Here is a 72,089-nt window from a genome sequence, read left to right on the forward strand (position 1 = left end):
GTGATTAATAGTAAACAAGTAGTGTGTGCGCTTCTCCTAATGTCATGATTTCTACAGTACTTATGTAATCGAACAACACATATAGCAAACACATTGTCAAGTCCTATAGGTATGTTATCTATCCATTGTGCATGTAGATATCAAATTCTACCCATTCCCTTTTACATTAATACCCCAATTGTTTATACAAAAGGTTATTACATGCCCAATAATGAGTAAAAAAGGTACAAAGGTTATATAACAGTAATAATAGGCCCACAGCAAGCCCAAATAAAATAAATACCCAGCATTATCTGGGTCTTCAATAACTCTTACACATCATACCCAGGCCTTCAAAAAAGTGCGACATTAAATACATGACTCAGGAGTCCATAGAGGAGTCCAAATCCAATTTACTCAACCACAGCACGAAGTATTGCCCCCATTTAAATCAGCCAATTCAGGTACACAACAAATAACAAGGAGGAATATAGTGAATAGGAACAGTTTTGAGATTAAGGGAGTGACTAAGGACTAAGCCCTAGTGTGTCAGAGCTCACAAGGGTCTCAACTGAACCCCGAGCAGTGCTCACACTAGAGAGGCCAACAATAGAACCTAGGTAGCCTTAGTTTTCAGCCGACTAAGAATGAAGAGTTCAGAGTAGCACAAGTTGCAATTAAGGAGAGTGGACAAAAGTTAGGGGTACATTCATATCCTAAAGTAGACATAGCCAAGTTGAGCGTACAGAATAGCCAGTCAAGCAGGTCCTAGGACTTGTTCAGGTGAACTTCAATATTTAGCAAGGTAGCACATAACAAACACATATTAAGAGAGAGTTAGAGGAGGAACATGTTTAGCAGAAATTAATACTAACAGGTTGAGACCTAAGAAGTCCAATTTATGCTAAGTATACATCTTAGTATCATAAGACAAACATGGTAACTCTCATCAGAAGACAAGACTACATTGAAATATGATAGGAACACACATTATGACAGGCCAGGTAATCACCGAAGGAACGGGGAATTAAGACACACTGGGGTCATATTAGCAGGAAAGCAAGATCACAGTTGAGGAAAAAAGGTCTTGTAACATTAAAACACATTATGTATGCAAGATAAGCATCACAGAGATTCAGAACAGAGTGAGAAGTAAACTCATGTTAAACAATGTGTGTAGGTATTCTAGCATTGATGCAGTAGACTAATTACCTAAAGAAGGTCTATGTTATGCTAAGTGTAAGTCCTGATGTTATGGAACAATCATGCTAATTTGGCAATAGGACATCATTTAGACATGAGAAAAATAGATTATAACTACCTGTGAATCAGGGAGGGGTTAAACATGCTAAAGGTATTTGATAGAGAGCAGAGTCAAACATGTTAGATAAGCAAGCTACCATAGAAATTCAGAATATGATGGGAAACAGGCTTGTACCATATAGTGGGTGTACATATTCATGATTTTGAACTCAATCAACTAGTAGATTAAAGGACACAAATTATGCAAGTGATGCATATTCAAGTAACATGATTGATAGCAAAAGATTAAATTAAACACCAGAATATGATAACAAGTATAAGAGTCCCAAAGAGTAATAATTTCTAATATATTGACTAGTTAGAACTTAATAGAACCAGGTCTAGGCAAGCTTGAAGCGAAAGGTTAAAGATACCTAAAGAGTTGAAGAAAGCAGCGGAATTACACACAAAAGCAATCCAAAAACATACTGAACTGACCAATTTCAGGAGTGCAAATGTATACAAACCATAGATGTCTAGGAATGAGATTGCAAAGTATGGTGACTTACCAATTAATCGAAGAACAATAAAGGATAGGTTTCCACATAAAACCCAGAATCCCTAATGCATCAGAGTTCCCAAGAGCTTCGATGAACTCAAGACAGTGCTCGTACCAAGAACGGGTTAACTAACAAGAAGCTAATGGCCTTGGCTTTCAGCCGGCCAGTACAAAATACCAAGCAAGAGAGTAGCGAAAACCCCCAAATTTTAGTAAAAAATCGATGTCAAAGTTTGTCTCAAAAGGGAAAATGAGGGGGTTTATAAAGTAGTCAAAAATCGAGCAAACATATAAGAAAAAGGAATAATTTAAACAATAAACAAGGAAAAGAAACATCCAAATCGATTTAAAATCAATTTAAGAGAGAAAATCTGTAAACCCTAGTTTTTTTATGAAAAGTGTAAATCAGCAAAATCCACACAAAATCGGACTCACATGGTGTAAAATCGAACGAGTGTAGACGAAATAGGGTCCAGATTCAAGAAATAGGACTCGTTCAGACAGAATCGGAGAGGTAGTACTTGCCATGTTTAGGCAAGTACTAGGTGATACCATGGTAAATCAACCAGTAGCGGAAACACACAAATATGGTAAGTAAATAAGAGGAAAATCCCATTAGAAGAGGGATTAGGAGAGGGGTTTAGAGAGGTAATGATTAGGGTTCTTCAAAGAGGGGGAGAGTTTTAGGGTGGAGGGTTTAGAGGGAATGGGATTAGGGTTTGGGGTTGGGTGATTTAAAAGAGGGGATTAAATGTGGGCCGCTGATCTTAGAGATCAACGACCAGGATTTTAAAGGGGTGTTGGGTCAGGTTGGTTAAATGGGTCGCGACCGGGTCATTGACTTTGGGCTGGGGTTATTGGTTTAGTGTATTTGGCTGGATTGGTCCGAAAATTGATCAAAAATTGGGTCAGCTTTCAAAAATAGAAATTAAAAGGGAAATAATTTAATAAAATAGCTTAATAAATATATAAAAATGCTACTTATACAAATTAATACTTTAAACAATAATAGGAGACTATAAAAATATAAAATATTATTTAGACCCTAAATGAAATGTCAATTGCAATAAGAATGCAAAATATAGGCTATTATTGCAAATTTATGCGAATAGACTAAAATACAATTGTAACTATATAAAAAATAGGGTAAAAATATTTTAAAAATATATTAGGAATGCAAATAATAATTTTAAGTGATTAAGTCATCACAAATAATTTAAAAGAGTAATTACTGAATTTTTATATAAATTAATGCAAGAAACAATTAGTTTAAAGACTCTAAAATTATGAAAAATTATAAGAAATTCTTGTGTAAATCTTGTAAATTAATAATAATGCAAAAATAATATTTTAAAAGTGTGCATATTATTTGAAAAATATATGAGGGCAAAATTGGGTATCAATACAATAAGCCTAACATTAGTATGAAAATAAAATTTGACAACCTTTTAGCCAATCCATGATAATGCCAACAACGTTCAATAGAAACTACGAAAGCAAATAAACGATTATTCTTTAAACTAACAGGATTCAGTAAGTCACTCGAATCCCATGGGTAAAAATGTTGCCTTGTCTTCTAACAAATATTAGCCATCATTATCAGCTTGGACAAAGATTAAAAAATAACTTCTTGAATTCTTCAAAAAAAAAATCTATTAAACTGATGAAACTTTTAACTACTCTCGTACTTAAACCGCAAATGATAGAAAATACAGATGTTGTCTCAGTTTTACAGCAACTTTAAACACTTAAAGCAGACACATAGTGCTGAAAACTTATTCTAAGACATATTTTTATCATCCATGGGTGCAGCGTGTTAAACTACCATAAATAACCAGAAAGACCGAATTAAAATACATGAGCAGACTCGAATCAGCATTCAAAATCAATCCTTCCATTCAAAGAATCATGTAATCAGTCAAAACATATTCCAACACATCATCACTATAGCTTTTTGTAACTAAGAACTAAGCTAAAGAGGTAGTGAAGTTACCTAGTATAGAAAAAAAAACTTTTCAAAAGGCAATAAAGGAGAGTTCTAAGTTACTCTGAGCACCATAACTTTATAGCACCAACAACAACACTAAACAGATAGCAACAATAGTAACACACCCCAAGAATACCCCACAAACCACGAAAGAAAGCACTTTAACTAATAACTAATAACCGGTACAAATTATTTAAGAGATCTTTCTGTTTTTCCAAAGACTTTTGCACCAAAAAAATACTCACAAATCTCTAAAATTTTAGCTTACTATATGTATGCATGTGATGACCCAAAAGGTCATCACTTGTGTTGCAAATAAATTTAGTGTTCTGAGGCCTAAAAACCTCATTTTTATCTCACCTTGATTTACGTACGTGGTCCGGACCTATATTCGGAAAGCCTTCTATGTGAAAATATGAGAAATAGTAATTTCTAGAGTTAAAATTTGATTATGGTTGACTTTGGTCAACATTTTGAGCAAACGGACCCGAATCCGTGTTCCGACGATCCCGGGAGGTCCGCAGTAAAATATGGAACTTGGGCGTATGCCCGAAAATGAATTCCGAGATCCCAAGCCTTAGAAATTAATTTTTGAAAGAATTAATATTTGAAACCATTGTTACCGGGCCCGTATTTTGGTTTCGGAGCCTGGTACAAACTTGTTATAGTATTTGAAAGATAACTCTGAAATTTGGTAAAAACGGAGTTTATTTGACATGATTTGGACTTCCGATTGAAGAGTTATGAACTTTGAGGGTTCTTGATGAAAATGTTGAGTTTTGAGGTTTACTTCATGATTTTACATGTTATTTTGATGATGTGATCGCACGAGTAAGTCCACACGATGTTTTTGAGTTAGTATGCACATTTGGTTTAGAGTCCCGAGGGCTCGGGTGAGTTTCGGGTAGGTTCCGGGGTGTCTTAGGCTTAAAACATGGTTATTGGAGGTTCAGAGAAGTGCAAATCGCTGAACTTGCTAGTGCGGTCCGCATTGATTTTTGTGTTGTCCGCACTGGTGATTGTGCGGCTGTAGTTGATCTTGTGCGGTCCGCATAGGTTCACTAGTGACTGTGCGGCCACAGTTGATTTTGTGTGGTCCGCACAGGGTATCTGAGAGTAGTATATTAAGACGGGATTTTCAGTTATTTTTCATTTTTCAAAACCCCAAAAACATAAGAGGCGATTTTCCAAATAATCTTTCTTCTCCAAAACATTGGTAAGTGATTTCTAACTCATTTTCTTCAATCATTAACATCTTTCACATGATTTCAACTCAAAATCTATGATTTTCATGGGGGAAATTGGGTGTTTTGGGTAGAACCTAGGTTTTACAAAAATTAGGGATTTGGACCTCGATTTGAGGTCCGATTTCAAAACAAATCATATATTTGGGTTTGTGGGGGAATGGATAATCGGGTTTTGGTTCGAACATTAGGTTTTGACCATGTGGGCCCGGGGCGATTTTTGACTTTTTGGGTAAAACTTTAGAAAACTCATTTTCATGCATTCAAATTGATTCATTTAGCGTTTATTGATGTAATTAAGTAACTTGTGACTAGATACGAGCGAATTGGTGGTGGAATCAAGGGGTAAATCTATAATTGAATCGTGAATTGTATTCGTGGCATCAAGGTAAGTGTTTGGTCTAACCTTATAAGCTTGAGGGATTAGGAATTGAGTCATATTTGCTACGTGATATTTGTTGAGTACACTGTATAGGCATGGTAACGAGTATCTATGCGTCGGTGTCAAGCATGCCCGTGAGTCTTATATTGTGGTTATTATGACTTTATTGTATTATTCATGCCTTGATTGATGATTTCTATTGTTGGGTAAAGTTTGTGGAAGTAATTGTGACACTTGAACTTTGAGGAGCGTTGGCTTAAGTTGTATAATGAGATGCGAAAGTAAAAGTGATAATTGAACCTTTTAGAGCATTGGCTCGAGTTGTGAATTGAATTGTAAAGTAAAGGTGAGAAGAAGAAGAAGAAGAAGAAGAAGAAGAAGAAGAAGAAGAAGAAGAAGAAGAAGAAGAAGAAGAAGAAGAAGAAGAAGAAGAAGAAGAAGAGATCATTATGTTGCCTCCATTGCCAGGATATTGTTGCCTTAATTGTTATTTCCCTTGTCGGGACATTGATGTTCTTGATGCTATTCCCTTGCCATGACTTAATTGCTGAACTATTGTTCCCTTGCCTGGATTTTTATTGTAATTTCATTCATTCCCTTGCCCTCTTGTTTGTGATTGTTGTTTGGGTGAGGAAGAGTGTTAAAGCACGAAGGGTGATGTCGTGCATTGTTTTTGTGAGGTAGAGTGTTAAAGCACGAAAGGTGATGACGTGCCGCACGATGTACCATTCCATGCCTATTGTATTGATTTCATGGTGAGGATGAGAGTAAAAGCATGAAGGGTGATGACGTGCAATTTATATTGATTCTTATGGTGACGACGAGAGTAAAAGCACGAAGGGTGATGCCATGCACTTGTCCTTGATTTTCCTGATTCTTGCTGATAATTGAGTTATGTTGTCCTAAACGTTTGTTTACTGATTTTCTGTTGTTACTTGATTTAATTTCGATGTTATAGATTCCCTTACCCTATTTGCCTTGTGATTGTTGCTTGGGTGAGGAAGAGTGTAAAGCACGAAGGGTGATGTCGTGTACTGTTATGGTGAGAGAGTGTTAAAGCATGAAGGGTGATGCCGTGTATTGTTTTGATGAGAGAGTGTTAAAGCACGAAGGGTGATGCCGTGCACTTGTCTTTGATTTCCTAATTTATATTGATAACTGAGTTACGGTTTCTCTATATTTAATTGATGGTTTCCTGCTGATACTTGTTGTACCTCGCAACATGATTTCCCCTTCCTATTTTCAATTGAACTATGGTGATCCTTGTCACACCTCCTATTTTCGCACCCGCGAGGGTGCAAGGGAGTTTTTTCCAATTAAAGGACAATCGAAACGGGATTGGTTTATTTATTTCAGAGTCGTCACTTGGGAGATTTTAGTGTGTCCCAAGTCACCAATTTTAATCCCGAATCGAGGAAAAGAGTGACACCATATTACAGTCTGCGTACCAGAAATCCGGATAAGGAATTCTATTAACCGGGGAGAAGGTGTTAGGCATTCCCGAGTTCCGTGGTTCTAGCACGGTCGCTCAACTGTTATATTCGGTTTATTTATCTGATTTTTGTACAAATGTGAACTTATGTGCAAATTTTTACCTTTAAACCGCTTTCATAATTATTATTATTAAGAATGTGAACATCGCTTAAAACGTGTCTTTGGACTGCGTCACATGAAATGCACCCACAATCCGGAACATATTTTATTCGACGTTTTGGGATTTTGGATTTGGGTCGCATGAAATGCACACCCGAGTTTAAGAAGATAGATTATTAAAGGCGCGCCTAAAACAACTAGCGTCTTGTTATTTTGGGGAAGGACGTAAAATTCGCTAAACGGCACGTCCCGAATTCTAAATATTTTAATATATCTATACATTTAGAGGGCCCCGCAGCTTTGTACATTTTTGTTTGTCAAGGCTCGTCTCATTCTTATTTTTAGAAGGAATTTGCAACGTCATGGACACGCATCTCGAACCACGTCACAATCAATGTACCCGTGATTAGAAACACCTTTAGACTCCGTCGAGATTTGGATTTGGGTCACATAAATGTGCACCCGAGTTTAAGAAGGTAAGATTATTAAATACGCGCTTAAAGAGATTATCGCGTTATTATTCCGGGAGGGTCGTGAAATTTGCTAAACGACCCACCTTGGAAACTGAATGCTTCGATATATACATTTAATGAGGGCCCCGCAGCTTGTGCGTTTTTTATTTGTCGAGGCTCATCTCGTCCTTATTTTAAAAGGATATCCTATAGCAACTACGTTTCTTGTCGCGTTTGTCTCTACTAATTGAAAACAGAGATAGTCCTAGTTAATTACATGCTTGCAGGTTATTTATAGCAGGATTCAAAATGCTTTTACAGAATAAGAAGACGTGGCTACGGACAGCTGATCAAACATTATGGGCCCAAATCCAGCTCATGCGGGATGGGCCAGACCTGGGCCACTGTTTATCCGATGCGGGCCTGCTTGGTCTGTTTCGACCTGGGCTCGACCTTCATGAGGTTGAGGAACGCAGACTTGTGCTATTTGTTATAAGGGTGTGGTTTGACAATTATAATGAGGCAGTTTATCAAAAGGGAAACGAAATTAACTAACATGGATAGTTTTATGCTTTGACATGCATTTAAGGACATGTTGATCACAAAAACACAACTAATTTTCAAGATGTAGCCTATTATACTGCCAATCCTCTTATCTGTCAAACTACGCACCATATTAAATTGTCCTACATTTACATTCACTATATGAAAGGACCAACTCCAGTACCCAAACAAGAACGTAAACCAATACACTCTACATGATACTCGATATAACAACTACATGTGGACATAAACGTCTTCAAATCTTCTCTTTTGTATTCATGCTCGACTTTCAAGTTAAATGGACAGTATTAGTCGTGTACCTGGTATAGAGGAACAAAAGAAGAAGGAAAATGATCAGCTGAGTGGTACACAGCAAGCACAGCAACAGCACAACACAGCAACAACCAAACAGCCACAATGATGAAACTCAACAAGTGATCGAGCAACGAACAGGCAATCCCAGAAAAAACAGAGTATAGAGACAGCAGGAGGCCCAGGATATCGAATGTAACAGCAACAGAAATCCAATAACCAACAAAGCTCGGCAAACAACCAACAGCAAACAACAAAGACAGCTTGACCGCTTTGAACTCTTACACAGTTTTCAGACAATACTCATTCACAGTATTCTGAAATTTTGTTTCTGTTTTTTCCTTTTCAGTTTTCTTACTCACAGAATCTCCCTGAAGACTAAAGAATATCCCCTTTTTAAGTTTTGCAACAGCTCTATTTATAGGCAGAAATGGCAAGCACTCAGCTGCCTTGAACCCCTCCCCTCTTTCCTGCCCATAACTTCCTTTCTAAACTAATCAAAATATTCCCCATACCCATCCATTCGACAGGCTTTTAGCCTGTATTTTCTGCCCAACAACATGGGCACCCCTTTTTTCTTCAATCAGCCCCATGCCACAAAGTTTGGCTCCCCACTATTACCTTATTTTAATCCTAATCCAGTACCCTATTTGTCAGCTCATTTAAGCTAATCATTTCTGTTCTTTTTAACACCCAAATTACCCCTGTTAATCCCTGGTTATCACTGTCTTGACCCATTACAACAGTAGGGCATTTTTGGACTTCTAAAAGTTCAGATTCAGAGCTGCCCTGGACTGAATCTTTTCAGTCGTTTTGCAATGCAAACAAACCAATTTCAAACAATGTCGGGCATTCAGTCAATGACAGGGTTCAATCAGTCATGTGAAGTTATTAGTCCATTTGATCCTTTAGTCATAGAAAATTAATCGACGACGTTTATCAGATCGACTATACTAATTATAACCAGATATAACAAGTCGATTAAATAAACAATACGTACGGGGTCCTAAATAACTTCAGCTAACTTTTGTTCAATTACTGGGAACCTATATGAATTAACTATTGGACGACTAATCTAATTGACGAGCATTTATATCACCAGATGTATTCACATACACAGAAGAACAAACGACCAAATAAAAGGTCTTTGACAGAGATGGAAGGAGTTAAGAAAAATACCAGAAAATACCAAACAAACACAACGACATGCTAACAAACTCAATTAGCACTCAAATAAAACAGAAAAGAAAACTTACTGAAACGTTCAACCAAAGCCGACCCAGGTCTGAATTATATTTGACCATTTGAGGCCGAACAAACTTTAATTGGGGTGTTCTCAACTGAGAACACCTTAATTAAGGTCTATTAGACCTCAAACCCCTATTAAAACTGGCCGGGTTCCCCAGGTTCTTGTGTTCTAGGGCTTGGATCTTCAGATTTGAGATTCTAGGAGTTGTGGGTAGATTCGGACCAAACCAAGCTTGGTTTGGTCACGAGGGAGGTCAGGGGAGTGTTTGGTACGAATATGGTGTGGTTTGGTGTAGATCGAGTTTTGTCTCGAATCTTCAAATCAAGATTCGAGATGAAGGAAGGTGATTCGAGGCTAGGGGGTAACAGACTCGAGTTTGGGGTGATGAGGTGCATCAAGGGTGTTGTTTTGGTGGTCACCGGCATCGAGGCCGCCGGGTTTAGGGTGAGAGTGTATGGGGGTGGCTAGGGTTTGGAACGGGAAGGGGCTGTGTTTGGGACGATGGTGTACAGTGGGGAAGGTGGAGTTTGGTTTGGGGGGCGTGGGGTATGATGGGGAGATTATATACGGAGTAGGGGATTGGATTTGGGCCGTTAGATCAGATGATCTCAACGGCTTGGATCTGATGGTTGGGGGTGAGACGGGGTTGTTTGGTATTAAAACGGGGTCGTTTGGTTTAAGTGAGGGGTTGGGTTAAACTGGTTACTGGGTCGGGTTTGGAAACGGGTTACTGAAAGGGATCCTGGGCCGTTGGATTGGATTGGTTGGAACGGCTGAGATGAGCCGTCCTTGAAACGACGTAGTCTTGGTATTGAACTACGTCATTTTGATGGTCTGGGAAGGGTTTCCTGGGCTGTTGACTTGGGCTGGGTCTGTTTTGGTTTTGGGCCTAATTTTTTGGGGTCCAAACCGATTTTCCTTTCCCTTTTTAATTCAACAATTTAACCAAAAATTCCCAAAAAATTGTAAAAATTAAAACAAACATACACACATATTGGGTAACACCTACAACAATTAACACACCATTTTAACATTAAATACCAATCATTTAATGATAAGACATATATTTTTGATTTTCTTTTCCTTTTGGAGTAACTTTCGTGAAGCAAAAATCACGTGCTTACAATCCTCATATTTTTTTGTTGTTCTTCTGTTACTATTCGATGTTTCCCCGCAGCATGTTTCCTCCTCCCATACTTGACTATATATTATTGTTCTTCTTTTTCGTTGTATATAGTTAAATTGCACTGGTTTTTTTGATAGTCTGGTCCTAGTCTCGTCACTACTTCGTCGAAGTTAGGCTAGGCACTTACCAGCACATCGGGTCGGTTGTGTTGATACTATAATCTGCACTCTTTTGTGCAGACCCCAGTATTGTACACTTTGGACCGTAGTGGGATTGCTGATTCTTGTTCATCAGGTGACCCGAGATAGCCTTGCAGGCGTCCGCAGGCCTTGGCGTTTCCTTCTATCTACTATTCCTGTTTCTTTCATGCATTTCCAAAGACAGTGTTGTATTGATTTCTTTTAGAGCTTTATTTGTGATTTTCTTAGACCGTCTGTGAAACTGTGACACCAGTTTTGGGTAGTCGAGACTCAAACAGTTGTATTAGATATTAATGTTCAGATAACTTATTGTTTTTCTTCTGCTTATGTTAAATTCCGCTATTTAAATGTTATTTCTTCGTAATTGTTAAAGAATATAAAATGGGTAAAAAGGTAAAATGATCAGATAATTGGCTTGCCTAGCTCTCATTAGTAGGCGCCATCACGACTTCCGAGGGTAAAAAAATCCGGGTTGTGACAATGCAGCTGCTGATTTTTCTTAAAGATATGTGCTCTTTATGAGCGTCAAAGATGTCTAAGTGTCTAGTGTGTTAAGAGTGTGTAAAGATGATATTTAAGTGTCAGATAGTATGTGAGAATGAGCTCTTTAAGTAGGAAACATAAGTCCTTTTGGACAGATTTTGGCTCATCAAAAATCTGTCCAAAAGGACTAACTTTTGTGTGTAGAAGCAATCCTCTTTTTACCAAATTTTGATACAAAGCAAAGCAGTTGTATTTTTCAGCATGCTGAAATAGTAAAATACCCAATAATCATGTATTTTAAACTCAAGTACTCAGCTTCTATTACACATAACTAAAATTCAACTTATACACTCAAACTCAAACTAACTACGAATTAGCAAAGCAGAAACAAGACTCAAAATGTAATCGAACTAAGTATTCAAACAAACTAGATTGGAATAAATTTGATTTGTGCAAACTAACATGGAACAACAATTGTATTCACAAGCTAATGCTCAAAACAGAAATTAGACGAGCATCGTTAAAAATTGGACGATTCAACAACTAAACAATCAACTAACTAAGAAAATGATTTAACTATACTAAAGGTCACTTTTGATCTATAATCATCCAACAATCTACAAATCAATAGAAATAGCTAAACAGAAACTCCTATTAACAATAATCGATCAAAACAAGACAAATAAACCAGAACTAGAATAAAAATCAGAAGCTAACAAAGAGAAAAAGAAAAAAGAAAAAAAAAGTTAGGGGTTATACCGGACGGGCCAAATCAGGTTGTCCTTGAGTCTCAAATACAATGTGAATCATAGCAAATTGACTCCCCGAGCATTGTTTTCTTGATGACATGTGTTGGAAAAAGAATTCCGGTGCAATTCCAAGTCATGCCAACGAGAAAACAGCTTTTTGGAGTCGCGTTTAAAGATAGAAGACGATTCTCAAGAGTTGGTTAAGTGGTGGAGCAGGGTGGTCGTGGCACTAGGGGTGGAGGTTAGCGGCGGTGAAGCTTTTGAAGATTTGAGTTGGAGATATAGAGAGATAAGCACATGAGGAGGAGGTGGTGCGATTTTGGTGGGGATTGGAGGTGGTGAATGACGGCGGGTGGCGGTTAGGGTTACGGTTAGGCTTAGATTTGGTGAGATTAAGAAGGATTTAATGGTTTTGAGTGGGATAGGCAGAAAGATGAGGAAAAAGGGAGGAGATGGTGAAATTTTGGGGTTGATTGGAGGTACACCGTCACCGTAAGACGATTTTTGATCGACGGCACTAGGGTTTCGAAGGGCTATGGGAGAAGTGGGGAGAGGGAGAAGAGAGTGTGAAGAAGAGAAGAAATAAAGGGGAAAATGGGGCGAAATTTGGCCTCTCTAGGTCTTAAATACCTAGAAGAGAGACCAAACGATGGTCGATGGATGAGGGAGAGATGAAGGGATGGGATTTTATCTTGGTTCACTTATCAAAATGATGTCGTTTTGGGCGTCTCTTAGACCAACGATCCGGACCGGGGTCCTGGGCTAGAGTTTGTGGGTTATTTTTGGTCCAATTCGGCTAAACAAGGCATCAACCCAATTCCTTAACCCTTTAACAAACTATTTAACTATAGTCTAATTCAAAAACCTATAAACGCACACATAGTAATTATTTAAAATATAATGTAAAAGGAAAAATAAAAATTAGACATTTATAAATATATAAATGTATTCAAAATTTACACATTTAAGACAAATACCTAGATAGAATAGATAGAAGGAAACAACATCAATAAAACAACAACGAACTCAGCCAAAATGAGTCAATAACAACGGCAACTAAACAATAGCAGAAACCATCAAAAAGAAACCTGAAACGATCCAGAATTTGAACCAGGAACTCAACAGGCTTTCAAGGAAAGAAGAGACCGTAAACTCTCTTCAAGATCCTTTGTATTTTGCAGTATTGTTTGCTATTATAAACTCACTTAAAAAGCTCTCAAACTCTCTGTTGTTTTTTTTCTCAAAGTCTCTCTCATGTATAGAGTGTGTAAAGTTGTGTCCCAAGTGAGGAAAGAACTTCTCTTTATGTAGGAGAGGAAAGACTCTTGGAGTAGATTTGTTTAACAAAAAAAACAGTCCAAAATATTAGATTTTTTACCAAAAATCTGTCCAAACTACAAATCTATCCAATGAACAATTTTTCCTCACCAAATTTGGACAGTCTTTTGGAGTATTATACTCCAAAATAGTCCTCACCAGTAAAAGCAATCAAACAAAGGCCCTACACTCAAGTGCTTTTCTTTTCCTTTTCTCTTAATCCCTCAAACCAAATTTAAAGCTATCTAGTTCACAAAGAAAAACCGGATTCAATCTAGTCAAACAACTAGTAATTCGAACAAGATCGGTTAAGAGTCAACTATTAGGAATCAACAAAACTTAAACATATAACTGCCAATAATAAACAACTACTTCAAGCTTAATCAAGTTAATTAGGACTAACACTAAATCTTTAAACACAGAAAATGCTAGCTCAAACAAAAACATAACATAGGAAAAACAACTCAAAACTGCAATTCAATAGGTGATTCAAGCCTAATGACAGAACAGAATCAATAAAATTCAACCTCATTAACTAATCAATGTAGACATGTGATTTTTGACCCTCCCCAAGATTTTTTATTTTTTTAGCGCGTAAATATTTAATTTAGGCATAATATAGATATTTTAAGTAATTTTGGCTCTTTTACTTTATTTTATTACAAGAAAACAAAAAAATCACAAAAATAGGTTCATTAATGTTTTGTAGTCATTTTTAATCTAAAAAAAATCTAAAAAAATATATGCAAAAATAGTATCGTATTTTTATTTTAATATGATATTTGAAAATACCAAAAATAGATTTGTTTTGATGGTTAGTTTTATTTTAATAATTATTTGAATAGTAGGAATAATAAATAAATGGTCTCGTATTTTTAATCTCGTTCGCAGCGAAAGAATAGAACTTGGGCTCGAGCAACCCATTTTTAGGCCTAATTTTGGACCGAGCCTACAATTGTCAAGCCCATAATTCCTAGGCCCATACCCCTTAACCTAAAAACCCTACCAAAACCTACAATATAAAAATAAGGCTTAAGACTAAAGAAGAAAAAAAACGGACAAAAAGGGCTAAAAAAGGTTGCGCCAAAAGGACCCCCCCTCCATCGGATCTCTTTCTTCACCAACGAAGAAAGCTTCTTCGTTTAAGAAGCAGGAATGAAAAGTAGCAAAAGCTGCGCATGGAGGATAACGAAGGAGGCTAAAAAAACGCACAAAAGTTGCGCAGTTTTCAGAGAACGACCTTGAGCCCCCTTTTTGAACCTGGAACGATCATCTTATTCATGAAGATTGAAGAAGTTAGCTCTTCATCTGTCTAACACCAAAAACGACCCCCCCTGTATTCCATCTCCTTCACAACCCCAGTTCAAGTCGCAACACCAACCAAAAACACCTCCCTGACCAAGAAATCCCTCCATCGTCGTAGCTTCCCATCTACAACATACACGCACATAGCTGCATCGGGAGGGCAGTAGCAGCGAAAGCAGCAGGAGTGAAAGGGAGGCGACGAGTGGCGTTCGAAAAGTTGATGAAACAGTAGTCTCGATATAGGTTCGTCCGAGCTGTCCGTCTGCGAATCCGAGGTGCCGATGCAAGGTCCGTCGTTGAATGTTGTCACGTTTCCGGTGAAGTTTCAGGCGAGGCTTCGATGTCGAAGCTCTAACTCATAGATTCAGTTTTTTAGGTCCATTGGATCCTTCCCTGTTCTTGTACGTGTTGACTTTGATCATCAATAAAATTTGTTCGACAATTGGATTTTCTGGTGTTGAGACTCGAAGCAAATTTGAAAAAAAAAAACTTCAATTTCTGAGATTGATTTTGAAGCTGCGTAGCCTCGTTTCGCTGCTGGAATTTCGTTGGTTTGAGTCCATTTTGGAACTCGCTTGTGAGATCTGCTCGGAGCCAGTCGTTGAAGTCTCGAGGTCATTTCATCGAGGGACGGTCACGGTTCGATTTTCGTACAAATTTCCATCGGAGCTTGTCGTTGAACTTTCATTTGGCTAGAGTGAAAGGTCTGTTTTAATTCATATCATTTACATGACTTTAAAGTCTCATGTGTTTTGGCTGAAATTTCTCTTTGGTTTCATAATCATACTTTCTTGTTGCTGTTTATAAAATGAAATCTGGCATGGATTAATTTGCTAAAAATATTTGTTTAAATTGAAGCTCAAAACCTTTGAAATCAAAAAGGCACATGTAATTGAGCAAGATATATATACATGATATTAGTTGTTGTTTCCAATTGACTTTGTATGGTATTAAAGTTTAGTCATAAGTTTCTTTCCCTCTGTTTCGTTTCATTGGATAGTTATTTGGCATTTTGGTTCCTTCTGTTTTGATTGATGTTTGTCTTAATAGGTGTTTATACTTGTTCAACGATTTTGTTAATTTTAATACCTCAAGTATTTGGTCCGATTGATTCACATGTTAATGGGATGTGATGGATGTGCCGATTTGAGCATTAAATGGGCTGAACTATAGTTTTTGTTGTTTAATCAAACTATTATAATTGTGGACACGTTCGCGTGACACGGTTATGATTTCTTTAAAAATAAATTGGAGTATATGTTCGCGTAACTTCAGCTAAACTTTCTTAATAATAATAATGCGTTATTAATTGTGAACACGTTCGCGTGGCATGATTTTTTGACGCGCCAAACAAATCGGTACACGTACGCGTGACTCATTTCGAGATAATTTTTCTTTATTAAAGCGCTGTAAAAGGTAAAAGCACATAGGTTCTGAAATCAGTAATTAGACAATTTAGTCAAGCCAAGTATAATCAAAGCGACCGTGCTAGAACCACGGAGCTCGGGAATGCCTAACACCTTCTCCCGGGTTAACAGAATTCCTTACCCGAATTTCTGTGTTCGCAGACATTAATACAGAGTCATTCTTTCCTTGATTCGGGATTTGAACCGGTGACTTGGGACACCATAAATCTCCCAAGTGGCGACTCTGAATAATAAATAAATAATCTCATTTCGATTGTCACTTAAATTGGAAAAACTCCCTTATACCCCCTCGGGTGGTAAAAAGGAGGTGTGACAGCTCTGGCGACTCTGCTGGGGACAAGAAACCAGAACTTCTGGTTCAGGGTTCAAGAATTCGAGCTTATTAATGCGATTTTTATTTGGATTTATTGTTTATATTACTGTATTTTGTGAACTTAATGTGCTAATTATCATTTACCACTTTGATATTACTTGAACTGTATTTAAATGTCTTCTTACGCCACCCCTCTGAGTCTTCTGAAAATGGTGCACACGTTCGCGTGGCCTGCTTTTTCTGTAAAAATTATACCAAATAGATCGAGGCTGGGCCAGCAACAAGGTCGGGTAGACTTTAGTGCTCCCGGTACGTTGCCCCCTCTTCGGCCCCAGTTGTCCGCTCGGGTAAGCCAGGTCTAGAACAATACACCCAGGTTTTAAACCTAGAATAACGCAGCCTCATGCCGGATCCCTAGTAGGAACGCTTGTTTGCATCACGTGCATTTGACTTTGGGGACTCAACACAGGGGTTGGGTCCGTCTAGGACAGGTTTACCCAAATTAAAGGACCATCCTGATGCATCTTACGTGCTACTTGCGCATCTGTTTGTTTCGGCTTGTATATTGACCGGCTTCTAGAATAGGGAAAGAAAATCAAAAAGAAAAAAAAGAGAAAAAAAAAAAAGAAAATCAAAGAGTGAGAGGTAGGTATTAAGAAAATTCTGAAAATCTGCCAAAATTCTGAAAAAAGGTCATTTCAAAATGAGCCAAAATTTTCAAGTGTCATGTTTTCTTGTTCCGTCAAAACTGGGCGAACTACGCGGGTCTGATTCTCACCGGATGTAAGATACGTAGGCAAACCTCATCGGTTCCGGCCCATAATTTTCAAAAAAAATCCAAAAATATTTTCCTTTATTTCCTCTCTAGAAAGGTTTTTTTAGACCCCAATTTGCAAAAAATCCAAAAAAATTCATTCCTTGCTTCTTTAGAAAGCCTTTCTTTTAGATCCAAATTATTTATAAAAAAATATACAAAAATATTTTCTTTTAATTTCTTCCAAAAATCCAAAATATTTTCATTCTTCTTTCAAAATTGAAAAGAAAATTCAAAATTCAAAAAATATTTTTTTAGAAGCATTTCTTTCATAAATTCAAAAAATATTTTCTTTCTTCTTTAGAAAGTTTTTCTTTCGAAATTCCAGGAAAGAAAATTTCAAAAAAAAAATCATTCCTCTTTAGAAGTCTTTCTTTGCAAAAATGCTGAAGAAAAATCAAAATCCAAAAATATTCTCTTTCTTCTTTATAAGTCTTTCTTTTGAAAAATAAAATGAAAAAAAAATTCAGAATCCAAAAAAAAAAGTTAGTTTATTTCCTTTATTCATGATCTCCCCGAATTACACAAGATCTGATTCATGTTCTCACATGATACGTAGGCAAGCCACATCAGATTCGATCAATCGAAAAAAAAAGGAAAAAAGTGAAAAAATGAAAAAATGATGATAATAATAAGGACCGACTGAGTCCATTCTAACATGTTTTGTTTTGAATTGTGAAGAAAGTTGAGGTGGTCGGTTTGTGGTAAGCCGAAAACACAAGATCCAAGGAAAAATGATAACTGACATCGAAGCTGTTACAAGTGCTCAAGAGACTCAGGGTCAGAAGGTTCACCAAGAGTCTACTGTGTTTGAGAAAAATAGAATACTGAAATAGCAAATGACCGAAATGTGTCAAGCATGGGCCAGTGGTCAAGGACAGCCTCGTCATGAGTCACAATTCGCTACACAGCAAGAGCAGTACCATTCTCCTGAGTACCACTCGTACTCATTTGATCTTCCTGCAAACATTGAGAAGCCTGCCCGAAAGATGGTACAGGAAGAAATGACCCAAAGAGTGAAAAGCTTAGAACAACGGTTGAAAAACATGGAAGGGTTGGCAGGTCAAAAGAGTGTTGCCTTCAAAGATCTATGTATGTTCCTCGATGTCCACTTGCCGCCTAGTTTCAAGACTCCCAAATTTGAAAAGTATGATGGACATGGAGACCCCATAGCCCACTTGAAAAGGTATTGCAATCAACTGAGAGGTGCGGGAAGAAATGAAGAATTGTTGATGGCTTATTTTGGGGAAAGCCTTACGGGAGTAGCCTCCGAATGATTTATGGATCAAGACATGTCTCGCTGGTATGTCTGGGATGACATGGCACATGCCTTTGTCAAACAGTTCCAATACAACATCGACATTGCCCCAGACCGCATTTCCCTTTCAAACCTGAAGAAGAAACCAAATGAAAGTTTCAGGGAATATGCCATTAAATGGAGAGAGCAAGCAGCTCGAGTTAAGCCACTATTGGATGACCACGAGCTAATCACTGTCTTCCTTCAAGCGCAAGAGCCAGATTACTTTCAAAACATGATGTCCGCAGTTGGCAAATCCTTCTCGGAAGCAATCAAAATGGGAGAAATGGTAGAGAATGGTCTTAAGACAGGCAAAATTATAAGTCAAGCAGTTTTTAAAGCCGCAACTCAGGCTGTCCGGGTTGAATCTGATAATTTTAGTGACACAAATGAGAAGGTTGAAGAAATCATGATGACATCAGGGTCGAGAAGAGGTCCCAGGAGAACATCTCGAAGGTATGAGCAGCCTCCTTAAGTTTTCCATGACTCCCCTGAGCATTGCTATCCACCTCAGAACTCATGATACTCTGTCGCTCCACATCAGTATGTTGTCCAGCCACCAAAACACCCCAGAAGGCGAGCATGAGCATCACAAAATCTCCACCAGCCTCTACAAAATTTTCAAACGCCCTATAACCCACATCCAAGCCAGGGGTATAGAAGGGAACAAATGCTGAAAGATAATTTTACACCAATAGGAGAGTCCTGTGCAAGCTTGTTTGAGAAATTAAAGAAGTATGACATGATTGCACCTATTCCTCCAAATCATGTGGACCCACGTGAAAGAAGCTTTGACCCTTCTAAAAGGTGTGAATACCATTCCAATGCCCAGGGGCACAATGTTGAAAGCTGTCGGGATTTGAAAAGAGAAATAGAAAGCATGATCCAGGAAAAACTGATTGTGATCCAAGATAATGGCGCCCAGAATATCGTGCAGAATCCTTTACCTGCACATGATGATGCACACTTTGTGGGGATGATGCGTGGTGACATGGAGTATGAGAATCCTCTCTGGAATTTGCTAACTAAAGTTAATGATTTTGAAATTGGAGAAGGCTCTGCTGATCCTGATGAGCAAATTTGTGGCTAAATGTCAAGCTGAGCAATTGAAAAGTCATTCCCTCCTCACTAGGAAGGAATCTTGGTAGTTTGTTTTGATGTTTTTTCTATTATCTGGGTTATTTCAAGGTTGTGATCCAGATTTTATTTGTTTTATTGAGTCAAACCCTTCTATCCCTCCATTTTGTTTGTGTGAGTCTTGTCTTTCTGTTCTTTTGCTATTTTAATTAACCGGGTTATTTAGGGTTGTAACTCGGATTTTAGGTTGTTTGTCTTGTTGTTTACTCATTGAAATACAGTTGTCCTTTTGTGTCATTCCATGCTTAGTTATTTTCCCACTAGTCTTAATGACATGACATGCATGCGGAAATTTTGGCCAGATCTTAGGAACTGATTTAATCTGGAATTTGATAACTAAAAAATAATACTTTTGAGGCTGAATAAAGTGTTGGAATACTTTGGAACTAAGGTCGAGTAAAATTCACCTTCAAATTATTCTGAAGATCGGTCTTGAGGATGTTTAATCAATTGAAGTTTGTTGGAAAGTTTGTCACTAAGGTATGGAGAAATGTCTTGTGACCACGACACACAAAGAGGACAGACATGTTCGTCAATGCTGTGATCACGAAGGATACTATGTTTAGCGTTCTCAAGGCTGTGAGGCCCTTTTTCTGCTACCCAAACACTTTATACCCTTTGTCACCCCTTTTGAGCCTGTGTTATTTTCTTCGACGACCCTCATTTGGAATCAAGTTTAGAGTCAAAAAAAAAGGAAAAAGAAAAAAAAAGTCCATGCCCCAAGAGTACAAACTGGGGCAGCTCTTTGAAAGTTCAAGTGCAAAAAAAAACGAAGAAAGAAGAAAAAAAAACTGTCGAAGGTCCATGCCCTCAAAAATAGAAGCTGGGGCAAATAAAAAGGGAAAAAGAAAAAAAAAGAGAAGAAAAGAAAAGAAAAAAAGAGAAAAAGAAAAAGAAACAGAAAGAAAGATGAAAAATAGTTTAGGTCAGATGTTGGAACTACGTTCGACCTGATTCCTTAAAAAAGGATACGTAGGCAGCCTCACGGTTCGGTCCAGCCAAATAAGAATTCAAAGAAAAAGAAAAAGAAAAATTCAAAAAAAATCCCCAATAGCTAAAATCGGGGCAAAGATTTTATTTCATTTTTAAAAGAGTCGATTCCAAAGGTTGTAAGTATACGACCCTGTTATCTTTAGTCTCTGTTGAGCTTCATGTCGGCCCTTCGTCCAACCCTATCCAAAAACCTTCCAAATAAAGACCTCCTGATATGCCTTCAAAAATGCCAAGAAGAGCATGCAATGAGCAACGGTTGTCACACGACATATAACACTATCAAGCTACTCACAAAAAGTAAGAAAAAGAAAAGAAAAAGAAAAATGAGAGAGTCTTACTAGTGAAAACCCTCACGGGTACTGTAAGGCGACGGTAAGCAGAGATGAATAAATGAGAGAGGCTTATTGGTGAAAATCCCTTGGGGCACCACTAGTCGAAGGTGAGTCTTGAAGCTGATACAAAAGATTAGTATGAACAAGCCCGACCTCAAAGGTCATAAAGATGGTAAAAGGGAAGATTGGATTAGTTTGATAGATCAGGCCATTGAGTCCAAAATGTATGCCATGATCATTAAGGCTAGTTATAAAAAAGAAAAAAGAAAAAAGAAAAGAGAAAAAAAAACTCTTCCTTCTGTCCTTCCAACAGGGGGCATTTCTTGTTAATCTTTGTCTTTTGCATCATTGTGTCCTTCACTCCGAGTCAGTCCTTGTCAAAACAAGCAAGAAAAGATTTCAAAACCTGTTATCAGCTTTTCAGTTGCACAAAGTGAATTTGGCCAACACACTCAGTAGTTACTGTCAATATACCTTGAGAATTCATGCAAAGGCTTCCCCAAAAAGACTCTTGTCAGCCTATTTGGCGTAAGCAAAGATAACTTGTGATTCTCTCTGACAGACAAATTGCTCAAAAGCAGGAAGTCATTCAAGATATCAGAAAAGGTCATCTAAGAAAATATCTCCAGTTGGGATAAGGTTGTTTGAGCTGCAAATACAAATGGTACTGGTGTGAAACAATCAGAGTTGGTGCAGAACAAAAGTCTTTTGAGGCCGACTCAAGCTAATTGAGCAGAAGCCAAGCTGCCCAAGACTCAAGGCCACAAACCGACCACCATTTTCAAAACTGATAAATTTTTCTTTGTATGAAATAGGAACAAAGCGGTGCAAGGAAAGTGATTCAAAAAGAGAAAAAATGAAAAAGAAAAAAAGGAGAAGAAAAGGGAAGACGAGAGGAGCCGACAAAGGGAAGTTTCTCAAATTTTTGCCTTTTTCTATCTTGCTCATGTGCATAAAATTTTGTCATTTGGTCGTCACATTTTGCCTCCTAGGATAAAAAGTCTTAGTCTGATGAATTTTCCTCCCAATAAAATCTTAGTCTGATGAATTTTTCTCCTAAGATAGAAGACCTAGTCTGATGAACTTTTCTCCTAAGATAAACAACCTAGTCTGATGAATCTTTCTCCTAGGATCAAATCTTAGTCGGATGAATATTTCTCCTAAGATAATAAATAAAAATCTTAGTCGGATGAATCTTTCTCCTAAGATAACAAAAGGGACTTAGTCTGATGAATTTTCTCCTAGGATAAACGTCTTAGTCTGATGAATCTTTCTCCTAAGATAGAAGACCTAGTCTGATGAATTTTCTCCTAGGGTAAACGTCTTAGCCTGATGAATCTTTCTCCTAAGATACCAAAAATAAAAGAAAATTAAAAAAAAAGATAGAAAACCTAGTCTGATGAATTTTCTCCTAGGATTAACGTCTTAGTCTGATGAATCTTTCTCCTAAGATAGAAAACCTAGTCTGATGCATTTTCTCCTAGGATATTTTGAAAAGAAAAAAGAAAAAAAAAAGAGGAAGTTTGGATTTGAAAAATGTGTCAATTTTTTAGTTTTCTTAAGAATATCAATGTTTAGTTTTCCTGAAATCAGGGGGGCCCGCCTGGAGAATATGGTCAGTCTTTACTTTAGTCAAGCTTAGTTTATAGTTTTCCCGGTCTATTCTTTAGTTTACTCTCACCATTGCATCAATAGTACAAGTGGTTTACAATTTTGTTAACAACTCACAAATCTTCCTAGTGCAAACTGGGGCAGAAAAAATTTCTTTTGTTTTGTCTGTTTTGTTGTAATCAGGTGCCCATCTGGAGAACAAGGGAAGGCAACTCAAGTTTCAAGGGAAAGCAGTTTCGAAGGAAGACAACTCAAGTTTCAAGGGAAAACAGTTTTGAAGGAAGACAGTTCAGGTTTCAAGGGAAAATGGTTCAAGGGTGCAAGGGAAAACAGTGTCAAGTAACAAGAAAAGACGGTTCAAGTTCAGTAATCAGGCGCCCGCCTGGAAAACAAGGGAAGTTATTTCAGAATTCAACTCAAGTTAGAAGTAGCAGAAGCTCGCGGCAAGAATGCGAGTCAACAATCCAAGATGATCAACAGAAGTTAGTCACAATCCAAAATAATAATAATTAAAAAAAAAGACAAGAAGTAAATCCGAAAGCAGAAGTTAATAAAAGATGTGAGCTGCTCAAGACAGGGCTGAGGTCACAAGCTATGCATGTCCCGTTTTGGTCTGAAAAGTTGAAGAAAAACGAACTAGCACCTGCAACTAGCAAGCGTCAAGGTTCAAATCCAAAGTCTGTATGAAGAACCATTCAAAACTCAAGATCAAGCTTCAGAAGACTTATAGATAGAAATCTTGTAACTCTTAGTTGGTAGGCTTAGCTAGTCTTTTCCATTTCTTGATTTTTTGATGTAACGGGACTGCAGACCGGAACCTCGGCGGAACGGCACCTCAACCGGCTCTTCACCTCGGAATACTCCATCATCTCACCCACCTCTGAACTACACGTGGCCTGATTCCTTTATAGCCAAGGATATGTAAGCAGCTCAGATACCAGGGCTCGGTCACATTCCCCTTTTCTCTTAGTTTTAGTCTCTCCAAAAAGGGTGGGATCAAAAAACTTGTCTAGTCAGTCTTTGTCTGAAAACTCTGTACGTTTCCAGTCAAAGAGGGGCAACTGTAGACATGTAATTTTTGACCCTCCCCAAGATTTTTTATTTTTTTAGCGCGTAAATATTTAATTTAGGCATAATATAGATATTTCAAGTAACTTTGGCTCTTTTACTTTATTTTATTACAAGAAAACAAAAAAATCACAAAAATAGGTTCATTAATGTTTTGTATTCATTTTTAATCTAAAAAAAATATATGCAAAAATAGTATCGTATTTTTATTTTAATATGATATTTGAAAATACCAAAAATAGATTTGTTTTGATGCTTAGTTTTATTTTAATAATTATTTGAATAGTAGGAATAATTAATAAATGGCCTCGTATTTTTAATCTCGTTCGCAGCGAAAGAATAGAACTTGGGCTTGAGCAACCCATTTTTAGGCCTAATTTTGGACCTAGCCCACAATTGCCAAGCCCATAATTCCTAGGCCCATACCTCTTAACCTAAAAACCCTACCAAAACCTACAATATAAAAAGAAGGCTTAAGACTAAAGAAGAAAAAAACTGACAAAAAAGGCTAAAAAAGGCTGCGCCAAAAGGACCCCCCCATCGGATCTCTTTCTTCACCAATGAAGAAAGCTTCTTCGTTTAAGAAGCTGGAACGAAAAGCAGCAAAAGCTGCGCATGGAGGATAACGAAGGAGGCTAAAAAAAATGCACAAAAGCTGCGCAATTTTCAAAGAACGACCCCGAGCCCCCTTTTTGAACCTGGAACGATCATCTTCTTTATGAAGATTGAAGAAGTTAGCTCTTCATCTGTCTAACACCAAAAACGACCCCCCTGTATTCCATCTCCTTCACAACCCCAGTTCCAGTTGCAACACCAACCAAAAACACCTCCCTGCCCAAGAAAGCCCTCCATCGTCGTAGCTTCCCATCTACAACACACACGCACATAGCTGCAACGGGAGGGCAGCAGCAGCGAAAGCAGCAGGAGTGAAAGGGAGGCGACGAGTGGCGTTCGAAAAGTCGATGAAACAGTAATCTCGATATAGGTTCGTCCGAGCTGTCCGTCTGTGAATCCGAGGTGCCGATGCAAGGTCCGTCATTGAATGTTGTCACGTTTCCGGCGAAGCTTCCGGCGAGGCTTCGATGTCGAAGCTCTAACTCATAGATTCAGTTTTTTAGGTCTGTTGGATCCTTCTCTGTTCTTGTACGTGTTGACTTTGATCATCAATAAAATTTGTTCGACAATTGGATTTTCTGGTGTTGAGACTCGAAGCAAATTTGAAAAAAAAAAAACTTCAGTTTCTGAGATTGATTTTGAAGTTGCGTAGCCTCATTTCGCTGCTGGAATTTCGTTGGTTTGAGTCCATTTTGGAACTCGCTTGTGTGAGCTGCTCGGAGCCAGTCGTTGAAGTCTCAGGGTCGTTTCATCGAGGGCCGGTCACGGCTCGATTTTCGTACAAATTTCCATCGGAGCTTGTCGTTACACTTTCATTTGGCTACGGTGAAAGGTCCATTTTGATTCATCTCATTTACATGACTTTAAAGTCTCATGTGTTTTGGCTGAAATTTCTCTTTGGTTTCATAATCATACTTTCTTGTTGCTGTTTATAAAATGAAATCTGGCATGAATTAATTTGCTAAAAATATTTGTTTAAATTGAAGCTCAAAACCTTTGAAATCAAAAATGGCACATGTAATTAAGCAAGATATATATACATGATATTAGTTGTTGTTTCCAATGACTTTGTATGGTATTGAAGTTTAGTCATAAGTTTCTTTCCCTCTGTTTCGTTTCATTGGATGGTTATTTGGCATTTTGGTTCCTTCTGTTTTGATTGATGTTTGTCTTAATAGGTGTTTATACTTGTTCAACGATTTTGTTAATTTTAATTCCTCAAGTATTTGGTCCGATTGATTCACATGTTAATGGGTTGTGATGGATGTGCCGATTTGAGCATTAAATGGGCTAAACTATAGTTTTTGTTTTTTAATCAAACTATTATAATTGTGGACACGTTCGCGTGACACGGTTATGATTTCTTTAAAAATAAATCGGAGTATATGTTCGCGTAACTTCGGCTAAACTTTCTTAATAATAATAATGCGTTATTAATTGTAAACACGTTCGCGTGACATGATTTTTTGACGTGCCAAACAGGTGGGTACACGTACGCGTGACTCATTTCGAGATAATTTTTCTTTATTAAAGCGCTGTAAAAGGTAAAAGCACATAGGTTCCGAAATCAGTAATTAGACAATTTAGTCAAGCCAAGTATAATCAAAGCGACCGTGCTAGAACCACGGAGCTCGGGAGTGCCTAACACCTTCTCCCGGGTTAACTGAATTCCTTACCCGGATTTCTGTATTCGCAAACATTAATACAGAGTCATTCTTTCCTCGATTCGGGATTTGAATCGGTGACTTGGGATACCATAAATCTCCCAAGTAGCGACTCTAAATAATAAATAAATAATCATGTTTCGATTGTCACTTAAATTGGAAAAACTCCCATATACCCCCTCGGGTGGTAAAAAGGAGGTGTGACAATCAATTGTTCCAAAATATTAAAAAGAGCAATTATTCAGCTAATCAGAAAGTTAAAATATATATCGAGCTACTAAAAATCACGAACAAGACAAATACTCAATGAGCACGCGAACTACTGCTTAAAACTAGTTTAAGATGCAAAATCAGATAAAATGACTTCAAAGTTTAACCTTTTAACTAACACCCTAATCAAACTTCAATGATTATAGCACGTATTAAATAGTGAAGCAATTAATCACAATGAAACTAAATTAAGCAACAAAATCAGAAGCAATACCATACGCAGTAGTCGATCAATCATTATTAGAACTTAAACCTACACAAAAACTACAATGAAACATAAGAAAAACATAAAATCAGAGATGGTGATAAGGGGATAAGGAATTATACCAAATGAAGGAATTCGATATAACTCGAGCAACGAGGAGGTGTCGAAGACCTCGAACAACGTCTGTCCAACCTTGGAACGCTCGTTTTATTTTGGTAGATGCTAAATTAAATGAATTCGGCATTATACCATAAAGAAACGGATGTTCTTGGGTCGGAACTAGGCTAAAATGAAGGAGAATTGGTGCGGCAAAGGTGGTCGTGGCAGTGGGGTGGTCGGGCGGCATCGGCGGAGCTTTTTGCTGGTGAAACTAAAGGGAAAGTGTAGATCTCCTAGAGATCTACACGTTTATGTGAGGCTTGTATGGTGGGGATGACTGGTATGCCATTAATTTGAGAAAGAAAAGAGGAACAATTGGGCGACTAGGGTTTCGTATTTGGCCGAATTTGTGGAGATTGGATAGGATTTAGAGGATTTGGAGGTTGGAATCGGAACGAAGAGGTTGAGACTAGGGGGAGTGAAAGTTTGGTGGTGATTGAAGGTTGCTAGCCACCGGTGGGCGATTTTCGGCGGGTGGAAATGGTGGGTGGACTTGGCAGAGAGGCGAGAGAGGGAAAGATATGAAGAAGAGAAGAACTAAGGGAAAATGGGGGCAATTTTCTGAGATATGGAGCTTTAAATACCTGGTTAGGGGAGGAAGAGAGTCGTTGGATCATGAGTGAATGGACGGGCAAGATTGAGTCTTGGGGCTGCTAAGCGAAACGACGTAGTTTAAGGTCCTAACTACATCATTTGGTTCTGCTCTCAAACCACTTGACTGGACGGGTACTGAACTCTATTTTGTGGGTTAGTTTTGGCCCATTTCGGCTAAATAAAGCATCAATCCAATCCCTTAAACACTTAACAAACTATTTAACTATAATCTAATTTAAAAACCTATAAATATACACATAATAATTATTCAAAATATAATGTAAAAGGAAAAACAAAAATTAGGCATTTACAATGTCAAATCAAACTTGTAATCTAAGATTTCAGACTAGTCACCGTGATTATTACAATTTAACTTGCTGTGAAAGGCAATTTGCGTTATTTTTTTCAAGTTATCAATTCACTGGTAGTTACCTTTTAATTACATTAAACGTGACACGAGAGTGTTAAAAGATTTAAAAGTTAATATTCCCTCCGTTTTAATATATGTGATACAATTTGAATCGACACACAATTTAAGAAAGAAATGAACACTTTAAAACTTATAATTGAAAACATATTATAGTATTTGTATAATTACCATAACACGAGAAGTAGGGGTCTTACAGGGAGTGGTGGTAATTGGGCTTAAAAAACAAGAAAGAAGACAAAAGAAGTGTTGGGATGCTCATGCTAAGGACATGGTGTATTTGCGACACGTCTAGCAAATTGTACAAAAAACACTACCAAATGAAGGTGGTCCATGAGAATGACCTTAGGATTTGTGTGTATGAATGAATTGAATTGTACACAAACACAAACATTTTTAGAAAAAAAAAAGACCATTCAATTTCACAGGTAGAAATTGATTACCTCTTTCTGTTCTCTGCTCGGTTTCTAGTGCCCTCCTTTCTTCTTCTTTTTTTGGTGCAAAGTGCCCTCCTTTTTCACTATTAACGTTTGTCATGCAATGCTTCACATATTGTCAGTGACATGTCCGCATTGCACAATTATAGTACTATATATTTTGTATCTAGTGTTACAGAAATAAACTTTTATAGTATTTAATTGAGACAGCTTATATGAAATAATATGAATAATGAAAGTTCAGATAGTCCCTCCTTATTTGTTTGAGATTTGAGATACAATTATCATCGCTGTACACATATCTTTTGATTGAGAGATAGTGTACTGTAGGGGTGTCAAATGGGTGGGTTAGGTCGATTTTAGGCTGGTTAAAATGGGTTGAGTCAATAATTGGGCGGGTCAAATGACATGTCCAAAAGTTACTTGGGCTAAGATGGGTTGGGTCAAAATGAACTAAAATTCGATCATAACTCAACCCGTCCAACTCTTATTAATCTTTATTTAATATGTGTTATTTTCTTATAAATTATATAATTACTAAATAAGACTTTTTTCTTCTTTTATTATGGTCATATAACCAACCCAACCTTGAGCGGATTGGGCATGTCATTTGGGCTTAGGCCAAATTTGACAGCCGTAGACCGATAGATCTTCTATCTTGTGTTGTAAAAGTGTAATAGCTTGTTTGGCCAAGCTTCTAGGTCATAAATATTCTTTTTGCAAAAAAAAAAAATGCCTGTTTTCCCTTTCAAGTCGAGGTGCTTGAACAATCAAAAGTACTTTTTAAAAGTTTTGTTAAATAGCATATAATATTTGATTCTCACCTGGCTCTATCATCCTCTCCTTCTCTTATTACACGCCCTTAACAGCCCAAAAAGTAAGAAGAAGAGATCTGCTTTCTAGTTGTATGTTTAATTATGATTTAGGTTCCGGTCGTCTTCGGATATAACATAATTAAATAAAAAAAATTAATAATATCTTGTTTGATTAGTTACAGACTTTAAGAAAGAAAAATTTGCTTTTGAAATTCTAGTATAAATAAGTCATAAAGTTCAATGAGAATATGTTAGACCTTCGTTCCAAGCGCTTGCAAACAAGTAGTTTTGAATCCTTCGCTTTTACCTTTTTTGCCTTTCCTTCAGAATTTAAAAGGGAAGATTTTCAAATAAAATAAAGAAAAAGAAGTTGAAGATATAAATATAGAGTAAGTTAAACTAACAGATTTTTGGCTAGCTACATCTAAAGTGAAAAGGATTTTGAGTAGCACTCATTCAATACAGTTGTAAAGGAAAACTTTGTGGGGACTTTTGTGGACCATAGCATATGAACCTTTTATCATCTCCCAACTATATAATTCAAGAATACTCCATTTCTAGCCTGAAAATCAAGAATATCATTAAGTCATTGACAAATCATGCCCACAGCTAGCTTTAGAATCCACTAGCTTAGAAAATTTTCTTTTGTTATTATGTACAACTGCACCACGAGCTCATTTTCAATAATTTCTAATCAACAAAGACAGACAGAGATTTAGTATAAATGTTTTCGGTTCACTAGATTTCTTTCTTTATAATAAGTGTTTTTTTTGGGGTGGGGGGGTTGAGGGGGTCAAAAGAAAGATATAGAGGATATAGCATTTCCAATCATTACAAGATATGAATAGATATGACATTTAAAATATTTAAATGTGAAAGTACCTAATTTAATAAATTTTGTGGCACTTGTATTTATATAGTTAAATTCAACAAGGATATATAATGTGTACAGGGACAGTGTGCATACTACAACAAATATATATAGTAATGGTCCTTGTGCTCTTATTTGTTTAGTGGAGGAAAAGTAGCCAGCTGATATATTCATGAGTTTTGCATGTTTCACTATAATTGGATTTTCTTTAATTTCTCTGTGAATGGATTAGCTTAGAAGTCACACACATATGCCCTATATAACTTTTCATCACTCATTTGAATAGCAAAAAAGTGATTGCTCCAAAAAAGAGGATAGATACGTTTTTAGTGTATCACGTGAAGTTTATTCTAAACTGGCACAATTTATATTTAGATAGGTCAAAATACGTTTAATAGAAAAAAATAGTGACAAGTAGTTGTATTATAGTCGCTTTCCCAACTTTAATTTTTTGGCCTTCCAAATAATACATAACCAAGTGGAGCTATTATTGCTCGTTTGCCTGAGATCATAACCCTTTTTTTCTTATAAAGAATATATACGAAAATATTTATGTATAATATATCATAAAATCCATTGTAGAATTTATAACATAGCATCATTGTTAAATATGTGGGCATTTTCATGATATGACTTATGACTATACATCATTGCTTGTAAAGGATAACGATAATGTTCTAGTTCATTATTGGAGAATCTTGAACAATAGTCACAAAAAATAAAGGGGGGAATAATATCATCAAAAAGTTAGTGTAGACTTTTCTTTTTCACTCCTTTTTCTTTTCTCCAAATCTATTCACTTTGAAAATCAAGAAACTCAAAATCTTCCCATCCTCCACGTCCCCCAATAAGAAAGAGGAACTTAGCTTTCTGATTTTGAGGTTGGGGTCTTGGGGATATTAGCACTCATACGTTGTTTCAGTCAAAGCATCTCTCTATTTCCCACAAAAAGATTTTAAAAGGGGGGGGGGGGGGACCCCCAACAACCTAATATAATAAAAGTAAAAATATATTAGTATGAGTTGTTATATAGTAGAAAAGAAAGTGATTCTTTTAAGGATAGAAAAAAGCAAAGAAAAGATAAACACAAGAATCTCTCGAGACTGATACAAATTCCAAAGCTGGAAACCATCAAATCTTGCTAACCATATGGATATATAGTTTCTCATACTATAATTGGGGTATTCTCTTTATAACCCAATTTTCTTTTAAACCTTTAATAAAGAATCACTAAAATTTGTTGACATTTGAAAGTTTAAATTGACTCCTTTCCTGTCGTTTCTTCACTTTAATTAGAATTTAGAAATTTGTTTGATAAGATTTTTCCTATTAATTCACGGATATAGGGTGTGTTTGGTACGAAGGAAAACATTTTAAAATGTTTTTTAATTTTTTCATGTTTGGTTGGTTTAAATATTTTGGAAAATATTTTCCTTATCAATTCATTTTCCTCCCATTGGAGGAAAATATTTTCCTTATCAAGAGAAGGAAAAACATTTTCCAAAGCTCCTTTTCAACCTTCCTCACCCTCATCAACCCACCCCACCCCCTTTTCAAGAAAAGATTATTTTTTTTTTCAAATTTCAGTTTTTCCGTTACCATCCACCCAACTACCCCTCCATCCCCCCTCCCCCAAAAAAATATTTTTTTTACCTTAATTTTTTTTTTGCAATTTCAAATTTCTGTTTTTTAATTTTTCTGCACCACCCACCCCAACCCCCACCTGCCTCCCCCCCCTCCACACAAAAAAAAATTACTTTTCTTTTGTAATTTAAATTTTTGTTTTTTTCGTTTTACCCAGCCCCTGGGAAAAAATATTTTTTAAATATATTTTTCAGTTTTAATTTTATTATTTATCGGTTTAAAGGTTCAAAATTTTACAAGTTCCAAAATTATGAGTTCGGAGGTTTATGTGTTTGGAAGTTTACGGGTTTAGAAATTATAAAGTTTACGGGTTCGAAATTCTGCGGTTTTGAAAATTTAGCGGTTCGAAAGTTTATGAAATCTGTGGGTCCGGAAGGTTGTTGGTTTGAAAGTTTATGGTTTCATGTTTATTATATCTAAATTATTTATGAATACTCTTCATGCATCGACGTTCTTTTTTGTTACCTGATAAAGCTTTCAAAAAGTAAAGTCTGTACTTATTTTCCAAGAAAATATTTTCTTGAAAAATACTTTTCACGGAAAATATTTTCCGTTATACCAAACACACCCATAATGGTTGTACCTTTTAAATGGCATTCAACCCACACAAAAAAAAGAGCTAGTACTTGACTCTTAGTATTTGTTTTGTATTAGAATGTTCTAAATCTTGTGGTGTAACATGTACTTATCCAGAAAAAGAAAAAGTACTAAGGTGTAACTAGGCTCCCTAACCAACAAGTATAACATGGACTTTGTATTGTAGGTGAAAATAAAGTACAGACTTTACTTTTTGAAAGCTTTATCAGGTAACAAAAAAGAACGTCGATGCATGACACAGTAACCGGAGAACGTATCAGATACTTTATGCATGGAACTAAAACAGGCAGGGTTTTTGATTGGAGCGTCTCATCTTACAAGAAATTTATCATGATCTTATCATTGCTTTATTTGGATAAGTAGAGGGGACACGATTTTTTATTAAAGGGATTGAAAATATATGGAAATAAGCACATGAAAAGCCTAAAGAATTCAATAGCAAGGGCAGAGGTAGAGTGTGAGACGCGAATTCGATTGAACTCGGTAGTTTTCATTCGAATGTTGTATTTATTTTAAGAACTCCATTCGATATATATGTACAAATAAATAATTTAGAAATCTAGTGACTTAAAACGATTACAATCCCGACACATAAGATTCAAATCCTGACTCCACCTCTGCAACATCTATTATATATACATAAAAAATAATATTAACCTTGTATGTAATTGCAATTTCCGGAGAAGGGGGTTTGAAGAACACCCTTGCACCCCCTAGTTCTGTACAGGGCGGCGGTTGTATGTTCAACTGAACTCAAAACTTTCGATACAAAGTATGAATTTATAAATAAAAATTTAATAAAATCTCAACAAGTATTAGATTTGAACCGGTGATTTTAATAATACAATGAGTTCAATGTTAATTCTTTTAAAAGCTCAACTCATTAAATTTAAATCCTGAATCTACCTCTAATTTCGCCCCTGATTTGGGTCCACAACCCTCCTTGCTCTAATATTATTTCCCAATCTTTTTATGAGAAAGTGGAAAAGAAAAAGAGGGGAAAGAACTAAGAAGGGGAATTTTGTGACTAAACCAAGTAAATTTTGGAGTTTATGCATGTGCATGGAGATGGAACAAAGTTTAAGCACAGCCCGAGGAAGGAAAAGGAAATAAAGAGGAAAGGAAAAGAGAAGAAAAGAAGAGAAAGGGAAGAAAAAGGAGTGAAAGGAAATCGTCTAAAAAAGTTAAAATTTTTTGTAGTTTTTTGCATGAAATGAAAAGAGAATCTGATACCAAAAGTTGAAGCAGCAGCTGGTTCCATGGACTCAAACATTATATCCATCCATATTTGAAAGTTGAAACTGAGAGACTGTGTGAGCTTTCTTTTCATTTCTTTTCTCCATTTTGGATAAGTGTATGTAGACCTTTTGAATATGTGCTGACTGATGTTTGGTAATCTCTGACTGATCCTGTAAAACAATTTGGAATATATCTGTACACGGTCAAATTAGGAATAATATTTAACGACCTACTTTTTAGTTTTGAAGGTTTAACAAGTGAAGTAATTTTAAACTTATATATTGGAATGGCTAAACAAAAGGTTAAAAAAATTAAAAGTTGAATTGGTTGATAAAGATATTTTAGTTTAATAATATATGTTACTCTATTGAAAAAGATTAAGTTAAAATTAAATGTTCAATTGAATATTAAAGAAATTCATCTTATTTATTATTTACTCCGTCTGTTTTAATGTATATATGAACCTACTACTACAAGGTTTTCTTTTACCAAGTTTTTTTGTAAATACTATTTAACTATTTTGAATTTATTAATTATTGTAACTTGTAAAAATTCTATGTGTTTGACCAAAAGATACCAAAAATTTTTTGATTAAATCAATTAATGAAGATGATGGAGTAAATCTCAGCCAAGCGTAATAATATTCAGTGATGAACAAGATGAAAGATGCTTCCTAGTATGTCGGAACCAAATGATTGCTCATACATGTGGTAACTTTAGATGTAAAAATTAAACGTAATGAATGCGATTGACTTAACCAAAAGATGATGCTCATATGATTGTAGGATCTAGAGTCTTTTTACTATCAAACAGAGATGCTAAATTTCAGATCTGTATACAATGAACAAGGTTGTCTTTTGTATTCTCTTTCAGATGGATCCCCTACAAAGTGTTTGTTTCTCCCTATTTATAAGGGACAATCCCTTTTGAAATCCTAAAAAGGTACAACATGAAGGATATTCCAAAAGCATATCCGTAATGTCTCCTACTGAGCTTGCACTACTGTAGTCATCGTGTGTTAACTAACCATTCTTGGTCGCTACCTTTTATCACAACGACCATGGCATGCCACACCATGATGACTTCTTTCATTGTCGTACTAAGTAGTGGTCGTGGTTGTCAAATTTGGACCCATATAGTTAGTCCCTCCGCTTGTTGAGGTCGCGGCCCTGTGCGTCCTTGATAAGTGGATGTCGCCCATATCCGCGGAGAAATTTGACGATTAGATTGTAACGGTTTGATCGACAATGAAAGAGCAGCGCAATCTACGGTATACCGGATAGCGTGGCATATCGAGAAATGACATCACTCTCACGTGCGTCATCATTGTGTGTCTTCCGGAGGCAGAGACCAATTGGCTTGCCGCTTCGATTTTGGTGCCACTGACAACCTTTCGCTTCGATTCTGGTGCAACCCAACTCTATAAATAGGGGAAGGGTTTGTTTTTTCAAAACCTCTTAGCCATTTCCTCTTTGGTGTGTGTATTGCTTCCCTTGGTTGCTCCTTCTTGTTTCTTCAGCTCTGTTTCTGCGATTTTTTCGCTTCCTTTCTTTCGTTCATCGTTCTTGTTGTGTTTTTTTTTATCAATATCTCTTCTGCCATAGATATGCCTAGAACACACCGGTCACACGAGGAGATTTTTTATGCCACCCCGTTATCCATGGCACTTCCTTCTGGTGGTGAGGACGTGGTGATAGAGGAAGGGGATAGTTTTTCCACTGTGGAAGAGATATTACCGAGACACCCCATGTCTCGAAACAATTTTCTTAAAGAACCTGCCCCTAATCCTGCTCTGGTAGTGTTTGAGACCAAACAGGCTCATATAGATGACCTCTGTACTACGCATAATATTCCCCCTCATGTCGAGATGGTTCCGGCGGGGAAGGACTTCGTGGAGGTCCATAGACCGGGATATTGTGCTTTTTACATATATCCCTTCGTGATCGGTCACTCCTTCCCCCTTCTTCCGTTAGCGGAGGAATTCTGCCGATTTTATGAGGTTTGGCCGGTGCAGCTCTCTCCATACACGTGCAAGATTTTTCTGGTATTGACGAAGTACGTGGAGTTGGCAGGGTGTGAAGTTGACATTCACCACCTTTTGCACTTATTTTCCCCTAGTTTTCACAGGGGTATTATGGTGCACTTGAGGCATCGTGGGACCAAGGGGTTGGTGATCGGAATAGATGACCAGGCAAGCCGTAAATTCTGGCATAAATACTTCTTTGTCAGAACTGAGCACATTGTGTCGGACCCCACTGGATTCCCGAGCGGTGGAATTATAATCGTAGGTGTTGGAACTTGTTTACTCTCTATTTTTTTGTACCACTTAGTATTTATCTGTAGCTTTCCATTGCAGTTGTGGGGCGTACACCTCATCTCATCACCGGTATAAGGGACTGGGTAGCCCTCTTACTACCTTACGCGATGGAGACACGAGATTGGCCTGCTTTCATGAAACGCTTTAGGCCGAAGGTCCCATCCGGTAAGTATTTTCCTCTGTCGTTCTTTGGTTATTTGTCGTTGTTTTTTGATACGATTCCTTGTGATGATAGGTCGTAGGGCTTTTAGAAGGAGGGCCTCAGTCCTTACATTTTGCCAGGCCGTCGCATTGGCGGGGATGCAATTTATCTTAAAGGAGTCTGTCCGAGGGGGTCGTGCTCAGTCAGTACAGGTGAGAGACCCATCTCAGGATATGGTTGTAAGGGATGAGATCTCTTCTTGAACGGCCTATCACCTCGTGGATGAGTCCTCTAATGGGAACGAATCTCGGACGAGAAAAAAGAGAAGGGTAGAACTCGGGAAGGACGTTGCCATAGATGTTGGTAAGAGTAGAACTGGTGCGTCGGAGACAGCACCGGTACCCATTTTAATGGTGGACGCCATTTTGGCGGGGAGGTCCCCTCCGACAGAAGGAGTATTCCAAGGAGGGGGGTCTGTGCGTTCTGCCGAGGGTGGCACATCATCTATCATTGGAGGAGTTGTATACGTCGGCGGCGATGACTCCGGTTCGGACGTTGACCCAGGAGATGTACGAGAGTTCTTGGAGCGTCACACTCATGTAGAGGTTAGAAATGAGGGATCTGATCGGTACATAGTCGTCCTTGGGGACTACGACTTGTTATCGAACTGCGATCAGGTGGCATCGGTGTTTGCCTCTTTATGCGCTGCTCCTGAGAGCGTGACACTTAAAGTGATGAGTGATGCGGAGTTGTCACGGAGCGTTTCCGGCATGGCTCTGCGGGTAAATACTTCTTTTTTCTTTTCGTTATTGGATCTATTTCGTATCTTTATTCCATTCTTTTGTTTTAACGTGTCTTTCATATTAGACCCTCATCATGGAGATCGAGTGTGAACGTCGAGAAAGGCGGAGGACGACCATCTATGGGAAGATATCCTCCAAGTATCAACAATACCGCACCAAGCATCGTGCAATGGCCGACATCTTCACTCAGGATCGCGACTTTCAGCTGCTCTGCGATGGGCTTAAGCAAAGGGAGGATCAATTGGCGCATAAAGTCGAAGAACTGAAAGAACGAGATAAGGACCTTATGAAGGCTATTGCCCGTTGTAGTGAACTTGAGGCGGCCCTTAAAGCCAGGGAAGATGAGATCGAGCTGAGTAAGGGAGTGATGGCTGAAAATGCCGACCTCCAAGTAAAGGTGGCTAATATATCTGCCAAGCTTGATAAGAGGGTGGTGGAGATCGTCGACCTTAAGGGTGAGTTGAGTGCTAATGCTGATGGGTTGGCTCACACCGAAAGGGATAGGGCGACTATCGTCTTTGAGGTGGCGGCTCTGGAAGACGCACTCTGTGTTTGTAGATTGGAGCGGGATAAGGAAGTGGAGGCATCTGCGCTTAAGGTGGCGAGATTTGAGGGATGTATCCGAGATCTTGAGGTGGAATTGTACGCATTAAATGAACAAGTTGTTGCTTTGAAGGCGGAGGACGTACGACGGCAGGCGCAACCTTCTGTTTCCCATGCTTCGACCGACATGTCGTGCCTCGAGATTTATATGAGTTGTGGGTTCATGCCGAAGCCCAGCTTGACATATATAAGTCTCTTCAAGCTGATGGGAAAATATCTGATATAGAACTCCGAGAGGTGCATATTAAAGAATGCGTCGCTCGAGAGGCATGTGGTTACGACCCCGTCACACCTAGTGGAGACGATTTTGATTTCGACGATGCAGACAAGCTCGCCTCTGATTCTTGGTACAATGAGGACTATGCCACGCGGGGTGATGCGTCATAGGACTTGGCTATATTTATTTTGCTTTTCCATTTTTGTTGGGGCGTTCTTGAGCCCTTTGTAAAAGGTTTTTGTAATATAACAGTTGTAATGGAGCAATTACTTTTTATTGCGTACCTCTGAATTATTTTCTTGTCGTGTTTGTTTATTTGGCGATGCCCTTTGTTGTAGTCGTGCTTAATTCGGATTATCGAAATGTTACCTATTGTGTTTTGAGCGATATTGCTCTTATGTCGAGATTTTTGCTTTGGTAATGGCCTTAGCCATAGGGATGTTGCTTTCGAGCTAATGTCGAAGTGTTATCCTGTCATGTTTCGAGCGATGTTGAACTTATTTTTTGTGGCGATAGCCTTAGCCGCGGGGTGTCATTCGACTTAATGTCGAAATGTTAACCCGTTATGGTTTGAATGGTATCGAACTCTTTCGTGGGGATGGCTTTAGCCATGGGGTGTTATTTCGACTTAATGTCGAAATGTTAACCCATCGTTGTTAGAATGGTATCGAACTCTTTCGTGGCGATGGCTTTAGCCATGGGGTGTTATTTCGACTTAATGTCGAAATGTTAACCCATCGTTGTTAGAATGGTATCGAACTCTTTCGTGGCGATGGCTTTAGCCATGGGGTATTATTTCGACTTAATGTCGAAATGTTAGTCCATCGTTGTTCGAATGGTATCGAACTCTTTCGTGGCGATGGCCTTAGCCATGAGGTGTTATTTCGACTTAATGTCGAAATGTTAACCCATCGTGGTTCGAATAGTGTCGAACTCTTTCGTGGCGGTGGCCTTAGCCATGGGGTGTTATTTCGACTTAATGTCGAAATGTTAACCCGTCGTTGTTCGAATGGTATCGATTATCGAACTATTTCGTGGCGATGGCTTTAGCCATGGGGTGTTATTTCGACTTAATGTCGAAATGTTAACTCGTCGTTGTTTGAATTGTATCGAACTCTTTCGTGGCGATGGCCTTAGCCATGGGGTGTTATTTCGACTTAATGTCAAAATGTTAACCCGTCGTGGTTCGAATAGTGCCGAACTCCTCTATAGAGATGGCCTTAGCCATGGGGTGTCATTTCGACTTAGTATCAAAATGTTAACATGTCGTGGTTCGAATAGTGTCGAACTCTTCTATGGCGATGGCCTTAGCCATGGGGTGTTATTTTGACTTAATTTCGAAATGTTAACCCGTCGTGGTCTGAATAGTGTCGAACTCTTCTATGGTGATGGCTTTAGCCATGGGTTGTCGAGTGTGTCTGTTTCATTCATATATTGGAGATACTTGTCGATTTTGTACATTCATTGGAGTAATTTCATTCATGTATTGGAGATACATGTTGGTTTTTTACATTTATTGGAGTAATATCCCTGTACCTAGTCCCATTCATTGCTCGACCTGGAGATGCTATCGGCAGGCTGCGCGATGAATTATGTTTTGAACATCGAGACATCCCACTCTTCACCTCGTTAAAAACCTCTCCGAGAAAACCCGATTGGGACAAAACTCGGGTGAGGGAAAAAGAGTGCGACTTAGGTGGCGTCATTTCTCAGAAGTGGAAATATTTGAGGTGGGCGACATTCCAGTTGTTTTGTAGTAGTTTTCCTTCCATTGTTTCTAACTGGGATGCTCCGTTTCTTGCTGTTGTTGTGACTTCATATGTCCCGTCCTAGTTTGTTCCCAATTTTCCTTTATTTGGGTCTTTTGCTGCCTATGTTTTGGCCTTGAGGACGTAGTCTCTGACTCTGAGTGGTCGTATTTTGGCCTTCTTGTTGTAGTACCTTTCTGCTTTTTTTTTTGAGTTGTCATTCTTATGTGAGCCATGTCCCTTCGTTCTTCTACCTCGTCCAGGTCTTGTATTCTGTTTTCGTCGTTGCTCGGTCCACTTTAATTGGAGTACCTCAGGCTGGGTTTTCCGACCTCAACGGGTATAACTGCTCGGTATCGTAGACCTGTGAATACGGCGTCTCACCTGTACTGGTTTTTGGCATTGTGCAGAAGGCCCATAACACCTCTCGTAGCAGTTCCGGGCATAGCCCTTTAGCGTCCTCGAGTTTTTTCTTTAATATATTCAATATTATTTTGTTGGAGGATTCCGCTTGACCATTGCCGTTGAGGTGATATGGCATGGAGAGTATCCGTTTGGTGTGCCATTTTTTGAAGAATTCAGTCGTCTTTTTCCCGATGAATTGAGGTCTATTGTCGCAACTGATTTCTTTGGGGATGCCGAAGCAACATATGATGTTTTTCCAAATGAATGCGACGACTTCCTATTCGCGTATTTGAGCGAACGCACCTGCTTCAACCCATTTGGAAAAGTAATCAGTTAAAACCAAAAGGAAGTATATCTTACCTTGCCCTGCTGTGAGGGGTCCGACGATATCCATCCCTATTTTATGAACGGCCATGGAGAGGTGACGGAGTGCAGGAGTTTGCCCGCCTGATGTATCATAGAGGCGTATTTCTGGCATTGCTCACATTTCTTGACGTAATCTGCAGCCTTTTTTTCATAGTGGGCTAGTAGTATCCTGCACAAATAAGACATCTGAAGAGGGCCCAGTTGCTTGTATGGGCACCGCAGTGGCCCCCGTGTACCTCTTCGAGCACACGCCTTGTTTGATTTGGTCCAAGCCATTTGGCCAAAGGACCGCCGAATGTCCTTTTGTAAAGGTCATGGTTTATGAGGTTGTACCTGGCCGCTTGTATTCGAAGCTTTTTGGCTTCTTTTTTATCTCGTGGGAGTGTTCCCTCCTGCAAATATGATATGATGCGGTTGTGCCAGTCCCAAGTTAAATTTATAGAATGTACCTCGACTTGGTCTATTGATGAGTGGAGGATGGTGACCACGTTCTCCTTGGTGATATTTTTAGTTGTTGCTGCCAGCTTGGCGAGATCATCTGCTTCGATATTTTGCGCCCGTGGTATTTGGTCGAGTCGGCATTCGTCGAATTCTGGTAGCAGCTTGTGGATTTTGGTCTGGTATTTCTGTAACCTCAGCTCTTTGATCTGCAAAGTCCCAGTAACTTGATTTACGACAAGTTGAGAGTCCCAACGGAGGATGACTCATCGTGCACCATATTTGAGGGCCATTTTTAGTCCTGCAATTATGGCCTCATACTCGGCCTCGTTGTTAGTCATTTTAGGGCACCCTATGTATTAGCGAATCACTTCGCCCGTTGGGACTTCGAGTACAAGTCCCAATCCAGATCCTGACGCGTTGGATGCGCCATTGGTGTAGAGGACCCAAAGGTCGGGTCGCCCAGGGGAGGCGCGAAGCGCTTCTTGCTCGACCTCAGACAGTATTTCTGCACTGAAGTCAGCGACGAAGTCGGCGAGTACTTGTGATTTTATCGCAGTTCGCGGTTGATATGTTATATCATGTTCGCTCAATTCTATGGCCAATTTGGCCAATCTACCCGACAGCTCGGGTTTGTGCAGTTTGCTTCTGAGGGGAAAAATCGTCAGCACCTTTATGGGGTGACACTAAAGCCCGTTTTCTTTCTTTAGCACACTGAAAAATTTATGACACATGTCTGACGACCGTGAGATGAACCTTGACAGGGCAGTTATCCGACCTGTCAGTTTTTGTACCTATTTTTTGCTAGTTAACATTTTCGGTATTCCTTCGATGGCCTTAATCTAATATGGGCTGACCTCGATACATTTTTGTGATACCAGGAAACCAAGGAATTTGCCCGAGGTTACGCCGAAGGTGCATTTTTTGGGGTTTAGTTTTATGCCGTACTGCCTTAATATGTCGAAGGCTTCCTTCAGATGATCGATATGATCTTCTTTCCTTTTCGACTTAACCAGCATGTCGTCGATGTAGACTTCCACTGTTTTGCCGAGTTGGTCTTTGAACATCTTGGTGACCAATCTCTAGTACATTGCCCTCCATTCTTTAGTCCGAACGACATGACCTTATAGCAGTATGTTCCTCGGTGAGTGATGAAAGTAGTTTTCTCTTGGTCTTCTTCCTCCATGAGGATCTGGTTGTAACCCGAGTAGGCATCTAAGAAGTTCAGCAACTGGTGCCCTGCTGTTGCGTCGATGAGCTGGTTGACGTATGGCAATGGAAAGGAGTCTTTTGGGCATGCCTTGTTTAGGTCTGTGAAATCTACACACATCTGCCACTTTCCGCTTTTCTTCTTTACCATGACCACATTGGCGACCCACTGGGGATATTTTGACTCTCGGACGGAGCCATTTGCGAGCAACTTATCGACTTCTTCGCTGACTACTTCATTGATTGCGGTGTTAAACTTCCTTCTTATTTGCCGCACTGGCAGGTAGGGGGGTCAACATTCAGTTTGTGCATGGCGATGTCTTTCGGGATTCTTGGCATACCTGCATGGGAGAAGGCAAACAGATCAGCATTGTTAGTTAAGAATTTACGAAACTTACCTGGTTCCGAGAGGTTGTGCCCGATATAAGCCTTTTTGTGCTGTCGGTGTCGTCCAGTAGGATGGGATCGAGATCCTCTATTGTCGACTTAGATGCTTCCACGATGTCGGGGTCTTTGATAACGTATATCCGTAAGTTAAGTTTGGTTCTCGACATCGCTGATTGTTGTGCTTCCCCACTTGCCCCTTTAGTTGTTGGGTGTGGGCGCAATCCTGAGCGATGCGATAGCAATCCTATGCAGTGTGTTGTTCGCCTCGGATGCTGAATACCCCCTAGAGAGTAGGAAACTTGATTATTTGATAGAGACTGGACGAGACTGCTCGCATGGCGTGTATCCACGGGCGCCCTATGATAGCGTTGTAGGTTGTATCTTGATCCATGACGTGAAACATCATTTCCAGGGTGACTCCTCCGGCTAGGACGGGTAGCACTGTCTCTCCAGAAATCCACTCGACTGCATTATTAAAACATGTTAATGTTATGCAATGCGGTATTATTTTATCTTCGAGTCTCATCTGTATGAGGAGTTGAGGATAGATAATACACGCGTCGCTCCCATCATCTACCATTATTCTTTTTACGTCTGTATCTGCAATACGTAAAGTGATAACAAGAGCATAGTACTGAGGAGAAGACAAACCGGCAGTATCTGACTTATCAAAGACGATACTATCTTCGAAGTCATCATACCGTTCACGAGTGATCGACTGTTTGAGTTTATGTATGGTGGTGAACTTTACATGATTGATTGCCATGTCATTGTCCCCGCCGATGATCATCTGTATAGTATGAACGGGAGAAGGCGGTTTTGGAGGTCTCTGGGGTTGTTCGCGTCTACGGGCAAAGTTAGCCCGTCCTCGATCGCTCAGCAATTCTTTTAGGTGTTCCTGATTTAGCATTCTCACTACCTCCTACTGCAGTCCTATGAAATCTTCAGTTTTGTGACCCCTTTCCTAGTGGAATTCGCAGAAAGTGTTCGAATTCTGAGTGTTTGGGTTGGACTTCATCTTTTGCAGCCATTGTACCTTGGTACCGAGTTTCTCTAGTGCATACACTATTTCTGAAGGAGAGACACAAAAATTGTGAGCAGGTAGGAGTGGAGGCATACCTTTCTCATGTCGATATGGCATTGTATGTCGAGGAGGAGCTTCCGTGTGCCGCGGAGGGGGCGAGATGGATGTCTTGACGTAGGGATAATGTCTTTCCCAATCGAGATGGGGCCCCGACTGATCTCTTCGACCCTCGTTGCGATGATCTTTCCTAGCTTCAGTTTGAACTAACGCCAACCGCTGGATCAGACCGTTGAAGTCATCCTCGTCGGCTCTTACCTCAGCGCAGTAGGCGTTATGGATTTCTTCCCAAGTGGTTAGAGGGTATTTCATGAGCCCGCTTAACAATTTTCTGGTGCTCTCGACCCGTTCCTGTTTAGTCCATTCTAGAAGGCTGCTACCGACATTCCCTCTGGCACATTTGGCAAGCTCATTCTCACTCTGTTGAACTGAGCTAGGAAGTCCCTGAGTCCCTCGCTGTGCATCTGCCTAACGGCAAATATGTCGTTTACTCTGGCTTCTGCTTGGGCGGTGACAAACTTGTCTGCTATTTCTTTGAACGTTGCTATCGAACGTGCCGATAGTTGGGAGTACCAGGTTAGGGCTTCCCCTGTTAGGGTCTCGTCAAACTCTTTTAGTAGCACCGATGGTACCTGTTCTTTTTAAAGATCGTTACCTTTTACGGTCGTGATGTAGTAGATAATATGATCTTCTGGATCGGTAGTACCGTCATATATCTTTAGGTATGGTGGCATTTTGAAGGTTTTTGGAATGGCGTAAGGGGCTGCTTCTTCATTGTATTGTTGCTCGATGAATCGACCAACGTCTTGTTTTGGCAAAAACTTTAGGGCGCCTGGTATTTTGTCAACCCTCTCTTGGTGTTCCTTCATCTGGTCATGGAGTGCTTTATTCTTATTTTTCATCTCCTCCATTTTCCTTAAAACGGTTGCGAGCGTGTCAATACCTGCATCATCAGCAATATGAGTGTTACCTGTACGGGGGACATCTCGCTCATCAGCGATCGTCGTGACATCTGCATGTGCAACATCTCTGTTATCCCTTTGGGCGGGTTTATCAAGTATGTTGTTCAGAGTACTTGTTAGTCATTCTTCCAGTAGTCTTCTCACTGTCGGTGGTGCCTCTCCTTTTGTAGATGTGGAGGATTCCTTCTCACGCGAAGCAGTTATGCTTTCGTGTGGGGGAGGTGAAGCGTCTCCCCTGGGTGTGGTGTTCGGTGTCCCGTTTTCGTTATCTTCCCCGCTGTCTTCGTTGATGGTGTTCAGGAGGTTGGTTGTGACACCTACTATTGCTTTTTGCCTTGCATCTCCTTTCTGTGCCATTGTTAGTTTGCGCATAGCTAGGGGAGGTGACTATCCTTTTCTATGGTCTAGATAAAACTAAAATCTTAGCTAAAGAAATTCCCACAGACGGCACCAAACTGTTTGACCAAAAGATACCAAAACCTTTTTGATTAAATCAATTAATGAAGATGATTGGGTAAATCTCAGCCAAGCGTAATAAAATCTAGATTCAGTGATGAACAAGATGAAAGATGCTTCCTAGTATATCGGAACCAAATGATTGGTCATAAATGTGGCAACTTTAGATGTAGAAATTAAACATAATGAATGCGATTGACTTAACCAATAGATGTTGCTCAGATGATTGTAGGATCTAGAGTCTTTTTAATATCGAACATAGATGCTAAATTTCGGATCTGTGTACAATGAACAAGGTTGTCTTTTGTATTCTCTTTCAGATGGATCCCCTACAAAATGTTTGTTTCTCCATATTTATAAGAGACAATCCCCTTTGAAACCTTAAAAAGGTACAACATGAAGGATATTCCAAAAGCATATACCTAATGTCTCCTACTGAGCTTACACTACTGCAGTCGTCGTGCATTAACTAACCATTCTTGGTCGTTACCGTTTATCACAACGACCATGGGATGCCACACCATGATGACTTCCTTTTTTATCGTACTCAATAGTGGTCGTGGTTGTCAAATTTGGACCCATACACTATGTCCGAATTAACATCAAAAACTAGTTAGTTTGACCATAATACTCTGAAAATATTCACGCAATTTGTAACGACCATAGTACTACTTACTTATTCATTCGGGCAGATACTTAAATTAATAAATTCTACTTCTCCACTTATTTGTCTAAAAGGTGAACAGAAAATCATTTTGGACACCTAAATCAGGAAGAAATAAAATGTCACCTATGTCTTATTTCCCCTGATCGATAAGACCATTTAAAAAATCCCCAGATTTGTATGACAACAGAAAGGGACGTGGCATTCTTATTCTTAATGGATGGAATTCAAACTGGACAAAGCAAGTCCATCATTGGTCAAACAACAACCTCGCTTCGAATTTGTAGTTAAAATCAATTTTGAATTGTAATAAATGTCAACCAAAATACTGAGTAATTTCCTTACTCTACTTAAAAGGCATCAACACGTACGTTTTGCTAGTAATGTCGTTGGAGAAGGGAACGTGGGAACAAGGAATCACCCCACAAATGGACGAGCTCAAAAGAAGGAAGGAGGCAAGAACCATGAATAAGGCAGGGGCGAAGCTAGCCTATTAAATACGGGTTCGGTCGAACTCAATGAATTTTGTTTAAACTCTTTACTTTTATTAATAAATCTATTAAGTATATATAAATATATAATTATAAATTCAGTAACTAAGACGAGTTATAGGATTTGTGGCAAATTCAAACCCCACAAATTGTTAGGTGTTTGCCATAATTTTTTTACCATATTTGGTTTCCTATTTGTTGAAGGAAAGGGCAACATGTTTACCTTAATTGGATTTTTCTTTTTGTAGAAGGAGATTATAATTCTTCCATATTTGGCTAGTCCCTTTTCTTGTAGGAAAATGCTTGGACTTCTATAAATTGAGGATCCTTCCTTCTCATTCAGTAGCATCCACAATGTAGTCATATGGGGTTTGAGAGTCGTATTTAGGGGAAGAACTTTATGGGACAAATGTTAGTGTGTCACTTGTGTATGCCTCTTCGTGAAGTTGTTCTCTAGATATTTTGTACTCTCTTTTATATAGTGGATTGCTCATCTCCGCTGTGGACGTAGTTCAGTTGACCTAACTATATTATATGTTTGTGTCTCTTTTGGTATTTCTTGTTTGTTATCTGATTTATCGTCGTTCAAGGCTAGCGTTACTAGCTTCCGCATGACACACTTGACTTTTTCGGTCTTAACACAAACTTCAAAATCTTGGCGGATTTTGTCACAATAACTAGCCAAATAATCAGGAGACCATATATCGAATCATTATGACACAAGTTTGAATTCTAAGTATAATTTCTCAATTAAAGTAGCCCCACTAAGCATTAGTTTGAATTCTAAGAAGAAGAAGACAAAGATGAGGAACATCCTTCAACATTTTCATTTACATTCTTTTAGAGTTGTTTCTTAACAATTGCGATATCCAATGAAAAGGGAAAAGACTCCAACTGGAGAAAAAAAACAATTGACCTACCACAAAAGTAATACATTTATTAGCGTTGATGGTTTCTAGTAAATATTTTTTGGCCAGGCGCAAGGACAGCCTTTGGATCAAACTGGCTCTTTCTCTCGACAAATCTTCCCCATTGATCTCCAAAATGCTTCTTCCATTCCTCTGTGGATTTGTAATGCGGAAGGTACAACTTGAAATCAAATCCATTATTTATGCAAGTTTGCAAGATCTCTTGGTTCTGTGCCACCATCTCATTTATTTCAGACTCTTTTGGATGTGCATGGCTAAACCGAAGCAGAGCCACTAAGTAAAATATTTCACCTTTGGGTAACACCACTGACGATCGATTATTCCACCTGGTTCACAAAAGAAAATTATAAGAAGCGAGTAAAGCAAAAAATAATAATTATATTATATATATAATATAATTTCCTGATGGGAAAGTTTGGTGACCAAGAGACACAGTTTTTAATAATCATACATATATGCCGTAATCTCAAATTAGTTGGTGCTATTTGTATCAGTTTTATCTGAATTAATTACTCTAGTTTACTAATGCATTCAATTAGGTTTAGAACAGACTAAAAAGAATGTACGAAACATTCCGCGATCACGTAGAATTCGGGGAAGAACGACACTTTAAGGGGGTGCGATTTAGGAAGTCTACTCTAATAGAATGGTCAGTGGTTGGTTTTATGGCTCGAACCCATAATCTATAGGGACTATGTTCCAAAACAACTTTACTATTGTTCCAAAACTCCCTTCCTAGAAGGGACTATGTTTAGGAAATCTACGATAAATTAATTGGGCATCAAATTTTACACCTCGTGAAAATCTACATACGTCGATAAATAAAAGCCAAACAAAAATTCAAATTAAATGACAAAAGAAACAACAAGGATAGTTTGGCCCAACTGAAATAGTAGTTGAGGAAAGGAAAGAAGACAAGCGATGGTGTCACTATTAATCGGGTTGGCGAATTAATATTCTTGTCGTCACTTATATTGGCTAAAAACTGACCCTCAAAGCTTCTGTACTCCATATCTCCTTTTCTACTAAAAGACTGAATCATTGTGACCTAAATATCCTCCCCAAAGCCTATTTATCAGATTGAGGCACTTACTTGCAGGGCGAAAAAGTTAAAAATATTTGCAGTAATTTTTGTTTTGGGAAAAATATTAATCTAGGCTAATATAGGAGTACCATATTTGGAACAAAAGTAACAAATAGTGGGGCCCATTGTATCTTTGTCACAAAGTACTCACCGGAGTATTACGTTATAACTTAGAAGAGCGGGAATGATATCTTGTGCCACCGAAGCATTAGCGTCAATGCAGACGCACCGATCAAGTACAAGCTACATTGCAGGAGTACAACGGTATGCAACTATAGGGGGTTAAATATTTAGAACTCGTGGGGTCAGTGAAGATTTTTGAAAGAGTGGGACCCACTTTAGGAGAAGAGAGTAATGACCTAACTTGTTCAGAAATCTTAACTACCGGATTTTGGAATCCGTTTCCTATTCAGTACTATTAATATAAGAGACACGTCACCAAAATGGGACCCTTGCCCAATGGGTTTGCCACGCGTGATGTCTAATTCTGTGGTCCCAATACACGTCACCATCTGAGCTCCTAGTGCTTCCACGTGGCACCAACAGAGCCAATTAAACTTGTCCCCGTCAAAGAATTTTTTTTTTCAAAACCATAAGTTAGGTTTTCTTAGTGCCATTTGTGGTCTTAGCGAAAGAGTGATGGGTGATTGATGATGGTCGATAGATACTTCACCCACTAATAATAAGTAATCCAATTTTAGGGTCAATCAATATTCAATTCACAAACACAATAAAGAGCATAAGAAATGTAGGAAGAAAATGTACTACTTACTTGCTACGGATGAGAGGATATGTCAACATAGGGCCATTGATACCATCTTTTAAGATGTTTTGGAACACAATTCGATTGAACGTGCCAATGTCTCTCTTGGAAACGAACATGTTAAGCCATGGATGAGGCGCATCCCATATACCATTATCCCTAGCCATTTGTTCTACGCGCTTTACTCGTAACAAGAAATCCATGTAAGTCATGTCGGCCTCAAACCTCAAGTGCTCGATAAACCTCAATCGCGCTAACAATTTCTCCACCATCTACCATAAAAAAAATGAACGATATTACATATGATCACAATGCAAGGAAAATTTAAAAAATATACTCCTATAAGACTTAAATATTAAACAAGGGTATTCCTGTCATTATGTTGGCATCGTATTGGGAGATTCTGCAAAATGATGGCGTTTTTTGGCAAATTGTTAAAAGAGAAAGAAATGGGGGAAGGGGACCGCAGAACGTCATGAAAATCTGGGGGTGATCAGCAAAAGGACGGACAGCTAATGGGATTTACTGTTTTAGCCTCAGGCTTCAGGACTTTTGTCATCAACGACAAGGACGGGAGATAGTGGAAGTACGGTGTCAATCTCGTAATAAAATCTCGATTCTGTGGGCACTTTCAAATAAGCTGGTTGGTTCTCTTGTGTCAGAAAATCCAAGGGAAGATTACAAACTATTAACGTAAAATTTGACACAGTGTATGGTCACTTTTCAAACGTCGTCGTCTCATAAACTACCAACTGGCACCCCCACCCCCTACTCCACGCCGCTTTTCTGCACACGTGTAATTTTTCAAAGAAATTTTCCTCTTTTCTCTTTTTTCGGTTTCTCGAATTTCTAATTTACAGTTAAATAAAGAGGAATTTATTCTAGGGAATGTAATTGTGGAAACGAATCATCCTTTTTGACCTTTTCACTGTGTTAGCTTAATATTATGTTCCCCTCTTTTTGGGACCCAATCCCTGATTCATGGTCAACATCTATTAGGGGCCCCTACCTTAGTAGCCAACTAGGTCAAAACTAAGTCAAAAACTCCTTGGTTACTAATTGTGATTTTAACTACACTTATACTTATAAAGTTAAAAACTTTAAATAAGGTAGCCATAATAAAAACATTCTCCCAACCATACAACGGGGAATGCTAAAAGCAAAAGTAAAAGAAAAAGTAGTAAAAAAGATTTGAAATTGACAGAATTACCATATTTACAGTGGTGGGATGGTCATGGTTGTGATAATGCAGGGCCACTTCAAGGCAATAGAGAACCGGGCCAGTGTTTGTGGGTAACTGGGTCGGGTCAAATGAATGATTTGAATCCAATGGCACCGACGGCCACCCATTTACCGGGTCATCACTGTTTACAAACACAAATCCTTCCACATAATCGAACGATTCCGGACTCATTACCAGTAACTCCGCATCACGAGTAAACTCGTCGAATTCACTGTATACCACTCTTATCCACCTTACCTAATTCACAAAAACATACCCATAATTAATAATCACATTTCGTGAGCGTGTTAAAATATTGATTTTATATAGGAATTGTCCAGAAAAATTGTGTTCCTTAAACAAATAAAATTAAAAGTACAAACCATATCCGGGGCGGGTTGAAGCATAACCCGAGCTCTAGTGATGATACCAAACTGACCAAGTCCCCCAAGAACAGAGAAGAAGAGTTCAGAATTTTGAGAGTTTGAGCAGACGGTTCTCTCTCCGTTGCCGGTAACCACTTCCAATTCCGTTACAGTTGACGTTTGGGGTCCATAACGGAAAGCTTGGCCACTGACGCCGGCGTTAGACAGAGTACCTCCGACTGTTAAATCAAGATAATCCGTCCACGAGATAGGAGCCAAGCCGTAACCCAAAACGCAGCGTTTCAAGACGTCAGCCCATAATGCTCCGCCACCCACGTCGGCATACATGGTGGAGACGTTGACGTCGATTCTGTTATTATCGCCCAATGATTTCATGTCGATAACGAGTCCATGATGGGCCATAGCTTGACCGTTAATGGAATGACCGTTACCCCTCGCCGCTACCGTTAATGTTGGTGAGTGTAACGCTTGCCTAATCACCCGCGCAACGTCATCGGCACCGGCCGGACGTACAACCGCTAACGGCTTCACTGCATACATGCCGCCAAAATCTTTACCGGCTAAACCGGTTACCGTGAGTCCATAATCAATGCTTCCTTCAATGTCCAAGTTTTTCAAAACGCCGTCGTCAATTTTTTCAGGTTCAGGTATTGAATCAGCTTCATTCTCAGCAACAAATCTCTCAACTAAACACGCTAACATCCTTTTTGCTGAATTGGGTATCTGAAAACAAAATTCCTGCTTTTCTTATATATTTGATACAAAAATATGTGCTCTGTTTTTTTAAAAGTAAGAATTGTGTTGTGAGACTAATTTTTGTGCAAATAATAGAATTCTTGGTTATGGTGGTGGGGAAGAGGAGGAGGTTTAAGGAGGCTTTAAATAGCGGCGGGATGGGGGATTTTAAGAATGGAAAATGAATGAAATACTTAAAAATATGTAGAGAAAGAGGGTGGGGAGAGGGGGTGGGTAAAAGGGGGGGGTGAAATTTGACGTCAAGAAAGCCTTTCAATATCCAGTTGACGCTGTGATCCTATCGGCTTCCTCCTCTGTCTGCCACTTCCACAAATATTATTTATTTATTTTATTTGTATTTTCTAAGTCTCAATATATATAATATATGTGTTATAAAAAATATCATAATTTCTTTACTTAAAAATATTTAATTTCAGTTTTCTTACTCTTAATAAGATAATTTATAGTCAGGTAAATATTTATAACTTGTTTTAAACAGATGCAGAGGGTTTGTGATATTTGAATGCTATTTACCATCCATTTTTATTACTGCTTTTCAAATTTTTTGTTTTGCTGTAATTTTTTTATATATCAAAAGTTTTTCCAACCATTGAAGTTTTTCATAAACCTCTGAAAACAAAAAATGTTCTCGTTCACTTTGGCAAATCAAATGATTCAATGGTTGTTATTATTTACAATTGAAGGAAAGAAAAATAGAAATCTGCATCTCTAATTTTGTTTCTGAAACAAGAATGTTAGCTGAAGATAATTCCCATTGACTCTTTATTTTTATTTTTTTAAATAACAAGAGTTCCGTTGACTCTTTCCCTAGTCAATATCTTAGGCACGTTTACCGCCTATTCAACCTCTTCCATTTGGCAAAAAAATTAACCCCTCTCCCTTCTTTTTTTTTTGGTTTCTTTTGTTGCTCTAAGCAAGTGTATTAATAACATAATAACGTGATTAATTTGGTAGATATCTTTTGCATCATCAGTACATAAAATTATTAATGGAAATAAAATGGAAATAATGTAATTAATGGCTATCAATTAAAAACAACGACCATTATAGCACATTATTATATTTCATACAGTAAACATACATGTCATCTATAAATTAACTACAAATAAATTTCTATAATAAGTATTAATTTATAACATGGTAAAAATTGTAACTAAACTGTTACTGCCTTACTAGGTATTTTTTATATTTTATGAATTTGTTATTTTAAATATGTCAATGGGATACTTATTTTTATCATATTAAAACGTCTTAAGGTACTTGCAACTTATATTCAACATGGAACTATTAACTCAATCACATTTGATCAACTCAGATTAGTAGAGATAATACATAAATGGTGGAAATCAAATTTGACCAAATCCTATTTTGTAACTTATCCATTATCATCTGAGCATTGAAACAAACAATAACCATTATAGCACATTATTAAATTTCATACAGTAAACATATATTGTCACATATAAGTTAATTAAAGTAAATTTCTTTGATAAGTATTAATTTATAGCGATGGTAAAAATTATAACTAAACTGTTACAATATTATTAGTTGTTTTTAATATTTTATGAATTTATTATTTTAAAGTACGTCCATGGAATGCTCATTTTAATCATATTAAAACTCCTAAGGTACTTGCTACTTATATTAACTCAAACATATTTGATCAAATCAGATTAGTAAAGATAAACATAAATGGTTGGAATCAAAATTGACCAAATCCTGTTTTGTAACTTATCCATTATCATCTGAACATTGAAAGAAACAATATAAGACTGGATTATTTATTTATTTTTTAAAAGTTTGCGTTACATGAGCAAGCTTATTTGCATGAGAGAAATAAGGAAAATATTTAAATAATATACGTACATGAAAAGAATGGCCAACAACTTCAGCTGAAACCAATGAGGAATAAGAAGCAAGAAGAGCCATGGTACAAGCAAACAGGAAAAGTTGATGCCCCATTTCTAAAACGAAGAAAACTACAAGTCAATTGTGAAGTTAGAACTTGAAGATTGTGGTGCAGAGAAATGTGAGAAATGATCCCTTTATATATGAACGAGTTTGTATACCTACGAAAGCCACGGGCGGTAATACTTTTCTAATTAAGAATATAATATGTTGTTTTCTAATCTAATTATTTGTCAATTTTCTTTTACGATTGCGTGAAAAACTTTGTTTAACAATTGGAGTTTATTTTCTCGGTTGATTATAAACATTGAGTACATTGACTGCAAACATTTTGAACGCAAAATGTGACTAGATTGATTTCATCGTTGAAATGAATGTTACCAAGATGTAATGAAATCTGAAAGTGCATGTAGTGCGATTGACAATATTAATTGCATCTGCACCGTAATAACGTTGAATGTGGTTAATTTTTGTCTTCTTTTTGTGTAATACTTAGGACTCGTTTGGTTAAGTTCTGGGATATCTCATGGAATAATAAGCTAGGATATGCAATGAAATTATCTACCTCACCTCCTATACGGGATAATTAATACCAAAATAAAATTATACCGGTATTAACAAATAAACATAATGAAATATGGAATAACAATAATCCCAAGTTTATACAACGATTAATATCCTTATCGCAATAACCAAATGACCGCTTACGAGATAGAAGGGTTCATTTGGTGAATAAAAATATCCTTATTGTCCGAGAGTTGAATTTTAAAGCTAATTTTGACCAAAAATCTAATTTAAAGCCGTTGTATGAGAAGTAAACTTGCTTGAACCCATGATGCATGTATGTTGAGTCTTTGACCTCTAGAAGCGTATTTCCACCCTAAAGGTAAGCATAGTAACTAGATAAAGACTAATAAATGATATGAGTGCAAGGGATGACTATGTATGTGAGGCGATGAACATATACGAGAAAATAATTAAGAGTCCATTTGAATTGGCTTAAATAAAGTGACTTTTTAGCTGAAATAGCTTTTAAGTTAAAAAGTAATAAGTTGGGATTGCTCAGTTTAATGCTTTTGGTTTCTTTTAAGCAGTTTTTAACGTATTTTAAGCACTTTTTAATTTTGTCAAACACTAAGAAAGCTAAAAACAGCTAAAAACTGATTTGACTAGCTTAAAAGTCAATCTAAACACCTCCAAATCGGCACTTAATGTATGAGGCTTGGACTATTTTGATCCTTCATATACCATCTAACATAAGTAGTTCTTTAATGTATGTAAAATATGCATTTTTTTGTCCTAAACCCTATAATTTAACAGTTTACCATTAAATATAAGAAGAATTAACTTAAATAGCAGCCTACACAGGCTCTTAAACTTAAAATAATCAGCAGATATATAATATATGCATAATATATGTATAATATTGTGTTATAATCATTATATAATATTTATATTTTGGCTAAAAAAGTAAACAATGGTTCTCCTCCTCTCTCTCCCTCTTATTGTCTCCTATCTGCTTTTCCCTCTTCTCTTCTCATTACTTTTTCTTCTTATCTTTAATCATGGAGGAAGTGAAAGCAAAGAAAAGGACAAAGGGGATAGGGAAAAAAGGAAATATGGAAGAGCATAATTTGCAAATATTGTTTGTAGTTGAAGCACTTGTGTAAAGGTACACATAGAAAGTGTAACAAAATAGTGAAGTTGAATATATAATCATTGTGACTTGACCCAAACATAAAAGCCTTCAAGTACGCGTCACAGTGGCTTTCTAAACAAGTGTTTTGCACTGTTTTCATCCCTTTCCCTTTAACTGATCAATCATTGAATATTTCATTAAACTAAAAAGTAAGTAATTCTTTATGATTTACCACACTGCTCAGTGCTCACTTCACAAATTTAAAGTCCTCTCAACTAGCTTTCATGTCTTGTCTTTTTCTTTCCCTTTCCTTTCTTTCCTTTTAAATGCTTAGTTCTTTTCTTTCTTTTCCCCCTCCCCTCATTTTCTCGATTATTAATACATAATAATGTGTTCCTAGAATGCATTTAGGGGTTATTTGGTAAAACATATTAGGAAAAATAATATATGTATTAGCTTTGATGTTATTAATTCTTTGTTTAGAATTGTTTTCCAACCTATGTATACCTAATAGGAGTACTTGTATTAGTTATACATTCTATTCAACTTTATTCTTATACATAACAAATTATGGCATTAACGATACCATGGTTTTTACTTCATGGATAAGCATCTATATGGGTGGCAAAATGGTTAAAAGAAAACAGTTAACCACCCATATTATCCATTAAAAATAAGTTGGATAATAAACTTTTAAAAAACGGGTCAAACATGGATAAGAACGATATTATCCATTTAGAAAATGGATAACCAATGAATAACCAATGGATCTAATTTTTACATTAGTAAAAACCTCAAATTGGGGGTTCCTCAAGTTAGAGGGACTAAAAATTCTCACAAAAGTGATCATATGCAAGAAGTCATGGATAATATGGTTACCCATATTATCCGCCGGTTAACCTATTTTTTTACCCGTATTAAATAAGGGTCGGGTAATTTATCCGTTTTTTAATTACTCGCTTTTGACCCGAACCATATCCGACCCGACCTGACCCGCCTGTTTGCCACTCCTAAGCATGTATAAAGATATTATTACCTTTTTAAAACCTATTGTCACACCTCCTTTTTACACCCCGAGAGGATATAAGGGAGTTTTTCCAATTTAAGTGACATTAATCGAAATGGGATTATTTTATTTTATTTATCAGAGTCGCCACTTGAAATAATTTATGGTGTCCCAAGTCACCGGTTTATTTTAAAATCCCAAGTCGAGGAAATTTTTGACTTTATTTGAAAGTCTGCGAACCAGAAATTCTAGATAAGGATTCCTGTTAACCCTGGAGAAGGTGTTAAGCATTCCCGAGTTCCGTGGTTCTAGCACGATCGCTTAAACTATTAATATTGGCCTATTATCTGATTAACTATATTTTTTAAACCTATGTGCATTTTTACAACTTTTAAACCGCTTTTAACTATTTTTTTAGGAAAATTCAACGTTATTTAAAACACGTTTTAAACCACGCTACATGAAATGCACCCGCGATTCGCAACACATTTTATTTAACATTGTTGGAAATTGAAGTCGCGGGTTACATGAAATGTACACCCGAATTTAGTAATTAAGCGTTACAACTACGTCACGGAAAACCGTACCCGTAGCTATAACAATTAAAGTAATGCACCTAAAGCAACTACAAAAATTTAATTTTTAATAGCAATATTTGTGAGGGCCATGAATGATTTAATTTATTTATGGCACACCTCAAACCTTTTTTTTAAGGGAAATGTATTTAACTATAACAACTATAATTATTAGATCTTAATCTAATTTGTGAGGGCCATGAGTTATATAGGTTTTGATTGATATGGCACACCTCACTTATTGTCCTTTTTAGAGGAAAGTTACACCTAGTTAGAAGGGCCAAGTCTAAATTAATCTTTTTGGGAAGGGATTTCGGCTTGGGGCTTCATTAATTAATTAAATTAGGAAAGGGTTCAACTTTACAAAGAGCTGCATCTGGGCTTAAGACTTGGCCCAACATAGAAGAAGCTCGAAAGCTCTTGCCTTTGTTGAGATTTTAATCAAGTTCTTGTCCACATTGGGCCAATATCAGGCGGGCCCAGTTACTATATTTTTCTGGCTGGGCTTATCCAGGCTTTTGAATTAACTGAAATTTGCCTATTCATCAAGATTATACCAATTGCTTGTTAAGTAAAAATCAATAGAGATCAAACAGCAACACCAATTAACGATTAAACGCATAGCTAAGCAGGATATAATAACATATTTTCTATTACAATTTTTAAAAGAAAATTCACAATTTGAAGTCAATCTACAGGGTTCAATGCCTAGGCCTGTTTGCCTGGGCCCAAACTTGCTTAAATGAGTCTCAATGTTGGACCTCACTGCAAGTCTGGCCCAATTCATGCTAAACCATACAATAATAGTGTTCATTCTGAAAAGGTTTAACTTCCACAACCCTATACATGAGCTAAACAAAAACTGAATTTAAGAATCAACATAACAGTCTATTTATTTTGTTGAAAGTCCATAAATTTACATAACTTTCCTGAATACAATTATATATCTAGAAAAAAGATTAAGGCAAAAAAATAACTTCCTTCCTAATTTTGAGTATAACTATTACAAGATTTTTCAAAGAAAGGACAACTTCAACCTGCAAGAACAATCAGCTATGGAGTTGTTTTCTTGTAGGCTAGCATTTGAATTCCACCTCTGAAACTTCTCATTGTTCATCAGACTTTGTTCCAGCCTAGACTTTCATGGATCCGACCATGTGAAAAGGTCAGACTCACAAAAATGTCTTTAAATACACAAACCTACTACATTATCAAACCAAAGCTCAGAAAAACAATACAGAAACAGTTGTGATTCATGGGTTTAACCATGTTAAGGGTCAAACTCATGAACCAACAAGGGCTTTAAACCCAAAGACCTGGTATGCTGCCTTAGAACAATACCAGAATGGACCAAAAGGGAAGAGAAGGGGGTAGTTTAATCCATGAATCTGACCATGTAAGGGTCAGACTCAATGAACAAACCAAGTTTCAAGTATGGGGATCTAAACATACTACCTAACCAATGCAACAAACGAGAAATGCATACCAGCTGAAATAATCAAATGACCAATGCAAAAGTCATATAAGGAAACAAATTCTAATGATATAAAACCAAATGGACAGAGACTCATACATTTTTAAAGAAAGAGCTTCAATACTATTGCAACTTCAGCATACAAATCATAGCAAGAAGACACAGATATACACCATTGACAGGAAAGAACCATTTGTATTTATCTTTAAACTTCATCTACAATCACTTAAACATGGAAGAAATGTGTACCTTGGACAGCAACAGAAAAATAACAAGTAGAAGATGACAGAAAAATGGTTGAAAAACTTCAGAAGTAAGGACACAGTAGCAGTAAACCAACACATCTACAACAGTCCCCAGATAAACCAGAATTTCAGACCCAAAACCAAACAACTTGAAACTAGAAATCTCAGATAAATAACCCAAGAAAGATCCTCTACTTCAAATCATGTTTTTCAGCTTGTAAAAACCAAGAATGAGAAGTTTTGAATGTTGTTCTAAAGTTTATGAAATCTGAACTTTTTCAGAGAAAAAAGGGAACTTTTATGATGCTCAAAAATCTATGTTTCAGAACTTTTTGGCAGAGAATAAGACTGAATGTTGTGTGTGTGAGTGAGAGAATGTTTTCCTTTTATAGAGTGTACCAAAAAAGCATCAAAAAGGCATATTCTAACCTAATTTTTCTGAAAAATCAGAATAGTACAACATCTTTTATACCTGTCTGTCCTTTTCCTTATCCAATATTAGCATTTTAAGCTAAGGACAAGGACAGCTGTGAAAAGTCTAGAAGGTTCTAATTTTAGCCTATGTGAAAATCCATTTTTTCCCCTTCAATTACTGCCTATCTCAGCTTTGCCCTATGTTCTGATAATTTAACTAATTAGAAACCTTCAACTAAATGATTAAGAATGATATTGCAATTCATTAACCTAAAGTTTAAATTGTTGTTCAGAGGCTCAATCTTAAGCTTAATATCAATTAAACCTAAGTAATCCAATCATGTAGGTAATCAAATCTTGACTCAAAAGCTACTAAAATCTAGCATGCTTAGGCCAAGGGAACCACAAATCAGAACTAAGCTAAGTTCAGAAAAATGAAAATGGATCCAGCTAAAACTAAGGAAAGCAGGAATTGGCTAAAATAGGCTATCGATTAACCTTTTAACACCATCCTTAGTAGAACTTGCGAGAACAACCAATATACACAAGACAAACAACAAGAATTAAAGGTAAAAGGGGAAACAGGGATAGGTGAATTATAGGAAAACTAAACCTAATCCTTTAATCCAACAACCTGGACCCATACAACATTGAAATCCTAGAACAAACAAATAAAGAAGCTAATAGACAGAAAAGAAGACCTAAATTAGGCGACTGAAATCAAGCAATTAACAAAAATGGGGAAAATAACCAAAAACCAAAAGGAAGTCAAAGAACAAAATAGGAAATTAAAGAATAAGAACAAAAACGCTACAAGAAGGTACCTAATGCTTACTCTTCTAATCAATTGGATCGACCTCGGACTTTGACCCAAGTTCTCGGGGTACGAATGAAATTTAGACAACCAAATTACTCTTATCAAGGGCAATGAATTCATGGGAGTCTTGGGTTCAAAAGCCCCAAAAATTGCTGGAAAATTGGAGGATTAGGGTTCCAAAAACTTAGATTTAAGATTCGAGCAAAATGAGGCCGATTTGGAGGGGGCTAATGGTGGTCTAGGGTTCAGAGGAGCGCAAGGATTATAAGATGTTAATTTGGGGCGATTTGGAACACTTAGGGTTTTTGGGCATGAATCTCGGATTTGAAATTCGAGATTCTTGGTGGTGATTTGAAAGAAACGAATTGGAGATTTGGAACGAGGAGGTGATGGGGGTTCTGTGATGTTAAATTGGGACACCGGAACCGCCATGAGGCGATTTCCGACGGGTGTTTGATGGAGGAGGCAGCGGAGAATAGGAATGCAGCTAGGGTTTCTTACTTGAGGGTGTTAGAGATGACTGATGGGTTTGGAATGGCGGGGGGTATAGGAGTTTCGGACAGTTAAATATAAAATAAGGGGTCAGTTCCGGGTCGTTGGATCATAATGATCCAACAATCGTGATGAAATCAGGGCAAAACGGTGTCGTTTGGGTTAAGTGGGGGGCTGGACCGGGTATGGCTATTTTGGGCCTGGGTTTTTGGGGCGGATTTGGGTATTTCGGGCTGGTTTTGGCTAAATTGGACCAATTAACAACTCATTTTCAATTTAACTCTTTCACCCCTTTTCTTTTCTTTTTCTTCCCCCCCCCCCCCCTTTTAAATTAAAAGTTCTAAATTAATCTAAATTGTGAAATTAAACTAATTATCTAATTACAAAAATTATAAAAATTATTTAATCCTAAGTTAAAAGAGAAAAAACAATAATCCAAAAGGTAAAATGTAAAATGGGCCACTTTTGTGATTTTCATTTTAATAAAACAAATAATTAACCAATTAACCCTAAAAAAATGTAAAGACAAAACCTAAATGCAATGCACGGTATTTTTCATAATTTTTAATAAAAATTAAATGTGCACAAAAAATACAAACAATTAATAAAATTCTACAAAAATTCCTAAAAATAGCAAATAATTAGGAAAAAATTTATTTCTTGGATTTTATAAGAGTAGTTCGTATAGAGCAAAAATCACATGCTCACACCTATAATATACCAAACCAAACAGTCAATAAAAAATAATTTCAGCATTATCAATCTAATCTCGATATTACTAATACATCTTATTCAACATTATTCTTATGCTGCTAGAAATATATAATACTAACAATGATAAGAATCCTTGCAAAGCCTAGTTGCTACAAATGTACAATTCTTACATCATATTAACAAAGCCGCTCAATATTTCATTACATGTAATTGTGTTTGCACAAAACTTATAGAAGCTCTACACGTTGTAATATCGTTAAAGATTGACTTGAGGTCTAAAATATTATTAATATTTCACTAAATCCCTTATCTTTTAATTGTTAAAAAACAATAACACCTCCACATTTTGAATGAGATCTATAAACTCCCTTAATAACATTTTTCAATGAATTTAATTAGAATTTAATACTAGAGTCGTCAATATGGGCTTGGCCCGTTGGGCCAGCCCAGGCTAGCCCGTAATTTAGCAAGGTTGAGCTAGAATTTTTAGAGCCCGTTTAAAAACGAGGCTTTTAAGCCCGGCCCTAGCCCGTGGCCCGTGAGGCTTGACTAAGGCTGGGCCAGGCCGGCCCGTGGGCCTAATAAAATATTTACTTAAAATATATAAAAAATAAAAAAGTATATTGTCTTTAGAGATGGAAAGTCAGAATTGGATCTTTACTAAGAGGAACCAAAACTTGATCTTGAGAAGTTTCAAGAGATGATGTTGTCATGTATTGGAAGTACAATTCTAGAAAATATCCCGATCTTTCAATGATGGTGCGTGATGTACTTAGCATTCTTATTACCATTGTACCATCAGAATCAACATTTAGCATTGATGGCATGTTCTTACAAAGTACAGAAGTTGCATTTATTATGAAAATGTCCAAACACTTGTTACTACTTGAATTTGGTTGCACAGGTTTTCCCGAACCCAAACTGGTAATATTTTTTATGTGAATTTAAATATTATTAATTTTTAAAATTTAATTATTTTTAATATTTAACTAATTAATATTGCATATGAATTGTAGATGAAAATGAAGATGTTAAGACAACCTTGTCACAAGCGGATTCAAATGTGTTTAATGAAGATGGTGTGTTGGATATCTCATAAGCATCATGAACGTTCTCTTGAATAGTTTGTTTTAAGTTTTAACTTTTAGTGAATGAAATATAGTCCTGTCTTTTATTTTTTTTAGTATTTATTGTGATATATTGGAACAATATAAAAAGTTATTAAATTTTGCGAATTTTTTCCAATAGGATATTTTTTAACTTTTAATTAATTATCTTTTTTTAGGTCAGAACTTAAAAAAATTATAAAATTATATTTTTAAAAATGATGGGCTGGCCCGTGGGGGCCCGCGACTCATATAGGGCTGAGATGAGCTGATCATTATAAGGCCCATCAAAATAGTGGGCTAGCCCAGCCCAGCCTATTAATTGCTAAAGCCACATGGGCTGGGCCGGGCTTAAAGAGTGTTGTTTTTTAATAATTGCAAGGTTGTTTTCATTAACAAGGATAGTGCTGTGCATAGACTGTCCAATCGAACAGCTTACTGGCCAAACCACGAAAAAATGATGTTTGAGGAGGTTATCGGTCTTATTTAAAATGTGGAGGCGGTTTTGTTTTTCAACTGTTAAAAGTTAAGGGGGTTAAGTGAAATTTACTTAAAATATTATTTTAATAGCATAAATTTAGTTCGAACAACGTCTGGTGATTTTACATGGATTCTAGTGAAACTATATAGTATAACTTTCGTTCTTTTTCAGTTTTTAATTTTTTTTTAAATGGATTCTAGTGAAATTAAATATGACTTTAGTTCTTTTTTTGTTCTTCTTAATTTTTTTAACTCGACTTTTAGTATTAGATCAGGTGTTATCACTTATAATACGGACATAGATCAACAAAGAAACTATCTCATGCACTACGTACACTATGTTACATAGGATTTACAAAAAAATGCAAATCATAGAGAACTAATCAAATCATTTCACACATAAAATCAATATTTCCTTCGTAATTACTCGATGATTTGAAAAACCTAGAACTTACTAATATTGTCATTTTCATTGGAAAGCCATTATTCAAAAAGAAAGACGGGGTAATTAGCTAAGAAAACCTTAGTTTATGTTACTATCTTTTCTATGTACATCTTGGTGAGTATTAATTAATAGATTTGAAATTTAGCTAGCAATATTGAATATAAAGCATCTAATTGGAACAAACATTGTAATGTCCCCACGAGACGAATGAAGTCCCAAAAATGTGAGAATCCGAGGCATGATATGATTTGCTTTTATGCCGAATATAATATTTTTGCCGTAAAATGCCAAGATTTATTGGTCCTTTATCATTCCACTTGTATGGTAAAAGAAGGCAAAAATCTTCTATTATTTTCTCCAGGTTTGGAAATTGAATCATTGGCACATAAAAATCTTCACAATTTATATTGTTAAAATTATATGCTAAGATGAGTTTTTGGATGACTAAGTGTTCACAATAATATGTCTGGCCAAATTTCCGGGAAGCCAAAAGTGCTTTTTTTCTTTTTTTTTTTTTTTTTTGAAATGCTTAATTTTAAGAGTAAAGTGATTATCTTTTTATTTTATTTAAAAGTCTTCCCTCTTGTTTTGTTCGTTTTCAATTTGACTTTATGTTTTTACGAATTGTATAATGCTGAAAAGGTGTTACACGTTTGGAGAACGTTATTAAAATCAATTAAGAATCTTCAAACTAAGCTCATTATATTGAAAATGGATGGTTCAACCTCTTTTTAATAGTAGGAATCGGCTGTTCATTCCATTATTTCTTTTTATTTTTTTTATCTTGTTAGTTAATTTTCCACATTCCAAATTAAGAAAAAAAGCTAATCAAATAATTGATCACGCCCAACTATGCCTTATAAAAAGGACAATGCGGTCGTTGCAAATATAATCCGGTTTACAAGTCCGGAGTCGAATCCCACAGAGAACTAAGGCTTAGCTACAGCTGTTCACTATCACCAAGAAGACAAGCTTGAACAGTTCCTAACTTATAGATATTTAGATTCTTGTGTTTAACTAATTGATTAACAAATTAAAATAATAAATTAACAACTAAAGATACTAAGAGTTAGAGACAAGATTAAGGAGGTCTAGAGTTATGATTTCCCCATTTGTCGGAATCCTTCCCGCTATGTCTTCTATAATTTCGCCTAAGTATTCTCTACCGATCATGAGCACTCTTATTACCGTAAATCTCTCCCGAGTAATCACGACAATTTACTAGACGCACTCTCCCGAGCTACGCTAGCTGGCTTTTGATACAGCTCACTTCAGATCGCACCCAAGGCTTCGTTATCCCTAATCCCGCCTTTAAACCCTCGGTTATTGATCCCTCATATACTCTGGGAGTGGTGTTGTTCAACAATTACCTAAATATGCACTCTCTCCCGAGTTATGCACACTAAATAGGCACAGCTAATTGAGAGCTCTTCAATTAACTACAATAAGAACGTAGTTGAACAAATAGAGATTATACTACAGCTCAATAATATAAAAACATAACAAGAATTTATCCTACAAAAAGTTCTATCAAAACTCTAGATAACAACTTAGCTATTCATAATAGTATGTAAAACTACAATACTAAAAGTCATAACTAACAATGAAAAATAGGAAGAGGAAGGAAAAAACTCGTGGAAGAATTCCCAAGCCTTGCTCCTATTGTGTCTCTGCCTCCTTAGGTCAAATCTATTTCAAAAATATGTCCTCTCCAATTCTTGGCCGGCTTCCTTGGTTTAATATAGGGTTTAGGGCTTTAAATCCCGTGTTTTGCACTTTGGTCCCTGAAATTTACGCATCCTGCCGCGGTTCCACCGCAGTCGCGCCGGAACCACGGCCAAACACCCTCTCAGATTCTTCAGTTGTCCGCGACTGCCCTCTGCCGCGGTTCTGCCGCGGTCGCGGTTTTTGACCCTGTTCCGTTTGGAATTTGAAAAAACGTAAAACATAAAAGTTGTAGCCCTTTGAGTTATCTTTCCAACCATATATTGTGGAGATCAAATGGAGTTCTGAGTAAAAAGTTATGTCTATTTTACTAGATAGTGCGCAATATACCTCTTCGAGTTTTCGTTTTGTTGTTTTATCATCCGTTGATCCCCGAACGCGATCCCGGCTTAATTCCTTGAGCTATTACTAAGACTTCAAAGCTCCAAACCACTTAAATTCATTACATAACATCTATATAGCTCGAAATCACACCTACGAAGCATAAAACACACAATTAGTGCAAAATACTAGCGATTAAAGCACAAACTCAACTAAAGTGCAGTAAATTAGAGTGTAATAATCGACTAAAATACGTAATTATAGCCTATCATCAATAATCCAAATCATTATATTTGTTTTTCTTGATTTATTTGGGTTGGGTGGGAGTGGGACCATAAGGCCAGTACAAATGATTTTCTTCTTGGCGGACACAGATGGGGTCAGTTTGGTTCACGCTAGATTTCATTGTTTATATTTTGTTAACAATGGAGCTTGGGCCTAACTCAACCCCAAAAGCTAGCTTGTGATGTGAGAATTGCCTAAGACCATATAAGGAGACAAAGATACCCATAACCCATCGATATGAGACACAACTCAACATATTTTCTGTATTTGTTCGTTGCGAAAAAAATTCCCTATCACACAGTTGTATAAACAGAAAATTTGAGAACAGAACAAAAACCCAGGATCATCCTTTTTTGAGTAAATATTATAATTGGATTCTCACTTTCTTGTTTTGATGAAGTAAACTAGTATTAGCACCTGTGCGGATGTGTGAACACTAATCATGTTAAATATTTGAGTTTTTTGGATTATATGTAAATAATCTTAAATTTTAAACCTTCTCGATAAATATAGATAATGATTGAATATTAATTAAGAAACACTATATGAAAACAATTAATCATTTCTCAAATCTGCTAGTTATAATTATACTTTTCTTTTTTTGGTAGAATTCTCGCCGGTGTCATTGGATCCTAAAAATAGTCAAGAAATAAAATAATAACTCATATTTATGGCAAAAAAATTAAAGGTTGAGACTATGAAGGGCTCTTTAGATACGACTTGACTTTTTTTACTACTACTTGAACTCTTATTTGGTGTGTCGTTATCTTTCAAAAAATATTTCTATTTTAAAATTTCAGTTTCTAAAACTTTATTTACAGTAATAATTATTTTTATAATAATGTAAGTGAAAATATTATCCTTAATTCAAAACTCATTTTAGTCGGCTATCTAAACATTTTAAAAAATTCTTTAGCCAGTGAATTTTTTTAACAGTATGACTCTATTTTTATTTTTGATATTAACCATATTAAATATCTGAGTTATTTGAATTATATATAAATAACCTTAAAATTTAAACCATCCAAATAATTATAGATAATCGTTAGATATTAATTAAGAAACACTACACGAAAAACGGCTAATATTTTCTCAAATCTCGTAGTAATAATTTTATTCTTGCACCATTCTCATTGGTGTCATTGGAACCTAAAAATAGTCACAAAGCGAAATAATAACTTGTATTTATGGCAAAGCACAAAGGTTCACACAATATGAACGATTCTTTCGTTACGACGTGAGTCTTTTACTACGACTTGAACTCTTATTTGATATGTTATTATCTTTCAAAAAATATTTCTATTTTTAAATTTCAATGTCTAAAACTTTACATATATTTCAATTATGATTATCTTTATAATGATGCAAGTGAAGTTATTATTCTTAATTTTTTTCACTTTAATCGGCTATCTAAGAATTTAAATGATTCCTAAGCCAGTGAAACCTTATTTCAGTATGACTCCATTTTGAGTTTATCAATATCTCTAGCCACAGATTTTGAATTTTGAATGCCCCATATATACAGATTTTAAAATACTTTTTTACACTTGAAATTTGCTATAGAAACTATCTATTAAAAACCAATATCCCTCTTGTTGAATTCGAGAAAAAAAAAATCTTTCACATAATCTAGTGATTAAAAACTAATATTCTACAATGACAAAAATATTATACCATTGCATTGTTGGATTGACTGCAGCTAAATAAAGAGGTTTCAGCTTATACCCTTCAATTCCTAGAAGGTGCTAAATTGAAATTAATGATAGCAATTGTACAACCAAGGTTTTGTTATATGTTTGATGTCTATTTATGCAAATTGACTTTTCAGACAAATATTCTTCAAAAAGAAATATTGACAGATTTTTGTGATGTTTCTTCTCTAACATGTATGTGTACTTCATTATATATTTAAATAAACTTTCATTAGTTTTTAAAACTCTTTTTTGTTATCTGGATAAACATAGATGTGTCATATATCTTACATTTATTTTAAAAGAAATTTGCTTTATTCAACTCTAGGTATAGTGTTTTAAATAACTACTATATTTTAGGGGTTTAAATGTGAAAGAATTTTATAGTTATATGTAGTAGTTTTTTTTTTGCCAGAGGCAAAGTAGTATTTAAATAATTAGAAAAGATAATAAAAATTCCTAACATGATTGCATATGATTATTAGCAGAATTAAGTATGATAACATGATAGCAAAAGATTTTTTTAATTTTAATTAAAACTTTAAAAGTTTATCTATAAATTCAAAATTATTCTTTAATTCAAAACTAACATTTTCTCAAATTTCGTAGTGATAATTTTATTTTTGCACCATTCTCATTAGTGTCATTAGAACCTAAAAATAGCCATAAAGAGAAATAATAACTCGTATTTATGGCAAAACACAAAGGTTGACATAATATGAACGATTATTTGGTTACGATGCGATTCCTTTACTATGACTTGAACTCTTATTTGGTATGTTGTTATCTTTTTATTTCAATTTTAAAAATTTAATTTCTAGAAATTTATATATATTATAATAATGATTATATTTATAATGATGCAAGTGAAGATATTATCCTTAATTTAAAATTTACTATAATCGGCTATCTAAAAATTTAAATGATTCTTTAGCTGGTGAAACTTTATTTGAATATGACTCCATTTTGAGTTTGTCGATATCTCTAGCCACAGATTTTAAATTTTGAATACCCTATTTATACAGTTTTTTTTGTTCATTAAATGTTTAAATGTTGAATTAGTTGATTGTTATTATATAACATTGCATATATTGTCTTAAAATTGCTAAGTAATTTTTTCTGACACTATACTTGGCTTAATTTCAATGGAAACTACTCAAATTGCATTTAAATTCAAATTCGAATATAATAGCAGTTTGTTAGTGATAGTGATTTTCTAAAAATGACACACAATGTAAATTATTATACACTAGGCTGGATAAGATTCGGAATGAAGATATTTGGGAGAGGGTGGGCGTGGCTCCCGTGGACGACAAGATGTGGGAAGCGCGGCTTAAATAGTTCGGACACGGGTAGAGGAGAAGCCTAGATGCACCGGTTAGGAGGTGTGAGCGGTTGACTTTGGCAGGTACGAGAAGAGGCAGAGGGCGGCCTAGGAAGTATTAGAGCGAGGTGATCAGGCAGGACATGACGCGACTTCAGATTTCCGAGGACATGGCTCTTGATAGGAACATGTGGAGGTCGAGCATTAGGGTGGTAGGCTAGGGGGTAGTCGAGAGTTCTTTCCTCTTTATACCGGGTAGTCTGTTAGAGTTTCGTTAGGTTTGTTAGCGGTCTTTGTTGTATTCACATTGGTGTTTTGCATTGTTTTGTGTTATTATCCTTTCACTTATTTGTTGTGGTTATTTTCTTCTCGTTAGGTTTGCATTGTATGTATGTATGTATGTATGTATGTATGTATGTATGTATGTTTGTATGCATGCATGCATGCATGTATGTATGTATGTATATATGTATGTATGTATTTCTATTTCACTAACATAACAAAATATAGAATAAAGTTACCATATACTACTGGCATCCATTAGCTTGTCACTTGGCTTAACCACAATGCTAATTATATATGGTAACTTTATTCCTTTAATATCTATAAAGCTAAAATTATACTTTAATTCAAATTTAGTTTTTTATATGTATATGTACATGTATGTATGTATGTGTGTGTGTATATATGTATGTATGTATGTATATATATATATGTATGTATGTATGTATGTATGTATGTATGTATGTATGTATGTATGTATGTATGTATGTATGTATTTCTATTTGACTAACACAGTAAAATATAGAATAAAGTTACCATATACTATTGACATTTATTAACTTGTCACTTGACTTAACCACAATGCTAATTATATATGGTAACTTTATTCCTTTAATATATGTATAGATAATCAATGTAAGGTAATAAATATCAATTTGTGCTGGACTGATAATGAGACACACAAAGAATTAAGGACTTTTATTCAAAAATTATAATATTAAAAAGTATTAAAAAGGATAAAAGTTTGAGAAATCTAGTTGAATGTCCTTGTGAGTACTATAGAAATAATTAAGTGAATTTTCTGCTACAAACAAAACAAACATAACTTTATAAATATAATTTTGAATAGCAGAGTGACCATTTGAATATGAACTCCATAAAAACGTACTCCTGTGTGAATCAATCAAACATCTTGTTGCTGAGTGTATGACGGGCATAATTCTTTCCATTCTTGTAAATGTGAGTAGTTTTTACATTATCAGATTATATAAATTATAATTGTAATGACCTAAAAGGTTATTACTTGCTCTTAAATTGAATTTTGTGTTCCGAGGCCTTGAAAATCTTATTTAGCATCACCTCGATTTGCGTGCACAGTCCGGGCGCATAGCCGGAAAGCCTAAGTATGAAAATCTATGAAAAATGATAAGTTTTGATTATAAAATGAACTAATTTGACTTCGGTCAACATTTTGGGTAAATGGACCCGGACCCGTAATTTGACGGCCCCAGAGGGTCCGTAGAAAAATATGGGACTTGGGCGTATGCCCAGAATCGAATTCCGAGGTCCCAAGACCGAGAGATGAATTTTTAAAGAAAATTGTTTTCTGGAACTGTTTAAAGGAATTTGAAATAAAATTGGATTAGAACATGATGGTATCGGGCCCGTATTTTGGTTCCGGCACCCGGTACAGGTCTTATATATGATTTAAGATAATTCTGTGGAATTTGGTGAAAAACGGATGTCATTTGACGTGATTCGGACTTAAATTACTAAAATTGATGTTGTAAGAGTTTGAGAAAAATTCTTTGATTTTGAGGTTTAATTCGTTGTTATTGAGGTTATTTTTGTGATTTGATCGCACAGATGAGTTCGTATGAAGTCATTGAGTTAGTATGTATGTTTGGTTAGGAGCCCCAAGGGCTCGGGTGTGTTTCAGATGTGTTTCGGAAGGTTTTGGACTTAAGAAAAGTTGCAGGTTTTCAGCTGTTGGTTTTCTGATACGCCCTTCTTCGCGTTCGCGGGAGGACCCTCGCGAACGCGATGTATTAATTTTTGCTGATGAAATTTCCTTCTACGCGAACGCGTAACCTACGTCGCGAACACGAAACCTTGGTGGGCCTTACCTTCGCGAACGCGATCCTGGCCACGCGAACGCGAAGGCTAATTGAGCCTGGGCAGGGGTGGGGCATTTGACCTACGCGAACACGATCCTTTGCATGCGAACGCGAGGCTCGAGGAGTTTCTCCTCCGCGAACGCGAGCCATTTTTCGCGAACGCGAAGGCCTAGCAGGCCTAACCCATCGCGAATGCGAGTGACCAGTCGCGAACGCGATGAATATTTTTGCCCAGTTATTTTAAAAGACCAGAAACAGTAGCATTACAGGATTTTCACAAAAACTCATAACTTCTTCATCTAAACACCAAATTGGGCGATTTTTGAAAGAGGATTTCACCACCAATTCATAGGTATGTAATCTTAGACTCATTTTCTTCAATTTTCATTAACAACCATTAGATTTCTAGGCTTAAATCATGTGATTAAGGGTAGAAAACTAGGGATTTGGGTAGAGTTAGGGCTTTTTGATTATTTGAGAATTTGACCTCGTTTTGGGGTCGGATTTCAAACCAAATTGTATATCCGGGCCCGTGGGTGAATGAGTGATCGGATTTTGGTCCGAACCTCGTATTTTGAACAAGCAGGCTCGGGGTCGATTTTTGGATTTTTGGGAAAAATGATTAGAAAGCTATAATTAAGTATTGGAATTGGATTGTTTAGCATTTATTAATGTTATTAAGTCGATTATGTATAGATACAATTGATTTGGAGCCGAATTCGAAAGGAAAGGCGGTGTTTGAGGCTTGAGTTGGTCGTGAAAGTTCGAGGTAAGTGTTTGGTCTAACCTTAGCTTGAGCGATTAGGAGTTGTGTCCTATTTGCTATTTGCTTCTTGTTGAGTACGACGTATAGGCATGATGACGAGTATCTATACGTTGGTGTCAAGCATGACCGTGAGTCTTAAATTGATATTTGTTGTGTTCTTAAATGATTCTACGGATGCTTAATTGGTGATTCCGGATGTTGAGCAAGGATTTAGTTTGTTTTCGTGGAAATTACTGATTATTTAGTATTGGTGTTAACTGAGATGAGTAGGAGTTAAGTTAAGATTGGTGTAAGCACATGATTTTTGCCCTATATGAAAATTACTCCCAAAAAATTCAAAAAATAAAATGATTTTTCTTTGGTGTGCAATTTTGTGATATTTTGAATAATTATTTGTATTTATCTGTGCATGTTTATTTGCTAAATTAATAAAAAATGCAAAAATATGTTCATTTTGCATGTAGGATTTAATTCTACAATTGTTAGTAATTAAGTTTGTTTTACAAAAAATAAAAATTACAAAAATAGGCATCGTTTGCATTTTTAGCATTTAATGTCCAAATATACAATTTTATGCTTAATTATTACTTAATTGTGCGTTAATTGTTATTGGGAGTTAATTTGCGCTTTTATAACTTAATTTAGTTCTTAATAATAGTTTAAGTATTTTTATAATTTAGTTTTTGGAAAATAAAAGAAGAAAAGATAGTAAAAAATAAAGAAAGTCGGAATTGGGCCTCTTCTTCGATTTCAAGCCACAGGCCCAAAAAATGACCCAATCTTCCCAAACGACCCAGTCCATTTTAAACTGGGTCGACCCAGTCCAGTACCAACAACCCAACTCCCCCTCTTCATTTTCATTTTTCATTTTTACAAAACAAAAACAAAACAAAAAAAAATGAAGAAAACCCTAAAAAACTAAGAAAGGATCCCCCCCCCCATTTTGGTTTCTTCTTCCCCAAAGCTCCAAACCCCACCTCCCATGGCAGCCTTTCCACCTCTTCACGCCCAGAACAAGCTCCAACACCATCGTCGCTGCCTCGTCGAGCTCGAGCATGAGCTTGCATGGTCGTTGGTCGCCATGTCTTCATCTTCTTCGTCGAAGGCAACACCTCACCACCATGAACGACCAGCCATGGCTGACCCTACTGCTTCTTCTTCCTCACTTCAATACAAATGTCACTGCGTCATTTCCTCCTCCAAAAAACAGGAAGTCGCCATGGCTGCTGTCGCGATTGCGTCTTCCATCTTCGTCGCCGCTGCTTCGTCACGGACAAGCTGAACCACTGCTGCCGCTACTGTTCCCATCGCTGCCATGACAGTTTCATCGCAGGCTACTGCTGCGTCGATCCCAACCTCAAGCCCCGAGCTGCCTCGCCAACGACCAGCTGATGCCCGCGTCCGCCATTGACGCAGCTGTTTCAGCTCCCAGCTGCTACTGCTTCATGCTGCATCTTCTTCCTCCGTCGTGCTGCTGCCGGGGCATCTGCTTCAGGCTGCTTCTCGACGGACTGCCGCTTCTGCTCGTCGCAGCAGTTGCTTCTGTTTTGCGGTTGCTTCATCTTCTTCGAATCGTCAAAGTTCGAAGGTCTTTCATTGAGTCGAGGCCCGGACAGATTTGTTTACAATCGTTGTTCGTCGTTTCATTTCCGGTTAGTTGGTTTTGAATCTCATTTATCGTCCATATTTTTGTTTGGTATTTTTCGGATCCAAAATCGATAAATGATTCAATTCCTGTTTGGTTTGTTCGTCGTTGAAATAGTTTTCTAGTTTGTTCATATGTTTTGTTGAGTTAATTTTCAGATTTCAAATGGAAATTAATTAATTTGTTTTTCATGTTTATTTCATGTTTGTTTTGTTGT

General features: G+C 37.0%; 1 protein-coding gene and 2 long non-coding RNA genes across 3 annotated transcripts; all 3 read right to left on the bottom strand.

Annotated features, from left to right (window-relative positions):
- Positions 1 to 7,964: 7,964 nt before the first annotated feature.
- LOC142179597 (uncharacterized) lies at positions 7,965 to 27,309 on the bottom strand. Its single transcript, XR_012708143.1, has 2 exons — positions 26,591 to 27,309; positions 7,965 to 8,301 (listed from the first exon to the last, which is right to left on the bottom strand). It is a non-coding gene; the product is annotated as an uncharacterized LOC142179597 (long non-coding RNA).
- LOC142179598 (uncharacterized) lies at positions 20,747 to 22,317 on the bottom strand. Its single transcript, XR_012708144.1, has 3 exons — positions 21,510 to 22,317; positions 21,042 to 21,408; positions 20,747 to 20,921 (listed from the first exon to the last, which is right to left on the bottom strand). It is a non-coding gene; the product is annotated as an uncharacterized LOC142179598 (long non-coding RNA).
- Positions 27,310 to 46,344: 19,035 nt separating the features above from the next.
- Positions 46,345 to 50,835, bottom strand: LOC107818107 (cytokinin dehydrogenase 7). Its single transcript, XM_016644045.2, has 4 exons — positions 49,922 to 50,835; positions 49,527 to 49,796; positions 48,326 to 48,588; positions 46,345 to 46,795 (listed from the first exon to the last, which is right to left on the bottom strand). The coding sequence occupies exons 1-4, from the start codon at positions 50,624 to 50,626 to the stop codon at positions 46,480 to 46,482; spliced, it is 1,554 nt and encodes a 517-aa protein (XP_016499531.1). The 5' UTR covers positions 50,627 to 50,835; the 3' UTR covers positions 46,345 to 46,479.
- Positions 50,836 to 72,089: the final 21,254 nt, after the last annotated feature.

The sequence above is a fragment of the Nicotiana tabacum genome, chromosome 1 (assembly GCF_000715075.1).
Source record: "Nicotiana tabacum cultivar K326 chromosome 1, ASM71507v2, whole genome shotgun sequence".
NCBI lineage: Eukaryota > Viridiplantae > Streptophyta > Magnoliopsida > Solanales > Solanaceae > Nicotiana > Nicotiana tabacum.

Excerpts from the sequence above, each read along its gene's own strand:
- LOC107818107 (XM_016644045.2), bottom strand. The coding sequence starts at position 50,626 with ATGTTAGCGTGTTTAGTTGAGAGATTTGTTGCTGAGAATGAAGCTGAT. Across the intron at positions 49,797-49,921 it reads TTCAACCCGCCCCGGATATG|GTAAGGTGGATAAGAGTGGT; the intron begins GTTTGTACTTTT and ends TTTGTGAATTAG. Across the intron at positions 48,589-49,526 it reads ATCCCACCACTGTAAATATG|ATGGTGGAGAAATTGTTAGC; the intron begins GTAATTCTGTCA and ends TTTTTATGGTAG.